General features: G+C 41.2%; 2 protein-coding genes, 1 long non-coding RNA gene and 1 pseudogene across 4 annotated transcripts; 3 read left to right on the plus strand and 1 right to left on the minus strand.

Annotated features, from left to right (window-relative positions):
* The first annotated feature begins 6,893 nt into the window (after positions 1–6,893).
* On the plus strand, positions 6,894–23,821 carry THBS1 (thrombospondin 1). Its single transcript, XM_045528013.1, has 22 exons — positions 6,894–7,038; positions 7,619–7,714; positions 7,984–8,543; positions 9,403–9,478; positions 9,762–9,961; positions 10,075–10,197; positions 11,210–11,303; positions 13,047–13,220; positions 13,745–13,921; positions 14,236–14,409; positions 14,676–14,803; positions 14,916–15,068; positions 15,531–15,749; positions 16,236–16,343; positions 16,912–17,071; positions 17,213–17,331; positions 18,912–19,146; positions 19,340–19,567; positions 19,736–20,007; positions 20,432–20,529; positions 20,630–20,769; positions 21,675–23,821. The coding sequence occupies exons 2-22, from the start codon at positions 7,648–7,650 to the stop codon at positions 21,680–21,682; spliced, it is 3,513 nt and encodes a 1,170-aa protein (XP_045383969.1). The 5' UTR covers positions 6,894–7,038; positions 7,619–7,647; the 3' UTR covers positions 21,683–23,821.
* Positions 23,822–25,989: 2,168 nt separating this feature from the next.
* On the plus strand, positions 25,990–26,448 carry LOC123640843 (annotated as a pseudogene). Its single transcript, XR_006736092.1, has one exon. The product of XR_006736092.1 is annotated as a 60S ribosomal protein L30-like (transcript).
* A 1,066-nt stretch (positions 26,449–27,514) lies between these two features.
* LOC123633185 (fibrous sheath-interacting protein 1-like) lies at positions 27,515–41,501 on the minus strand. The gene is made up of 3 exons (XM_045544254.1): positions 41,496–41,501; positions 40,481–40,991; positions 27,515–27,837 (listed from the first exon to the last, which is right to left on the minus strand). Exons 1-3 carry the CDS (start codon positions 41,499–41,501, stop codon positions 27,791–27,793), a joined length of 564 nt encoding a protein of 187 aa, XP_045400210.1. The 3' UTR covers positions 27,515–27,790.
* Positions 41,502–47,841: 6,340 nt separating this feature from the next.
* On the plus strand, positions 47,842–59,972 carry LOC123623342. The gene is made up of 3 exons (XR_006729841.1): positions 47,842–47,940; positions 48,448–48,491; positions 59,890–59,972. It is a non-coding gene; the product is annotated as an uncharacterized LOC123623342 (long non-coding RNA).
* Positions 59,973–72,089: the final 12,117 nt, after the last annotated feature.

The following is a 72,089-nucleotide window of genomic DNA, read 5'->3' on the forward strand; positions in this document are numbered from 1 at the left end:
TTTCAGTCCTTTAACCATCTGAGTGGCTCCTGCACATAACCAAAGTGCTCCCTGAGCCCCTCAGTTGTGAGCAGAACAACTAAACATCTCACTCTACAGAAGAATTGGTTGGTGCCGGCTGAATGAAGTATTATTTCACAGGACCTAGGAACCTGGGAGGCGAGATTGATTTCAGTTCCATAAAACCTGTTTGAGAATTAAAAGGGATGCTTCATGTTGTCCTAGGCAGGGTAAATCTGCAGTGATAGCGTTCTTCTAAGGCCACTGACGATCCCAACCGTAAGCCAAAGCACAGCACCAGCCCCAGGAGCAAGAGCAAGTGTTTCAGTAAACTCTAAAGATAGGCAGGGAACTAGGAGGGTTGGGATGAGGTAGACAAGCCACATTCAGTCTCTGCTGCCTCCGTCTCCCCTTCCTCCCACCTCACCTCAGTCTCCACCGCTTTTCAGGTCAGTTTGCCTCTTTGAACCAACTTCATCTATGAACTGAGTGGTTGGACTAGATGGCTCTTTCTGGCTTAAAACATTCCATGATTTCATTTGTGGAGGCATTTCAAGCACTGGAGAGAGAGGAAACTGGGAGGCAGGGGGTGTGGCTCGGACTCATCAAATTAAGTCGCAGAGATGACTTCCCAGCTCCCTCGTCTATGTACGAGGCTGCCTTTGAATGTGTGGCCTTCTCAGGAGATGACAAACACCTGAAAAGAGAAAGTTTCTGCACTGAAACGCAAACCAGATCATACTTAGGGCTGCCCCAGAAGGCGCATCCTTTACTGAGATGATGAACTGAAAGCTGAGTAGGGAGAAGAGCGATGAAGGAGGAGTCAGAGGGGCTGCTCCCAAGCGCACGCCTTCCCTTCCGCCCCGTGTCACCATGCACCCATCGTCCAGAGTTCTAAAGGGCTTTTGCCAAAGAAGTGGGGGTTTGTCACTATCACATACTGAGCCTGGCCTCCATGTCCTCCCTGTCCTTTCCTGCCAGTCTTCCCAACCTCCACTACTAGCCCCAGGTGGAGATAACACCATCTCTTTTTCCCATTAAGCCAGGATCGGTGCATCCTGCATATTCTTTCTTTCTCTCGTGAACCCACTGGACTGTATCTTAAAGTTCCCCCAAAGAGGGATATAAAGACACAATAAAGTCAGAAATAATGATCACCCTTACCAGTCTGCAGGGAATAGAGTTTGGGACTAGTGTGACCCACTGACAAAGGGACAGGGAGAAGGGCTCCCTAACGCCACTGGGAGGAGAGAGAACGGTGCAGCTTTTCTGGAGAGCATTTTAATAATATAGGTGAAGAGCCTTTAAGATGTTTTTATCCTATGACCTATTCTTAGTTCTTTTATGCTAATGAAATAAGAAAAGACAGAGGAAAAAGGGCTGTTAACAGTTATAATGTCTGTGGCTCTAAGTAATGAAAACAACAAGAAATTGGCTTAAACAATAAGCACACATCCAAAGAAATCTGGAAGTAGTATGGCCTTAAACGTTGGTAGATTTAGCAGCTCAGAAAGGTGATCTGACATACAGGTTCTTTCCTGTCTCTGCTTTTCCTTCTCCAACAATGGTATCATGCTAAGTTTGGCTTCCATAGCAGCCAACAGGACCAAACAGCACTTACCAGCATTCTTGCTAGTGTCTGAAAGAGACTGAGAAAACCTGATTTCACGTGGATCTTTCTTTATTTTCTTTTTTTGGTGAGGAAAGAAAGAGAGTTTACTTTGCCAGTAAAGGAGGAAAAATGGCAGAACTTCTCTTCTCAAAAAAACCAAGTTTCCTGAACATTCACAGGAATATAGAGCTTTTAAAGGATGGGTTCTCGGCTTGAGGCAATTACAGCTGATAATTCTGATCATGCCATCTCTGCTGAAGACAATCTCACGACCTCCGCCCAGGATCGCCCTTTACCAGGTCAGGCTGGGCCATGTCTTATTGCACAAATAAACAAAAGACTTACCATGCCCCTCCCAACTACTGGCCTGAGGCAGGGATGCGGGCTTTAGAGACAGAAAATATTTTTGCCATTTTTTCCAGGCCATGCATTCCCTCTGTTACATATTCCCCACTCTCAGTATTTCCCTTCCATATCTATGGGAAGAGGGGCAATGTAGTCATCAAGCTACTTCCTGCTGTTTGGGCGATGTCCCAGATGGAAGCTTTATACTTATGTATATCATTATAAAGCTTTGACAGTATATTTACAACAACAGATTATCAGGCAAAAAAAGTTATAGGTAACAACTACAACAGTGAGGATTTTCAAGGCAACATGGACGATCACCTTGTACACCACGTCTGAGACAGTGCAGAGCTACTTGCACTCTGTAGGTGATCTGAGATACTGGCTTCTGTAAATTCAGAAATCGTACACAGCACTGAATGAGGTTTAAGATGACAAATACAAATACAGATCACCAGAAGTGGAAATCCTAAGGAGTTGTCTCTCCATCCTATAGACAGAACAAATAAGCAAAGAAAGATTAGCAAAAAATATCAACATTTTCATTTTTTCCTTTCCTTAAATAGTTACTTTATATCACCTAAAGGTGGCCCCTCCACTGGGGGGCTCGGGTCTTCTTCTTCCATGGGACACCTCTTTACTCTGGTATGATGGACCCAAGGTTTCATTTCTGACAACTTTAATGAGGTGTGAGCTGTTAGAAACACTTCGTAGGGTTTCCTGTACTCCTCTGTTTCCAAATGGGGTGGAGACCTGAAAGAGGCAAACTCATATGTAGTGGCTAGTACCTTGTACCTGACCTACTCGTTTGGCATATTGCTTTTCTTACCTCTTTTCCTTCCTCCTCAAACCACTTGTCCCTGTTATTTGGCCTCATGGACAAGTGGCCAAGTTTTTGGTAACAGATTTTGGTGCCCCTGGGTGAGCCCATTGGCTTCCCTGTAGAATGACACCCTGCAAAAGAGGCTGTGAGCAGCTCTGGGAAAAAGCCATGGGGAGGGCATCACCTCCTTGGGTAGGAAAGAAATGAATTTCCAGTAGCTACCAGGGTTCATTTGCTCCAGGAAGCCCCATCTCTTTCTTTCCAATGGATGAAGCTCTGACCAACCTGATGATTTGGAGAGGAAGGAAACAGATTTGGGAAGCATCGCGATAGCCATGCACTTTTATAGGTAAAGCCCCCTGGGATGCCAAGACCCTGTTTGTGGGGTGGTTTCAGACCTCCCTATTGGTTTAGAGGCATTGTTTGTGGGTGGAAATGTAGCAGTTTAGTGGGGCTGGGGACCTGGTTTGAATTTGGAGCTCCTTTGCAGTTCCCTGGGAATGGGGGTGGGGGGCAGCACATGGCTCTTACTTAAAAGCAAGAAAGGACTTTACCCAGAAGTCTTCAGCAAAGCTCTCATTGGTCAAAAATGGGTCACATGCCAATTCCCAAATCAGTCACTGGCTGGGAAGCAGGGAGAGGGGGAGGAGGTAGTTACCCTAAACCGATATTCCTACCCCTTCCCACTGAGATCAATTCCCCAAGAGTATTGCTTCAATTCTGTGGGGAGAGGCAAAATGTTTGGGAGTCACTCACCACGTCCACCCCAAGAGCTAAGGAGTAACTATGTGAAATGGTAGAGCATGTTAGGGAAATGGGTCCACTTCTTCTGTGCCATAAATTGACTTGAGCATTAAGGGATTTGGAAATTCAAACATAAGAGCTCTTCCCAAGCCCAAGCCTTTGGATGTTTAAAATCTGGTCCTTGCATATAAAAAAACAAAAGCTGATTTTAAAAAACTAAATAATAAAGAGTATAAGGTGATGAGAGAGAGATAATGCATGCTTTAAAATTTCACAAAAGATGAAATAATGCAACATAAATCCACTGGAGAACACCTCATGGAGGAGGAAGAGCTTGAATTGGTGTTTGATTGAAGGGTAAGAAAAATCTGTTGGTAACTTCCCTCTGGCTCTGATCATTGAGGCAGCTGAACTAAAACAACTTTGAACCCTGATCTAGGGAAAATATTCAGAGAGAATAAATGTATGACGTCTTCATATTAGAGACACTATGATTTTGTGCTATTCCAGAATACAATGATTTTTGGTTGCTGCACACTTCTAGGAAATTTCCCACCACTGAACATTTCCAACATTGTAAAAAATCCCCACACAAAATCACAGCCCACCTTGCTGTTCTTTGCTAGATAAGCAAAATATTTTTTTCTCAATTATATTTCTCTCCTTAATCACATGCAATTTTAAAAAGTCCTTTCCTCCTATTCACTGGCAATGTATTCAGGTCAATCCTACCTCCAACTAGAGGAACTTGGAAAAAGGAAATTCTGTGGTGAAATGCCATATGCCCTACAATTTTATTTTAAGTAAGTATTCCTCAAGGATGACAATTTGGCAAAAGGAGAACTGAGCCCTCTCTTTGAAAGGTCCATCACTCGGGCTCATGTCAGCTTATTGGCTTCAAATTCCAGTGATTCTAGGTTGTGGAGACACACACACAAAACGGATGATATCCCTTGCATTAAAAGGGGTAGGTTTTCTTTTCGCTTTTCCCATTCCTGCTTCCCTCAAAATTTCCCAGAGGCCTGTAAGGTTTCTGGGGAATATTTGCAGCACCTGTTGACCAGCAAGAATGTGGGTGAGTTCCTACCAGGTGCCCAGACACCCCCTCCCCTGTGACCCTTCCTTTCAACCCAGAGCAACTGGAGTGCCGTGACTTGGGGAAGGGTTCTGTGTTTTAGATAAATAGCTCCTATACCTGTCAGCTTTCTCTGACAAGAAAGCTCTTCCCTGTCACCAGATAGGTCACCTTCCAATTAGTAATAAAGAAGGTTGAAAATTCTTCTCCTTGTTTTGTTGAAAGAAGCTAAGTTCCAAGAGAGCTCCCTACCATCCCTCAGTCATGGCAGCATGGATCCTGAAAGGGCAGCGAGTTCTTGTTTCTACTCTCTCCATGCAGCTAAGCCTAAGGGAGATGACCTTTTTGCACAAAGAAAGATGCATCCTGCTTTTGTGGGCCTCTTGTGGACCCCAAGCCCTCATCTGGTCTGTATAAAGTGACCAAGTGGGCCAGAGGGGCCAGGGGCCATCAGCTGCCCAACCTTCCAAGAGCTGTTCCTAAGTACCTGATATCATGAAGCAAGTGGCAAGAAACAGCAATCGCTTTTCAAAGAGCAAGCTGGATGCTGAGGGAGAAGGAAGGGGAAGGACATGTATGGCTGCTGATTCTGGAATCTTCAGATCTGTTTGGATGAATCATCACCTATGACTTCCAGGACAGGAATCTGATTTCATCCAATAGAAACTCTTCTTCCGGCCTCCTAACATCTGAAACCCAACAAACAGACATATCTTAGGAACATGCTTGTCATCTTCTAGAGGCACTTGATGTACATATTGAGTAACTTGAAAACACTCACTCCATAATCCACACACATGGTGACAACACATTGTCACACAACACTCCTACACTAGAAAAGTGAAATTGCTGTTTGATGAATGTAAACTCATGGGTGTCTGCAGCAGTTAGGAGTCCTGCCAGGTGTAAGCGCTAAGCAGAGAGGTGAACCCCAGGGGTTTCCCCCAGTCTGTGCTGAGATCCTTATTTGGTGAAGCTGCTACCTATGCCTGGTCTCAGGGCCAGCCTGATAGCGCAGGACCACAGCAGGGGAAGCGGTGCCTGCTGACGTCTCATCCCAAAGAGATGAATGGAATTCCAGGCAGCTGGAGTCATACTGGCTTGGGACAGTGGCTTGGAGACCAGACTTCAATGACAGAAGCGCTAGGCAGCAGCGCTCGTGGCAACGTGCGCACCCACAGAAATGTGACCCACACCTCGGTTTCAGGAGCCCAAAAATGAAAAGAACGTTTAGGGAGGAAAAAGGGAAATAAAATAATAGGCAAAAGATAATTTATTGCTCTATGGGTCTGTTCTGTAAATAGTTTAAGACTTTGGAGCCAGATGGTTCTGCAAATTCTCCAACCAGGAGTCACGTTAAGAAGCACGAGTGGGCACAAAAACTGTTTTTCAAGACACAATTTCAGTTTTGGCTTGAGGAAACTGGATGGGAGTAAGTTTCCTTAAAGCTCCCGACTAGAAAGAAGCGGTCCGCTCCCGGCGCCGCGATCAGAATACGCATACCGCCCCCACGCGGCAGGCCGTGCACGCGCTGCTCCGGCCGGGAGACGCGACTTCGGCGGGGACTTGGGCGGCCGCTGCGGGAAAGTGTGCCCGACGGGCCGCGGGAAGGCGCGCTCCGCACAGCGCCCCGCCGCCCGGGCGCCCCCGCGCTCGCCTCCCTGGGGTGGGTCAGGCGGCGGGCGGGAGTGTGGCCGCGGCGGGAGCGCGGTGTACAGGGGACGCGTGGTCCCCTCCCCGCCAGGATGGATGAGCGAGGGTCCACAGGAGCCCAAGTGGCAGCTGCTTTAACGGATGGTTCTCTCGCGGTCCCACCTCATGGTCCCATTTACCCGTTGGGCTTTTTTAAAAAAAAACAAAACGGGCTCAAGGTGTCCACCCAGCCCTCAGCCACCTCCCAGGCGTGCAAGGAGACTGGATCGTCTGAAAGCCCCCCGCCCCCCAAGGGCCTAGGTGGTCGCCGAAACCCCGTGGCCGCTCGCGACGCCCGCACTGAACGCCCCGGCCCGCGCGGCGCGAGAGCCCGGTGCCGAGCGGGTGTGCGCCAGCGCCGCGTGGGCGGCACCTATTTTTCTGAGAAGTTCCAGTGCTCCCGCGCCCCGACCCCTGCTCCCCCTTCGCTTTCTAGCTGGAAAGCTGCGCGCCAGGCAGCGGGGGGCGGAGAGAGGAACCCAGACTGCCCCCCTCCCGCTTCCTGCCCGGCCGCCGCCCATTGGCCAGAGGAGTCCCCAGGAATGCGAGCGCCCCTTTAAAAGCGCGCGGCTCCTCCGCCTCGCCAGCCGCTGCACCCGAGCCGGCCTGCCGCTTCGGGGCTCCCGCCGGCTCTCCCGCGCAGCCTCGCACTCCGGCCGGGTCCCCGGGCGCCTCTCCAGGACTCACTGACCGTCGCTGCGCCCTCGCCGCCGCTCCCGGCCACTGCTCCTCCGGTGCACACAGGTAAGTCGCCCCGGGCTGCTCTGGCCATCCACCTGGAGCCCCGAGGCTGAAGCCCCTCCGGGGACCCTGATCCCATCCTCTCCCCCTTCGCCTGCCCCAGCCTGTCCCTCCCAGCCGCTGGGGGACTCTTTCCATGGGAAGCCTGCAGAGCCATTCTCTTCAGCCTTGGGGTTCACAAACTAACTCGTCAGGACAGCCCAAGATCTCTTTATTCTGCACGTCCTCCCAAAACCTGTATATCAATTCTCCAGGGACGTCTCTACTTCTGCCTGCCCTCTCAGCTCCCTCCAATTACTTCTCCTTGCTGTTCACCCTCAACCTGGAAGGAAAAGCCCCCGAATTGTTGGCTTGGTGTCCCCCATACTTTAAAATTACACTCTCCTCCCTCCACTTCTCTCTCTTTTTTTTTTTTTTTTTTTGCTGATGCCCTCTGGAAAGTAAGTTGTTGTCCTTCATTTCAGTAAATGAGTGGCCAAAGAGGGATGGCCAGGGCCCTGGCCCCATGCCCAGCTGGCAGGTCTTGCCCACCCTCCCTGCTTAGCTGGTCTCTGATCCTGGGCTCTTGTGCTTCCTGCTACAGGCTCCCTGCTGGGCTCAAACAGCTCCACCATGGGGCTGGCCTGGGGACTTGGTGTCCTGTTCCTGTTGCATGTGTGTGGCACCAACCGCATTCCAGGTGAGTCTGTGTGGTACCTTCAGGGGGAGGAGGTGCTGGCTGCCCCAGGTGCGCTGGTCCCATGCTCTCGCCTCCCAGCTGCTTTTCCCCTGGGCCCTTACGGGACATCAGGATGCAGTTTCCCTGTGACCCTGGTGTTTATTCAGCTCTTTCAGTGGTTGCCAGGAGTTTTCACCCTGTCCCTCTGGCCCCACCCCTCAGAGCTGAGCCCCTACCCTCGGCTGCAGCCTAGAAAGCTCACTGTGTGTGTGCCCTCTCTTTTCTAACAGAATCCGGAGGAGACAACAGCGTCTTTGACATCTTTGAACTCACTGGGGCTGCCCGCAAGGGCTCTGGGCGCCGACTGGTTAAGGGCCCCGACCCTTCCAGCCCAGCTTTCCGAATCGAGGATGCCAACCTGATCCCCCCTGTGCCTGATGACAAGTTCCAAGACCTGGTGGATGCCGTGCGGGCAGAGAAAGGGTTCCTCCTTCTGGCCTCCCTGAGGCAGATGAAGAAGACCCGGGGCACCCTGCTGGCCCTGGAGCGCAAAGACCATTCTGGCCAGGTCTTCAGCATCGTCTCCAACGGCAAGGCGGGCACCCTGGACCTCAGCCTGACTGTGCAGGGGAAGCAGCACGTGGTCTCGGTGGAAGAAGCTCTCCTGGCGACCGGCCAGTGGAAGAGCATCACCCTGTTCGTGCAGGAAGACAGGGCCCAGCTGTACATCGACTGCGAGAAGATGGAGAACGCCGAGCTGGACGTCCCCATCCAAAGCATCTTCACCAGAGACCTGGCCAACATCGCCAGACTCCGCATCGCAAAGGGAGGCGTCAATGACAATTTCCAGGTGAGGCCTCTTCTCTGAGCCCTGCTCCATGGGGTCACCTGCTAGCCAGGTGACCGGCCAGCAGGGCTGCAGGAAATACTGTCTGCAGACTAAAGCAGTAGTTCTCAAGGTTTAGGGAGCATCAGGATCACCTGAGAGCTCGTTAAAGCTCATACTGCTGCACCCACACCACGCAGGTGGTCAGGAGTGCGGCCTGAAAACCGCATCCCTAACTGGTACCAGGTGATGCTGATGCTGGTGGTCTGGGAACCACACTTTGAAAACTACTCAAGAAAATAAGAAATGGTTTTCGTATAACAGCCTGTTCAAGCCTTAGATACTCCATGTGTTCTTAAGAAAATAACTCAGTTCAAATGCATTCCACCAATTTTAATATTGCTTGAAATGGATGCCTTGCATGGGCAGAATCAGTACCACTTTGCTATTGGAATCCTCATGGGGATGCAGCTGGGCTCAAATAAATGGTTAAAATGATGGTTACTTGCTGCTGCAGCTTCTTCCTTGCCTTAACTTCTAGATCTTTGCAACTGTGACTTTGAACTCCCACATATAGCCTTTGACACTGTAAAGTGTCTTTATATCCTCCGGGCTTAGTATCAGGTTCCATTTCCTGTGTACACAATAGGCTGATAAGTGAATTCTTTGTAAAATACTGAAGACTTGGCAGAAGACGTAATTAAGATTTTGAAGTTGTTTGGCAACTTATGTTGGTGTGTTATTTTAACATAGTGATCTTAAAACGGAGCTCTTTTAAGCTTTTAGAACATCTCTTGTGTGCTCTCCCTCACATAAAGACAGTCTCCTCCCCACCCCCACCACCCTCAACATTCTACGAGTAATGTGTGTCCTCTGCCCACAGGGGGTGCTGCAGAATGTGAGGTTTGTCTTTGGCACCACACCAGAAGACATCCTCCGGAACAAAGGCTGCTCCAGCTGTGAGTACCCCTCTATTATTAGGGCATATGGGGAAATCAGGGAATTCCATCAACAAGCTGCTAAATTTAAGTGACCATGGTTGTGCCTAAACTACCCCAGGTAACACAGTTAAGAGGTGTGCAAAAGGGACCTCAAAGGGCATCCCACACTCAGTGCATCTCCTCACCTGCACCCCTTGGCCCAAATGAAATGTCTTTTACAACTAAGAATTCAGGAGACTGGCTGGTGAGAACATGTGTTTGAACATCTATTACCTTTCTCATTTTGTTTGTTTTTTATTAGCTACCAACGTCCTCCTCACCCTCGACAACAACGTGGTGAATGGTTCCAGCCCTGCCATCCGCACTAACTACATTGGCCACAAGACAAAGGACCTGCAAGCCATCTGCGGCATCTCCTGTGACGAGCTGTCCAGCATGGTGCTGGAACTCAGGGGCCTGCGCACCATTGTGACCACGCTGCAGGACAGCATCCGCAAAGTGGTCAGTGGCCTCCGCTCCCAGCCCGTTCGCATGAGCCCATAAAGTTTTATCACAGAGGGTCCCAAAATGACTGAAAATGAGGTTGGACACTAATGATCATTCTCCCCTCTCAGACCGAAGAGAACAAAGAATTGGCCAACGAGCTGAGGAGGCCTCCCCTCTGCTATCACAACGGAGTTCAGTACAGGAATAACGAGGAATGGACCGTCGACAGCTGCACGGAGTGTCGCTGTCAGGTAAGGGGTCTTCGCAAACAACAAGAATTAAAGCCACATCTCGGGGGAAACACTCAAATGGCCAAATTCTTCTTATGTTCCAAGGCCTGACACCGAAGTGGTGGTTTTTTCTTTGGGATGCAATTATGGCATGTAAAAATTCTTCTTTAAACTCTCAGATGGTTTATCAAAGTATTAATTTTATCCCATGCTAAGTCTCTAAGAGAGCAAATCTACTAAGACATCTGAATAATTTACCTGCTTTAGGTCAAAGGCTAAGTGTTGAATGTCAGGAAAATAAAACCTAGTTGGAACATTCCTTTTATTTTTCCCCAACCCTGATTTGTATTTAGCTATGGCATGGAGGTTCTTCTAATACAATACCGATTGTCATTCAAATCACTTAGCCCAACATTGTTAGGACATCACTGTTCTACTTAGCTCAGATGGCACTGCAGCTGTGCTTGTTTCACTCTAGCACCCCCCATGCCAGTGGCGGGTGAGTTTAGGGGTTTACCTGGACCACCAAGCAAAGTCAAGCTTAAATACAAAACATGGATTACTGCATTTGGGAGGCAACTTCATTAAATTCCCATTCTTTTCCAAGATAATACAAAGCTAGATCTATAGAGGAGGAAAAAAATGCTTATAGATCTTCTTTCCCCCAAAAGATAAAATATAAAAATTTAAAACTCTGGGCTAAATGTTGTGAGTTCAATTTCAGAGATAGATTTGACCCATGATGTTTGTTGGTTCCCCTTGTATAAATTCTTCATGCCATAACTTCCACCCTTGACTGAGTAGCAATAAAAAAGAACTCTCGGAGGGATGGAGTGACAAGTAACTAGCACTAATACTGTCTCTATGATAGTGGTGGCTGCAAACACAACACAGACAGATCTATTCAACTCATTCCACTAGAGCATTTACAGCCCTGACATGTTTTGGCTTGCATTGGACATGTTCACAGCATGTAAACTTCTGTTTGCATGTGCTCAGTAACCCATTTCCCCCTCACTCTTCTGCCCCACAGAACTCAGTTACCATCTGCAAAAAGGTGTCCTGCCCTATTATGCCCTGCTCCAATGCCACGGTTCCTGATGGAGAATGCTGCCCACGGTGTTGGCGTAAGTTCCCAAAATGGCATAACCATTCTTCAGTGACTAGGTCAGTTCCACGTATATCTGAGACAGCTAAGCACAACACTGGAACCCCACCCCTGTCTCCATCATATACTTTCCCACTCAGTTTCTTGCTGCAGCAGCTGGTTAACTGACAGCTCGCCTGCTGTATACAGCCAAAAATTCCATTGTGACGAAATTTGAATTACCCATCTGGATTACAGTATATGCCATAATGATCTTGTAGTTTATTGATTCTGATTTTATGCTTTGAGGAAAGGACATGAATATGTAGCAGCAATGGCTCTAAGTTGACTGCTTTTAGAATTGGACCTCAGCGGTACAGTTCAGAAAAATCTCACCAGAGAAATGGATAGGCTTACGGTGTGAGCATTGGACTGAATTGGGCTTATAAGTTTTGCCCATTTTATCTGCAGGGATAAGAGACCTAAGAGACTAACAGCAATTTGAGTTTCAGAGCACTAAAAGAGATAAGGCACTATATTGGTACAGGGCACCATATCCCTTGTTTTTGTTGCCAGTATAAATTCACCATTTTGCTGAGACAATATTTAATGTAGTAAAAGTCATAAAGTGATTCACCATGACTAAGATAAGGAAGACAACAGGGAAGTGGCACTTGCCCTTCACATACACAGACACCCAGGCCACGGCTCGGAAGAACCAGTCCCATCCAGGGGTCATGTGAGTGATGTTGGCACTGTGCGGATCACTGTGTATCTGTTTCTGTTCAGCATTCACTTGCGATGGGGGTTAAAGGGAACAGTGTTAGCTGGGACAGAGTTCTGAACTTGAATCAGGAATTGCTAAGAGAACTTAACAACTAATGACAAAAGAAAACAAGTTCCCTCTCTTCTGTCCGATGCAGCTAGATGTGATTGTAGTCACAGTGCCTGGGCAGATGGTAAACAAACACACTGTCCTCTTGTGAAAATATGTGCAGAGATGGCCCCAAATGCTAGGGTGAGAGGAACAACAAATTGACTAACCTCATGGCCGACTGGGAGCCGGAGCCAACAGCAGCTAAGCTGCCTGCAAGTGCATCTGTCACACACATGGTCTGTGGCTCCCCTGACAGTCAGAAATGATTCCTATAAGCTTCCTAAAACTCCAGCATTCTTGGAAGCCGGAGACTGGAAATGCCTGCTCAGATATCTTAAGTCAGTACAGGGAAACTCATTTGAAATGCTGAGAGCGGAGAAAGAAGAAACAGTGGACGGGAGGACACACGCTGTGAGCGGGCCCAGCTGTACTGGCCCAGTGCTGTACACAGCATGACCTGGGACAGGCCCCTGGGCTGTTGGCCTGAGAAATATATTGCTTTTCATCCTGCATAACTGAAACTTTGCACCCTCTGATACTAAGTCCTGGAGAGCTCATATACAGCATGGTAACTATAGTTAATCATACTGTATTACATGCTTGAAATTTGCTAAGAGAGTAGATCTTAAATCACCACCAAAAAAAGATAACAAGTTATGGGTATGTTAAGTAGTTGGACAGTGGTAATCACATCACAATGCTCATGTATATCAAAACATCACATGGTACAAAGCTTAAATACATACACTATTTGTCAATGATACCGCAATAAAGCTCGGAAGATAATAAAGGAAGGAAACATATTGCTTTTCACCCTCTGGCAAGTGAAGGGCCCAGGACAGAGCCGTCTGAAGAATAGCTTGTCTAAATCCTCATAGGCTAAACGAGCCTCCATTTCCTCTGCAGCCAGCGACTCTGCGGACGACGGCTGGTCCCCGTGGTCTGAGTGGACCTCCTGCTCTGTGACCTGTGGCAATGGCATTCAGCAGCGCGGCCGCTCCTGCGATAGCCTCAACAACCGATGCGAGGGCTCCTCCGTCCAGACGCGGACCTGCCACATTCAGGAGTGTGACAAGAGATGTAAGCATCTTGGCCATTCAGGGATGTGGAGGACTGACCTGTCTTTACTGACATCACCAGGAGCAGTTCCACAGTGTGGAGATTAAGGGCACAACTACTTGAATCTCTGGATCTGAATCCCAGCTCCACCAGTTGTCTGCGCACCCCTGAGCACAACTTGCCCTCTCTGAGGCTCTTTCCTCAACTGCAACTTGGGGATGATAATAGTTCTTGATAAGGTTATTTAAGCATTTTATTTAGATAATGCACGCAAAGCAGTCAGCATTGAGCTTGGCTCATGGCAAGCACCCTGTAAATGTTAGTTAATTAACAGCAACTCATAAAGACAGCTGATTACCTGTTCTCTAGGAGAAAACATTCCATGTTGATATTTGGACACATGGCCAAGAGCCAATTTCTGCTACACAACAGATCTAGTTGCTGTTGACCATTTCTTAGAAATATATCTGTGAGCTCCTGGGGAGGGCTTCTACCTGGCTAGCTCTGAGCCAACACCATTTATAACCATGAGCTTTGTCCTTTAGTTAAACAGGATGGCGGCTGGAGCCACTGGTCCCCATGGTCCTCTTGTTCTGTAACATGTGGTGATGGTGTGATCACAAGGATCCGGCTCTGCAACTCTCCCAGCCCCCAGATGAACGGGAAGCCATGTGAGGGTGAAGCTCGGGAGACCAAAGCCTGCAAGAAAGACGCCTGCCCCAGTAAGTGTGCGCTCGCTGCAGGGCTGAGCGTGGGCAGCAGCTCTGCCCAGCTGGTTGCCTGGCACGTGCAGCCTCCAGTTTGTGGAGGGGAGAGTTTACTTACTAGAGAAACAAACAGAAGCAAAGTCCTGCATGCTCAGCAGCTTCTTTTAATGAAAAATAGAAAGAAAATCATTTCAAACTCATCCTTTTCCCATTCTTTTCACATGGCAGGGTAGCAGAGGTTTCTTGAACAGGCTTAGGGTAATCTTCTATGACAGGTGAGGTGTTTGAAAATTGACCTTAATTTTTGCATATGGTTCACTTTCTTACAGTCAATGGAGGCTGGGGTCCCTGGTCACCATGGGACATCTGTTCTGTCACCTGTGGAGGAGGGGTACAGAAACGTAGCCGGCTCTGCAACAACCCCACACCCCAGTTTGGAGGCAAGGACTGCATCGGTGATGTCACAGAAAACCAGATCTGCAACAAGCAGGACTGTCCAATTGGTGAGCCACGGAGCCCAGGGCAAACTCACCCTAGGAGCTTGCTATGCTACTGAATGCTGCAGCCAGCATTCAAGGGGGTTCCACCGTATATTTGCCCTGAGTGGTTTGCTTACTCTAAAATGCAGGTGGACAACGTAATCCCAACAAGGTATCAGTTACACAGACCCCGCAATATCTTACACCCTGTTGTTTTTTGAATGCCCAGCATGGCAATAACAGCAGCTTACACCAACCATTGACTGTACCTCTCTCTCACCCTGTCTCAGATGGATGCCTGTCCAATCCTTGCTTTGCCGGAGCCAAGTGCACTAGCTACCCTGACGGCAGCTGGAAATGTGGCGCCTGCCCCCCTGGTTACAGCGGAAATGGCATCCAGTGCAAAGATGTTGACGAGGTGAGGACCGAGGGCTCAGAGTTACTGGATCTGGGAAAGCAGCTAACTGTCCTAGTCACTTCCTTATGGCTGTGTTTTCTAAACACAAAGCACTCTCTCATTTCCTCCTTAGTGCAAAGAAGTGCCTGATGCCTGCTTCAACCACAACGGGGAACACAGGTGTGAGAACACAGACCCCGGCTACAACTGCCTGCCCTGCCCACCACGCTTCACCGGCTCGCAGCCCTTCGGCCGGGGCGTTGAACATGCCACAGCCAACAAACAGGTACAGTGGCCAAACTAGCAGACCAGAGCAGAAGAGAGCTGTCCTTGACCAAAACAACTAGGAAAGGAAGGAGTGTAATTTCATACCCTTCACAAAAAGCGGGGGAGGGGGGTAAATACACAAACTGGTTTTGGAAACATGACTCGAAAATCCATGGTAAATCCGGCAGGGGAAAAATAGTCCGCCATATTTGAAAATGCTGCTCTGAAATGAGTTGTGAGCAGAAGGACTTGTAAATGCCTAGGTGCTGAGCCATTTCAAGAAAAAACAAATGTAAAGCAAAGTTCACCTGTAGGCTGGGCAACCTCAGAGGGAGAATGGGGAAGGACAGAGGTCACCCACACTCTTCCACATAGAGCGTGTGTCTACTCGGAGACGATAGGGGCCTGGACTCTGCTTGTTTCCATGCTGTCTGGGGACTCCCAAAGGCTCTGTGCTAACATCAGGATGGTGTACCCTCAGGTGTGCAAGCCCCGAAACCCCTGCACGGATGGGACCCACGACTGCAACAAGAATGCCAAGTGCAACTATCTGGGCCACTACAGCGACCCCATGTACCGCTGCGAGTGCAAGCCTGGCTATGCGGGCAATGGCATCATCTGTGGGGAGGACACGGACCTCGACGGCTGGCCCAACGAGAACCTGGTGTGCGTGGCCAATGCAACTTACCACTGCAAGAAGGTACAGCCAGCTTCTCATGTGCCTCCCGAAAGAAGGCCCATCACCCTATCAAAATAACATGCTAAGGAATTTTTAATACTTAAAGTCTGAAAATGAAACTGAAAGATTAAATCTCCCAAAGGCAAAGGGACATTAACTCCTATTAATACTAAATCATTTGGTGCCAAAAACACGAACAGGGAAGGCTCTTTTTCAGTAATTGTGTTCCCTAGTTGATTTCTTTGTCCAAAAAAAGGGTTCAGTACTCTACCAAATACCAGCAGAGTATGACTTGTGTTCACAGCATCTACAAAGCCTAAAGCATTTATACAAATTCTGTATATATATCCCCCATGAAAACATTTATTTTTTTGTCTTCCCATAAAAAGTATATGCTGTTGCAGAGCAGCATTCTGTTCTGTTTGCAATGTCCAGGTGCCCTCCCTCATGCGGGAGCTGAGCAAAGGGAATGTGACCTGTCACTATAATGTGTCTTCTCTTTCCTAGGATAATTGCCCCAACCTTCCCAACTCAGGGCAGGAAGACTATGACAAGGATGGAATTGGCGATGCCTGTGATGATGATGATGACAATGATAAAATTCCAGATGATAGGGTAAAAACAAAATGTTTTCCATTCCTTTTTCCTCTATTCAATTCAGCAGCAGCCTGAAACACTTTGGGATTCAATTACAGGGTTATAGCAAAAAAATATACCAAATTAATATATTGGATAATTAGAAATTATTTATTGTATTTCAGTAGCTTGAGGATGTAGATGTTACCAAGAGAATTTTTAAATAAGGGTTTTGTTTTTCATCACAACTTTTTTCCCCCCACTTGAGAGAGAAATTACAGTGAATAAACAAATGACACTTTGTTCCCCAGATTCATTTCAAACGCCACATCTACATTTGCTTTGGGCATACTGAGAACTGAGATGATGAGATTGTATTTTACATCTCACTAACTTGTCACTAACAGGAATCCGTTTTTCTTTCATTATGTCCCGCTTTTAACTTTTGTAGTGATCATTTTATACTGAGTACTCAATTAGCATATCCACTAAGTAGAAAATAATTACTACAAACTTTTGCAGTTGTACACATAATATGCATGTGGTTTGAGGCTCCAGCCGGTTTCACAAACAACGTTATAAAGTGCTGCATTTCTTCTCTTCGCAGGACAACTGTCCGTTCCATTACAACCCAGCCCAGTATGACTATGACAGGGATGATGTGGGAGACCGCTGTGACAACTGCCCCTACAACCACAACCCCGATCAGGCAGACACAGACAACAACGGGGAAGGAGACGCCTGTGCCGCAGATATTGACGGGGACGGTAAGGTGCTCCCTGAGTCAGCCGCCCATGGGCGACGGGGACATGTGCAGCTTTCACCTCAGTCCCGACCATCAGTGTGTGGTTTGGTGGAAACATCCAAGGCGGAGATCCCAGCTCTTATGTGTCCCCTGTTCTTTGCAGGTATCCTGAATGAACGAGACAACTGCCAGTATGTCTACAATGTGGACCAGAGGGACACCGATATGGATGGGGTTGGAGATCAGTGTGACAACTGTCCCTTGGAACACAATCCAGACCAGGTGGGTGGCCTCCTTGCGCAGTCTTTCAGCAGAGTGTCGGCATATGCCTTTGCAGTTTCATTGCCACGCCTCTCAGTGTTCTCACAGCCAACTGCGGTAAGTTTGCGTGAATAGTTTGCCTGATATGAGTCCCTTGCCAGGAGTCCCATAGATCTTTAGTGTGAGGATCTTGTAACTTCAGTCTTCTATAAGATGATCGACTTGACTTGCTCTGCATGATCTACCATTATAAACATAGATTATACAAAGCAGAAATCTGTGACTGACAACTTTATAATAGTTTAATCATATGTAAGACTAAGAGATGGAAAATAAGTGCTTAAGCAAAATAACCATTTTCTTGGCTAATATAACTGTAAAAAGAAAAACCATCAACCTAAGAATATGTCCAAAACATGGAGAAAAAAACTCCTGTTTCTTTGTCACTATTCAAAGTATCTGGAATTACAAACCAATCAGTCTCTACCCATGCTGGGGCGGCTACAGACAGACATTGCACAGAACAGGTTTCCATCTGAAAGCACTGGCTTTTTATGTAATTGCCTGTCATTATGTTCTAGGGATAAAAGTTAAGAGGAGGCTTTTGTTTTCTAAAATGCATTATTCTGGAAGCTTAGAAACCAACTTTTTAAAAATGGTAATGTTTTTATTAGATTAAAGAAATGAGAACTCTAGCTTCCGCCTCCTAGTATTTGCTCCTGTGAAGTCCTGTAAAGCAAAGAACAACAGGATGGCTCGCTCTGGGGCCACTGTGGAGAGCTCTGTTGATCAAAGGGCACTGAGGCTCATCTATTTTGAGTTTGGGACTGACCGTAAATTAAATTCCTCCAACGTCATTTAACTTCACTGCCTGAGTTTTTGTCTCCTCACATTGAAATAAGCTTTATAACAAAATTCAAGCATCACATAAAAATCTTATAAGCAAAGAGCATAAATATTGGCAAGAAAAATTCCTGTTCGTATATAAACAGTCCCTAAGCATCCCATGCATATTGAATAATGTTAAATAATGAGAAACACTGCTTACAAAAAACTTACAACTTTACCTAAGCCAACTGATGACTACGTGCATAAAACCAAATACCAAAAATAATAAAAATAGTAATTGATTCCTATCATCCACATATTACCTAAACAGTATATATGGAAAGCAGTGGCATGTTTCCATGACTTCATGACCTAGAGAAGTTGATGTGTCAACATTCTTACATTGAAACCTTCTATGGGAAATTACAAAATCTATTCAGAGAATTTCATTTAACATTAAGATAGAAACAATTGACATTGCATTCCACCCTTGGTAATTAAATAACTATTTAATTTTTTTTAGAAAGTTTTACGTTTTTTTAAAAAAACTCTTAAATATCCCTTCTCAGAATTTTATATGAAAACAGGGATCAAGGAAAAAACCTTTTAAAATGTAATTGGTAATATTACTATCTTTCTGCAGTAGTATATAAACAGACATGAAACCCCACTGGCCATACCATCACTGGAGAATTTTCCCTGTTGTAGGGGCATAAGTTTTCTTAGCGTGAGTGATCTATACCTCCATTTACCCTCCACCATGTCTCTTTCAGCTGGACTCCGACTCGGACCTCATTGGTGACACCTGTGACAACAATCAGGATATTGATGAAGACGGCCACCAGAACAATCTGGACAACTGTCCCTACGTGCCCAATGCCAACCAGGCTGACCATGATAAAGATGGCAAGGGAGATGCCTGTGACCATGACGATGACAACGACGGCATTCCCGATGACAGGGACAACTGCAGACTCGTGCCCAATCCCGACCAGAAGGACTCTGATGGTGAGTCAGTGGAGCCACTTTTTAAGAGAGTAACTGACGCCATGGCTGTCTAGATTGAGGAAATCAAAGCAAAGCTGAGTACATTTGAGAGCATGAAGGAGCTAAATGCCAACTCCGACAAGATAGTGAATGTCTGACAGCAATAATAATAGCATTTCAGAAATTCACTGAACTTTTGCTTTTTTGACCTTAGGTGATGGTCGAGGTGATGCTTGCAAAGATGATTTTGACCAGGACAGTGTGCCAGACATCGATGACATCTGTCCTGAGAATGTTGATATCAGTGAGACTGATTTCCGCCGATTCCAGATGATTCCTCTAGATCCCAAAGGGACATCCCAAAATGACCCTAACTGGGTTGTACGCCATCAGGGTAAAGAACTCGTCCAGACTGTCAACTGTGATCCTGGACTTGCTGTAGGTGCGTAGTGAGTTCTTAGATCAAGAGGCTAATGCATACGTGGGGAAAAAGCAAATATAAAACCTGGCAATTGCGTCTGTCCCTGGGGGTCCTAAGGAGGTCTGGGAACATAACAGAGAACCTTCTGAAGGCTGCAGCTTTTAACCTGCCTCTGGCCTCGCCTTCCAGGTTATGACGAGTTTAATGCTGTGGACTTCAGTGGCACCTTCTTCATCAACACCGAAAGGGACGATGACTATGCTGGATTTGTCTTTGGCTACCAGTCCAGCAGCCGCTTCTATGTTGTCATGTGGAAACAAGTCACCCAGTCCTACTGGGACACCAACCCCACCAGGGCTCAGGGATACTCAGGCCTTTCTGTGAAAGTCGTGAACTCCACCACGGGGCCTGGGGAGCACCTGCGGAATGCCCTGTGGCACACCGGAAACACCCCTGGCCAGGTAGGAAGCAATGCCCTACAGAAGGGAGAGAGCTGATGGGTGCTTGACTCGCGCTGGGGACACTGTGCATTGACCAAGATTCCCAACAGGGAGTCTTAGCTGTAAAGTTCCCACATCACCAATTGCATTAAGCTCTGCTTTGTAAAAACACAATAGTGTCTGACAGGGGAGCTTGCTGTGACCAAGAGTTGCCCTTTAAATCCGAAGGTAGTTTCAGCGTTTTGAAACAGAAAAGCTTCTGCCCCTGTCTCTTTCTGCTTTATGTGTACATTCAGTGGCACATGAGAGGCCTTGGGAAAAGTCCTGCATTGTGTCCCTCTAACTTAGGTCAACTCGGTACCTTTCAAGCACTACTGCTTATGAAATGAAATCTAAATCTCCTGATGGAGCTGTGTTTCAACCTTTTCTTTTCCCTTTCCTTCAGGTGCGCACCCTGTGGCATGACCCTCGTCACATAGGCTGGAAAGATTTCACCGCCTACAGATGGCATCTCAGCCACAGGCCAAAGACAGGTTTCATTAGGTAAGACTGCGCTGATTAAATTTCACTTACAGTCACGCTCGTGGGCAAAAAGGAGACAAAAAGCTGCAGTGTCACTAACAAGATTTCTTTTCCCCTCCAGAGTGGTGATGTATGAAGGGAAGAAAATCATGGCTGACTCAGGGCCCATCTATGACAAAACCTATGCTGGCGGTAGGCTAGGATTGTTTGTCTTCTCTCAAGAAATGGTGTTCTTCTCCGACCTGAAATATGAATGTAGAGGTAGGAGCAACACTACAGTCAGTGTACAGCTGACGTCTCTAATTAAGACTAATATCGGGATGACAATTACGGGAAAGTCTGATTAAAGACTATTTTAGAGACAGAGTTATTTGTATTTTGCTCTTGAGGACACAATGACAAAAATAATGTTGTGGCTTATGAAATCCTGAGTCCTTATTAACAATATTAATTTGCTTAGCAATCTTAGTGCTCTTCACACACAGTGCAAAGGAAAACTGCAGACAAGCTCCTGAACAACTTAGACCTCATTAATAATACTTCTTTGCAATTGTATATGTTTATATATCTACACACTGCTTAGAGTGTTATTAACGCCATTATAGCACGAGTTTTTTCACAACTTTTCCCTATATACAAAGAGGGGAAAGGAATGTTGCCTTCATATTGGCATGTTAAATTAATTTTTGCTATTAACCTTAGTGGTTTTTTTCTCTCCATTCTTTTTCCCTCAATGATTATTTAGCCTCTGAGTCCAGCGTCCGACCTACCACAAAATAAGTGCTTAATAAATATTTATTAAGGCCAGATACTAACAAGATCGATCAGAGTAAAGAAAGATGGTTGATTTTACTCAAAACATATTTAAATTATTAATTTTTAAATTATGAATTTTTAAAATAAAACTCCCTAAACTTTTAACACTAAAGGCCTTAGAAAGTGAACATAAGTTCTGGATGGTCATGCTGTTTCAATCTCCTAGCATCAATGTCTGCTAATAAAATTAAATGTTAATATGCTTGAGCAATCTTAAATAATGTTTTTGTCATTATAAAAGAAGCACTATTGCTAGGTTGTTAATTTATTAACTGATAGTAAGATGACCATGTTTCATAAATAAGTTTTCACTTATGTATTTACTTATGTTGGTTTTTTTATTTTAACAGATTCCTAATCATCAAACTGTTGATCAAAGACTGATCATAACCAATGCTGGTATTGCACCTTCTGGAACCATGGGCTTGAGAAAACCCCCAGGATCACTTCTTCTTGCCTTCCTTTTTTCTCTGCTTGCATCAGTGTGGACTCCTAGAATATGTGACTTGCCTCAAGAAAATGCAGTTTTCAAAAAGAGACTTGGCATTCAGCCTCCAGTGAATGAGAAGACATCTTCCGAGAATATAAACAATGACTTTGGTTTACTTTTGAAACAGCAAAAGCATCTACTTGCTTCAGTTGGGAAGTTGCCCTCTCCACTCTGCTTTTGTCACAGAGCAGGGAGCTACTCTGAGGCTATGTCTGAGCAGTGGACTCAAAAGCATTTTCAGGCTTGTCAGAGAAGGGAGGACTCACTAGAATTAGCAAACAAAACCACCCTGACATCCTCCCTCAGGAACAGGGGGAGCAGGGGCCGGAGCACTAAGGGGAGGGCACATACCCCAGAGACGATTGTATGAAGAAAACATGGAGGAACTGTTACATGCTTGGTACTAAGTCATTTTCAGGGGATAAAGACTTGCTGGATTTCATGATGCTGACCGGTGTTAACTGATTAATCCACGTAAATAGGCACTTAAATTGAAGCAGGGAAGGGAGGGAAAGACGGGCTTCTGGACTTCCTCCCTGACCCCCACCCCTTACATATCACCTGCAGTGGCTAGAGCAGGGAGTCAGGACTAAACCAGTGTAAGACAGTGCTGGCGGCCACTGCCTGCTCACAGTGAAATTGTCGGTTTTATTCCAGATGTACCTGGTGCAGATGTAGCAGGAAAATAGGAAAGAAAACCTACCATCTCAGTGAGCACCAGCTGCCTCCCAAAGGAGGGGCAGCTGTGCTTATATTTTTATGGTTAGAAAGGCACAAAATTATTAGCAACCTAACTAAAACATTCCTTTTCTCTCTTTTTTCCTGAATTATCATAGAGTTTTCCAATTCTCTCTTTTGGACTGTAGATTTTTTTTGTTTTGTTTTTTACAAATGCTTTACAATGTAAAATATTTATTTTTTAATTCTTCTGGAAGATCTGGCTGAAGGATTTATTCATGGAAAAGGAAGAAGCTGAAGGATTATCCATATCATCTTTGTTAGGAGTCTTCATGACTATAAGATTGTAAATACAGATTATTTATTAACTCTGTTCTGCCTGGAATTTAAGTTTCATATGGAAAATGTTTGAGAGCAGGTAGTTGAGATTTAGCAGCAAATCTCTGTCAAGAATGCCACAAAGAAAATCAGCATACAAGCTGCTCTTCCCTTTGTGCTTAGAATGAATGTTTTGGGATTCTCTTTTTTTTTTTTCCTTTGTTTTGTCTTTTCAAGTGGAATTAGTTGGTTATGCATTTGTTGAGTGTTGTAGATTGCAAAGAAAGCCATGAGGTCTTCCATATACTGTTTTACCCCATCCCTTGCGCCTATTTCCAGGGAGAAGGAAAGCATATACACTTTTTTTTTTCATTTTTCCAAAAGAGAAAAAAAAAATGACAAACGTGAAACTTATATACAAATATTACCTCATTTGTTGTGTGACTGAGTAAAGAATTTTTGGATCAAGCAGAAAGAGTTTAAGTGTCTAACAAACTTAAAGCTACTGTAGTACCTAAAAAAGTCAATGTTGTACATAGTATAAAAACTCTTTGCAGAAAAGTATTCCCAATAAGGAAATAGCATTGAAATGTTAAATACCATTTCTGAAAGTTATGTTTTTTTTTTCTATCATCTTGTATACCATTGCTTTATTTTTATAAATTATTTTCTCATTGCCATTGGAATAGATATCTCAGATTGTGTAGATATGCTATTTAAGTAATTTATCAGGAAATACTGCCTGTAGAGTTAGTATTTCTATTTTTATATAATGTTTGCACACTGAATTGAAGAATTGTTGTTTTTCTCTTTTTTGTTCTGTTTTGATTTATTTTTTGCTTTTTACACCCCGCCCCCAAGTTTTTACTACTTGCCAATACCTTTTTCTAGGAATGTGCTTTTTTTGTACACATTTTTATCCATTTTACATTCTAAAGCAGTATAAGTTGTATATTACTGTTTCTTATGTATAAGGAACAACAATAAATCATATGGAAATTTATATTTATACTTACTGTATCCGTGTTTATTTGTTCTCTACTGGCTTTATATTATGAAGATATGGGTAAATAATCATTCTTAAACCAATATAGCATACATGAAATTACAGTAAATATCAGTAACATTCACAGTTTTTATTTGATTTAGAAAGATTTGAGTTTGCTCAGGCCTAAGCTGAGAATGTGCTGGGTTTGTGGAATAAAAGAACAAAACAATAAATTAGCCTGCCATATTAAAAACATAAAACAGAAGGACCCCTAAGTCAAAGGCCTCAAAAGAAAAGAATTTAATATTTTATTAATATCATTTATTGAATCCTTTTCAATTCCAATTCCGTCTCTAAAAAGAACAATAAAAACAAAGGTAAAAACAGCTATGAAGCACATGCAAGTCTTGCAACTCCATTTTCTGACCCATGAACGATGGCACTGAGTGGGCAACATGATCACGTGTTGTGGAGAAGCTGCGAAACTAAATATATATCAGGGAGGAATTGTCCTTGAAAAGCTGATCAAACATTATAGATACCACCTTTTGTAATATCTATGAATGGATACTACCTTTGGTGAAAAACGGATGACCAAAGAAAAATGTAAAATTTGGAAGGAATGCATGAGAGAGAGAGAGAATGTGTATGTGTGTATGTGTATAAGTATAAAACTATTTTGTGAAGAGAAGGCCCAACTGTTACAATAAGCAGACCTTGATTCTTGGATGGGCTAATCATGAATGTGGAATACTGACCAATTTCCAGGTTCAATAAAAACAGATCAAAGAAGAAATTTTATGAGTAGGTTAAAGATCTGGCTTTGAGGTGTGTTAACACTAGGAAGGACTGACTGGCTGAATGAGGCAGAATCTTCCGCCCTTGTTGATTTTTCTCTCTCATTCTAAAAACACCTATCTAGGTAGCATGATCACACATATAAGCGTAAATTGCCAAATCATTTTATAGTGCCAAGGTGAAGAAGCAAGAACTAGAAACTGTTGGTAATGGTTGTTGAGTTAGGAAAACTTATCTGAAGAAGTAATTCTTCAAAACATGACTTCCTTCATTCTCAGAGTAGTGCAACATGTGAAGTTCTGGGACAGAATTCTAATTCATTTTTAGGTAGTGGAGCAAAAATGATTGAAAACATCAAGATGAGACAGAAAAAGTGGCTGGGAACAGGAGCTTTTTTTCCAAGCATGTTCCCTTTTCACCCTGAGACTGACCTTCAAATCAGCAGGTTATACTGAAATAAAGAACTTGTTAAATATTAAAATTACGTCATCAAGATGATAGCTTTTCCTCCTACGAGAGTTTATTGTCATATGTTGCAGGAGAGTTAGATTGAAAAGCAATAAACTTTAGGTCCTATGAGAATTTACAATAAAGGTGGTGCCAGTAGTTTTTAAAGAGTCACGGGTAAAAAAATCTCAAATTTTAAGCTTCCAAATTAATTCTTAAAATGAATTAGCTCTCTCTCTTATTTTATTTTTATTGTTTATCTTGTTCTGGGGCAAACACTCAGGCCTAAAGGGCTCAAAATAAAAGCACTTATTTTTAATAACAATACTTTCTCTTCTAAATCAGAGTAACTTTTTTTAAAATCTGGAAACTCTGTGTTGAATTATAAATTTGTTTACCAGTCCTTGTTAGAGTTACCTTCAGTTGACACGTTGTGGAATGGTGTCACCTCTTTTAATAGCAGAATTCATTACTTTAAATCAGTCTGTTTTCTTCCCCTTTCCTAAATAATAGAAAGGCTCACTGTGCTCCGAATACCATTTGCAGAAGCACACTAGAAAGCCATAAGCCCTTTGTAGTACCACTCTAGAAATAATTTCTTCCCTCTCCTCCCCTCCCCCTTCTCCCCTTCTCTGTCTCTCTCTCTATCTCTATATCAGTCTGTCTCTGTCTTTCTCTCTCTCTTATACACACACACATCAAATACTAGGAAAGCATGGATTTAGAAAGCTGAGCTCCTCTAACAGGCTGATGGACAACAATGGCTCCTCTCTGCCCCACTCCAAATTGCCACCCACACTACCTCTACCCTGATTGTTCCCACCCAAACCCTACATACACAGGAGTGCCACATGTCATTCCTGTGAGACTCTAAAATCAGGACTTTTCTAACTTCTGCTGTTACCCCACAAGCAAAACTCTTGGCATCAAGAAAAATTAGCCTTTCTCGCTCCCCGGCCATCTTGGCGGCTGGTCTTGGTTGGGGGCCATCCCGCACCTAAGGCAGGAAGATGGTGGCCGCAAAGAAGATGAAAAAGTCATTAGAGTCTATCAACTCAAGGCTCCAACTTGTTATGAAAAGTGGAAAGTATGTGCTGGGATACAAGCAGACTCTCAAGGTGATCAGACAAGGCAAAGCGAAATTGGTCATCCTCGCCAACAACTGCCCAACTTTGAGGAAATCTGAAATAGAGTACTATGCCATGTTAGCCAAAACTGGTGTCCATCACTAAGTGGCAATAATATTGAATTGGGCACAGCATGTGGAAAATACTACAGAGTATGCACACTGGCTATCATTGACCCAGGTTACTCTGATATCATTAGAAGCATACCAGAACAGACTGGTGAAAAGTAAATTGTGCAAATTTTTTTTTAAATAAAACTTGACAGTGCCTATGATATAGTTAAAAAAAAAAAGGAAAAATTACACTGTAGCACATTGATATCAGCACAAACCATTGTTATTTTAAATGAACAGACAGTAAGCTGAAACAAAGGGCTGAAAAAAAAGAAAGTATTGTGTCAATCAATACCTCTGAAAATAGTAGCTATAGAATTTTTCATCTTAAAGGGTCAAGGAGGCTGTGCATGGTGGCTCACCCCTATGATTCTAGTACTTTGCAAGGCTGAGGCAGGAGAATCACTTGAGGCCAGGAGTTCAAGACCAGCCTGGGCAACACAGTGGGACACCCATCTCTACAAAAAAGAGTTTAAAAATTAGCTGGGCATGGTGATGCACACCTGTAGTCCTAGCTACTTGAGAGGCTGAGGCAGAAGGATTGCTTGAGCCCAGGAGTTTGAGGTTACAGTGAGCTATGATCACACCACTGCACTCCAGCCAAGAGTGACAAAACTAGACTCTGTCTCTGAAAAAAAAAAAAAGTCAAGGAAATTTGATGTAAGCAATTACTAATGTTATTCAATATCAGTAGATGAACACGTGCCAGCAAATTTTATTAAAGGCAGCACAACAGCCAGTTCATTTTTTGAATCAGAAAAAAAATGGAATTCTAGGACTAATGCCAATTCATCTTACGGGTGTCAACATAAAATTTTATCTGAATCTAGTTACTGACTTATAACTAGATCAACCTTCTCTCTCTTAAAATACTATCACAGACTTTTTTTTAAAGGAGTTCATCTTTATTTGATGCATTCTGAAAGGCCCAAACTCTGAAAGAATATAGCAAACTGAAAATAATATATCAAATAATTCAGTTAAACTCCTACTTAAGAAAAGCTTCATTGCTAATAAGATACCAAAGACTTTCCTTACATTGCCTTGCTGAAGAAATTCACCTCTTCCTATGGCAAACTGTACTTATTTAACAGATATTAGACAGGTGACAAGAAGGAAAAGCAGGGCTAGAACAAAAATTCATAGTGACCACAAGCTGTGTGAATCACAATAAAGTTGAAACATACAATAGCACTCCACCTAGTTTCACCATAATATGTATACATTGAAATGTTAGTTTTTGTAATTTATCCCTGATATTGCAAGATTAGCAATAAATTTATAAAAAATTTTCCCAGAAATTTCAATGAAGAAAAACCATTGAACAATTACACCCCAAGTATCAAAATATCAAAAAAATGTGACCCATAACAGGAGAATCCAAATGTCAAAATCATATTTAAAGAATAGTCTCCACAATGCATTCACTGATTTCAAAATATTCCCCAATAATGTAATGTAACTCAATTACCAACTTTCTCAAAAGCACACCCCAGCAGGTCCTTACTTAGGATTCTTCACATCCTTCTGTTGTGTCTTCAGCCTCCCGTTCATCTGTACATAAAAACAATAACTAAAATCATTAGACAATCAGAAATGTGTACATAATTAACAAAAATAATTCAGCCTCTAAAACATTAAGTCCTTCTATACATGAAATAATAATCATATTCTCATTTAAATACTTATTCTACAGTCACCACAGCTGCTTATAAAGTTTACAGGAAAAATGCCTGCCCTCATTGAGCTTACAGCTCAGGGAGAACATTCTGGGATTTGAGAGCTAAAATTATTATGAATTTGGAAACAGACATCAAAATTAATTTTTTGCTTTCTAGTAAGTTTCTGTGAAATAGAGTGAAAGCAAAAATAAATATTACACATAGGATAGATAAGTGCTAATTGCCTTTCATTTCTTCAAAGTGAGAAAAAAATTGTGACACTAACAGAAATGGAATGGTAATTATTTTTCTATCCTTACTGAGTAGGTTATCAGAAAAGGCAGAATTGACAAAAGAATCAAATAAAAGAAGACAATAAAAGAGAATGAGGAGAAACTGGAACCTTCATGTACTGCTGGTAGGAATGTAAAATGGTGAAGTAGCTTTGGAAAATAGTCCGGTAGTTCCCCGAAAGTTTGCCATAGACCTGGCACTTCCACTGCCAGGTATATCCCCAAGTGAAATGAACACATAAATCTCCACAAAAACTGTACACAGATATTCATATCAGCATTATATGTAATAGCCAAAAAGTGGAAACAACCCAAATGTCCATCAGCTAATAGACAAATAAAATGTGGTATATCCATACAATAGAATATTATTCAGCAATAAAAAAGAATGGAGTACCAGTACATGCTACCACTTGGATAAATCTGGAAAACATTATGCTAAGTGTAAGATGCCAGTCACAAAAGAGCACAGATTGTATGATTCCATTTATATGAAATGTTCAGACTAGGCAAATTCATAGAGACAGAAAACAGATTAGTGATTGCCTACAGCTGGTGCTGGGGAAAATGGGGTGTGATTACTAATGAATACAGCGTTTCTTTGGGGGTAAGGAATATGTAAAATTGATGTTGGTGAGGGATGTACAACACTATACATATACTACAAACCATTGTATTGTATACTTTAAATGGGTGAATTGTATGGAATTGTTGAACAGTGACCCCAAAAAAGTTATGTCTACATTGTAAGCCCTGGAACCCGTGAATGTTACCTGATTTGGGAAAAAGGTCTTTGTAGATGCAATTAAATTAAGGATCCTGAGATGAGGAGATCATCCTGGATTATCTGGGTGGACCCTAAATTCAGTAACAAGTATCCTTTTGCAAAAAAAGCAGAGGGAGATTGAGAGACACACACACACAGAGAAGCAGGCAATGTGAAGATGGAGGCAGAGGTTAGAGGGACATGGCCACAAAGCAAGGAAGCTAAGGAAAGCCAACAGCTACAAGAAACTGAAAGAAGCAAGGAACATTCTCCTCTAGAGCCTCCAGGTGCAGTGTGACCTGGATTGCAAACTTCTGGCCTCCAGAACTGTGAGGGAATAAATTTCTGTTGTAGAAATTTGTTGTGGCAACCAGAGGAAGCTAATATAGGTACAGAAATTATGTCTCAATAAAGCTGTTATAAAAAGAAGAATCAACATAATAATTAAAGGCAGATGACTCAGCATTTCAGAGAGCAAATTGAGATGTGTAGTGATATTGTCAACACATATAGAAGAAAGATTAAACAGGATGTAGAGGAAGGTGGGATAGATGAGAAGTGGACCACAGTGAAGAGATGAGAGATGATGGGACCACACCTCCATGCCTCTGTAAGTGCTAGTCCCTTTCTGTAGAGTGTACTCCTTTTTGCCCACCCAGTAAATGACCACTTAGCCTTTGGAGGCTCAACTTAAATGCCACCTCTCATCTCCCCAGTGTTCATCATTCTCTCTGTAGTGTTGCCCATGTAATTTGTCCTGAAGCTCTTATTATACTTGCCCCACCCTACTGTAATTATCTGTTTAAGTGTCTGCCTTCAACAATAGACTATGAAATTCTCCAGAGCATCTCATCTTATATCCTACTCATCTTATATCCTAGAAGAATGGTCCTCAACTGGGGGAAATTTTGCCCTCCAGTGAACACTTAGCAATGTCTGAGGACATTTTTGTTTGTCCTAACTGCAGGGGATGCTGTGGCATCAAGAGAGTAAGAGACAGGGATTCTATTAAACATCTTACAATGCACAGGACAGCCCCCCACAACAAAGAAATATCCAGCTCAAAATGTCAATAGTGCTCATGTTGAAAAACTCTGTCCTGGAACTTAGAAAATCATCTAAAACACAGCAGAAACTCATAAAATGTTTGTGGGGTGCATCAGTGGATGGATGGATAGTAGATAGATGACAAATGAATGCAATGGAGCCCTGGAGCAGCAGTTTTAAAGCCTGGCTGCACAACAGAATCACCCACACCCCATCCTCAGACACTGACTTAAACAAATACTGACATCAGAGCCAACCCCCAGAAATTGACTTAATTCATCTGGGATGGAACCAAGGTATTAATCTGTTGCAAATCTCACCGGTGATTCTAACATGCAGCCAGAGGTAAGGCACAGCACTGGCTGAGGGACAGACTCAGTATAGCTTAAATGCTGGGCAGATGCAAGCAGAGATCAGACAATCAAAAGTATGCAAAGCATAGACAATCCTATACTGGCTTTGTGTGTCTCTAAATAAAATACTAACCATGAAAGAGTGGAGAACCCAAGTGAGGGTCCCAGGGTATGTTTGCTTTCAGTGGCTAAGAGGAAGGTTGCCCAAAAGAATGACAATATGGATGGTTGGAGATATAAGAAGACAATCTGAAGAAGACAGTGTCTTTCTTAAAAAGAAATTTAGGAAGAAAAAATCAGGGTTGAGTAGATGGGAAAGAAGGCACTTTCTGTACATTTTCACCACCACCATTTATGCTAGTATTTTTTAAAATTCTAAAGTAGAGGTGACTACTCCACCACCTAGTCCAGAACTTCTCACCCTTTAATCTGCACACAAATCACCTGCTGGGGACATCGTGGTAAAATGCAGGCTCTGGTTCAGTAGATCTGGAGTGGAGGCTGGGACTCTGCATTTCTAACAACCCCCAGCTGATGCTGATACTGCTGGCCCATAGATCTAGTCTACAGTGATGATAGCCAATCTTCAGCAACTTTTTACTTTTACTCAACTTGAATGAAGCAATGGAATCAGAAGTTCCCAATAACTTATAAAATTATAAGTACATTACAATTAAATGGCAAAATTCTCAAACATGCCATTATTTATTTTGTACTACTACATAAAATGATAGAGAAAGTGATATTTTGTAAGAAGATAAGTGATCATTAGCAAATATTTACATGAAAAGTCTCCCTCAAGAAGAATTGGACTCTACTAGTTTTATTTTTTGAGTAACTAATTTGCTGTTTGGTTTAATGTTCTTAATTTCAATTTAGAGTGACCAACCAACCCAATTTCCTAGGGACTGAGGGTTTCCTGGGATGTGGAACATTCAGTGGTAAAACAAGACACTCCTGAGCAAATCAACACAGTTGGTCACCCTAGTTTTAATTGAGGGGTGTTATTTTCAAAAAACACTTTACATGACTCATTGAATTTGTTATACATTCTTAAAATTGATACACAATTATATATATTTATGGGGTACATAGTGATATTTTGATACATACAATGTATAGTGGTCAAATCAGGGTAATTAGGATATCCATCACCTCAAATATTTATCATTTCTTTCTGTTGAGAATATTCAAAAGTCTCTCTTCTAACTATCCAAAAATATATAATAAATTACTATTAACTATAGTAATACTACAGTGCAATAGAACACTAGAATTTATTCCTCCTATCTAGCTGTAATTTTGTATCCTTGAACAAATCTCCCTTTACCCTTCCTTTCCACTGACAGTTATAATTCTATAACTTAAAAAATTCTTTTTAAGAACACTGTTCACTCAATAGGTCCTGTGAGAAATTCCACTTTGCTTTTCTTGAAGAATCAGTATAGTTCTACCCCCCTTCTTCACTGCACAACTGACTTGTGTCCCTTTTTGACTGATTCCACTGTATTTGTTATTCATATGTTCCTTTTTATTGTATGAATTTCTGTTGATGACTAACTCAAATGCTTAGTGGGGAGAGAATACTGTATATGCATAGATGCAATTTGTTTTGATTGCCTAGAAGCAATTCAGTATAAGATAATTTGATTAAATACCAGACTAATCACAGCCCTGAAGTGCCAATGAAATCAGAGGTGTCTCTGAGAGTAAGAGTTACCTGAGAACACTTACTGCCCGCTCTCCTCACACTTCCACATAGAACTTCCAATGGAAGCATCCTGGCCTCATTTCATACCGTCCACTCTCTCCACAGGAAGAAGAGCCAGTTATCTGATGAGTTTAGGGGATGAACAGCATGCTCAGCTCAGCCCTTTCCTCCTCAGGAGTCAGCACCCCACCCTACTTGATCCCCCCCTGAAGCATGCATTCTTTGCTCTGTCAAACTATTGGTTTTACATGCACAGGTCTCCACAGATAAGGCCTGAGGTTTTCCACCTCTGCCAATGATTGGGTGGGTAATTTTATTTTGGGGACATAGCATTAGGAAGCCTGTTTGGCTGCCCACTTGGGTCACAGCAACCCTCTGCATTTCATCAGCAATAAAGCTGACCTTCTTGATCCCGATTTGTCAGAATCCATCTCTCTATATATTGCTTCTGACCTGGTTGAAGAAGAGAAGAGTACTATTTGTGGATGCCCTAAAAGCCCGGCAGTTAATGAGTACAACATTGAATTTATTGAACCTTGTATTCAAAAAGTGTAATAACAATAGTTACCACCAAGCTTAAAGCACAAACATGGCTAATAAAAGATTTCACATTTGAAAACTTTTAATACAACTGTGAAACAAATCCTTATTTTTCAATACTACAATTTAAATTGGTCCTCAGCTCATGTTTTAGAAGAATCAATATTGTTAAAATGTCCATACTACCCAAAGCAATCTACAGATTCAATGCAATCCCCATCAAAATACCAATGGCATTCTTCACAGAAATAGAAAAAATAATTCTAAAATTTATGTGGAACCACAAAGGACCCAGAATAGCCAAAGCCATCCTGAGCAAAAAGAACAGAACTGGAGGAATCACATTACCTGACTTCAAACTATACTACATAGCTGTAATAACCAAAACAGCATGGTACTGATACAAACACATAGAACAAGGAAACAGAATAGAGAACCCCAAAACAAATCCACACATCTATAGTGAACTCATTTTTGATGAAGGTGCCAAGAACTTACAGTGAAGAAGGACAGTCTCTTTAATAAATGGTGCTGGGAAAACTGAATATCCATATGCAGAAGAATGGAACTAGACCCTCTCACCATATACAAAATCAAACCAAAATGAATTAAAGACTTAAATCTAAGACCTGAAACTATGAAACTACTAAAACAAAACACTGGGGAAACACTTCAGGACATTGGTCTGGGCAATGATTTCTTGAGTAGTATCTCAAAAGCACATGCAACCAAAGCAAAATCAGACAAATTAGACAAAGCTAAAAAGCTTCTGTATAGCAAAGGAAACAATCAACATAGTGAAGAGACAACCCACAGAATGAGAGAAAATAGTTTCAGACTACCCATCTGACAAGAAATTAATAACTAGAATGTATAAGGAGCTCAAACAACTCAACTGAAAAAATCAAATAATCTGATTTTAAAATGGGCAAAAGATCTGAATAGACATTTCTCAAAAGAAGACATACAAATGGCCAACAGTTATATGTAAAAATGCTGAACATCATTAGTCATCAGAAAAATGCAAATCAAAAACTACAATGAGAGATCATCTCACCCCAGTTAAAATGGTTTTTATCAAAAAGACAGGCAATAATGAATACTGGGGAGGATGTAGAGAAAGGGAAAATCTCCTATACTGTTGGTGGGAATGTAAATTAGCACAAACACTATGGATAATAGTATTGAAGGTCTTCAAAAAACTGAAAATAGAACCACCATATGACCCAGCAATCCCACTGCTGGGTAGAGAACCAAAAGAAAGGAAAACATGTATCAAAAATATATCTGCACTCCCATGTTTATGTAGGAATATTTACAATAGCCAAGATTTGGAATCAACCCAAGTGTCTATCAACAGATGAATGGATAAAGAAATTGTGGTACATACACACAATGGAATATTATATAGCCACAAAAAAGAATGAAATCCTGCCATTTTCAACAACATGGATGGAACTAGAGAACATTATGTTAAGTAAAATAAGCCAAGCACAGAAATACAAACCTCATATGTTCTTACTCATGTGTGGAACTTAAATACTAAAACAATTAATCTCTTAGAGACAGAAAGTAGAAGGATGGTGGTTACCAGAGGCTGGGAAAGGTAGTGGGGGTGGGGGGGGTGGCAGTGAACAAAGTGGGCATGGCTAATGGGTACAAAAATATGGTTAAATAGTTGGACAGAATGAACCATACGTGATAGCACAACAAAGTGACTATAATCAACAATTAGGCTGTACATTAACATAACTTAAGGAGTGTTAATGAAGTGTTCCTAACACAGAGAAATGATAAATGCTTGAGGTGATAGATACCCTAATTACCCTGATTTGATTATTACACATTGTGTGCCTGTATCCAAACATCACATGTACCCTGTAAATGTATATAATTATTTTGTACCCATAATAATTTTAATTTTTTTTAATTTTAAAATTAAAATAAAATAAATTGGTCCTCAATGTCATTGGGTTTGGATCTCTTTTTTAAAGCCTTACCCTACTCTGCCTTTTAGAAGCAGAACTGAAATACTTGGAACAGACCTTAATTCATCAAGGAGAAGGCAACTACATATCAATAATATCTGCTATTAAAAGTGAAAAGGATAAATGGTGTTTCTTATTTCCTTTTTATCTGCTTATAGAAATCTCTTCTGAATCACATTCATATGTATCTGTTTCCTGAAAAAGAGCCAGAACATAATGTAACAGCTGAATACACAGCAACTCCTCATTACAGTTACGTCTTTGTAGGGCTTTTTGTCAAGAAAACTGGTATAGCATTTAGTATTAGTGTACAATTTAGTAGAAAGCACATAATGTACAATTGGTGTTTTAGAATAAAATTGATTAGCAAGTTATTTTAACAATTATAAACACTGAAGTTAGTAAAACAACTCAAACTTCAAAAATTCAAATGTGCTAAAATGATAATGCAGGCCCTTAGAGTTTATTATGTAATAAGCAGAAAGTAAAATATGGTTCACATATTCACATCTATACCATCTTAATCCTCCATACTCACAGGGTTAATTGTTATAATCATGTATTAGGATTATCTGGCATGATCAAAGCCATGTTCTGTGCTTCCATTGTTTCTTTCCATTAAGTCACATTAAGTTCTGATTAAGTTCTGAGGTCGGTTTTTGTTCTACTCAGTGACAGATACACATCAGTGGAACTCATGTCCACATGAAAATAATTTTATATCTTAGGAAAGTAGTACTCTAAACTCCCCTACACACTGACTCCATGGGAATTAGACCCCATATACAACAAACTGTTCCATTTAATTTAGTAAGTTTGATTACAGTAGACAAAGAGAAGATTCAGATACTTTCTCCCTAATAAAAGCCCTTTGTCCCAAAAGAAAGAAAATACTTTGTAATTTTAGCATAGAACAAAGTTTTCACAGTTTATTTATTAAATAAAGATCCTTAGTGTGGGAAAAACAGACAGACCACACCCATCTAACTGAATTGCCTGTTTTAAGTGAACTCTGCTGCTGGATAAAAATATTATAGCTTAAAGTTGCAGTCAGCAAGACAGTGGCATAGGAGTTCTCCAGCTCCCACACTCCTAGCAGAAATCCAAACAACTACCCACAGAGAAGATTACCTTCATGAATACCCCTGAACTTGAGAGAGATGCTAAGACACCCCCTTGGACCACAGAATGGAGAAAAGCTGTATTAGAAGGGTAAGAGGAATGGTTTCAATTTGGCCAGGTCACCCCCATGAAGCCTGCACAGCACCACACCCAGAGAATTCCCCTGGGCCCACAGTTCTACAGTAGGAAAAGAGTGCTGGAGGCAAACATTCAGCTTCACCACCACTTTGGGACCCTTAGCAGGAGGCCCACTCCTTATCATCTCATGGGAAACACTGGAAGCACTTGCAGGACTAGACCACCTGGGGTCAATTAGAAACAAAGAACAAGGGTGCAACTCACAGCAACCATCATACAAATCTTGGCAGTGGCTCTGCACTCTAGCCAACTGAGCCATTCCACTACAGAAACTAGCCAACAGCATTCCCCTGCAGGATGCATGGTCAACAGATCTGCCAGGCTCCAGTCCCTACCCAGCTTCCCCACTCAGCGCTGGTGCTCCTCTTAAGCCTTCTCCAGGCTGAGAGGCAAGGGCATGTCAGCAATTATCCACAGAGGGGAGCATCTGGCCCAAACCAACTCCAGTGATGAAACAGTGAGGCCCCACCTAGCCCTAGTGGCCAAGCGGCAATCCCACCAAGACCTGTTGCTCTCCTTAAGCCTTCCCTAGGCTGAAAGGCAAGGGCAAGTCATCAATTATCTGAGATGGGTAACATCTGGCCCTGTCCAACTCCAACAGCCAAGTGGCACAATCCCACCAAGCCCTGGTGTTCTGCTTAAGTCTTCCCAATCTGGGAGACAAGTGCAGGTTAGAAAATATCTGAAGAGGAAAGTACCTGGCCCCACCCAACCCCAGCATCTGAGTGGTAACTCCACAAAGCCTTGGTGCTCTGCTACGGCTTCCTCAGGTCAGGAGGAAAGCCCACATTCACACATAGCTGCAGAGCACAGCCTCTGGCCTGGCCTATCCCAAGTGGCCAGGCAGTAACCCAAGAGACCTTGCCCAGCCTCAGAGCCCAGCATGCAGCCCAGCCAAGCTACAGATTAGAAACAGCAGTACTGTCCAGCCAGGAAAGATAACCTGCAACCCTGCCCAATAAGAGGCTAACACAGAGCCCAGCCAGCAGCTCCACCTTATTGTAGAGTACAGCCAGTGGTCTCATCAGACCACAGAGCACAGCCAACAGTTCCACTCGACCTCAGAGCACAGGTAACATGCCAGCCCAACATCAACCCAATAGCAAGGTCTGCCTGTCTGGGGTCACTACCAGCTGATTCATTAAGAAACAGAAGCTAAACTAAATAGTGAAGATCTACCATTGTGAAGGAACACCTGCAAAGGCCAGAAGAGGTGGGCATTTCTTCAAATGTGTAGACACTAATGCAAGGACACAAGATTGACAAAGAATCAGGGAAATAAGACACAACAAAAAGAAACTAATAAAATTCCAATAATGGACCCTGAAGAAAAGGAAATCTATAAAATGACTGACAAAAAAATCAGAATAATCCTCTTAAAGAAGTTCAGGGACCTACAAGAAAAAACAGATAAGAAATTAAATAAAATTTGGAAAACAATTCATGAACAAAATAATAAGTTTGACAAAGTAATAGAAACAATTAATATAACTAAATAGAAATTCTAGAGATAAGGAATATATTAACTGAACTGAAAAATTCAATAGAAAGCTTTAACAGCAGACTTGATAAAGCAGAAGAAAGAATAAGTGAGCTCAATGACATAACATTTCAAATTATACAGTCAGAGGAACAAAAAGAAAAAATAATTAAAAAGAATGAAAAAGGCCTACATGAATTTAGGCATAGATACCATCAAGAGAAATAACTTTCACATAATAGGATTCTAAGAAAGAGAAGAGAAAGAAAAAGGCCCAGAAAGCAGATTTAAGAAAATAATGGCTGCAAATTTCCCAAATCTGGGGAAAGATGACAAGATCCATGTATAGGAAGCTAAAAGATCTCCAATCAAATTCAACCCCAAAAGGAGTTCACCAAGATAAATCATAATCAAACTATCAAAAATCAAAGACAAAGAAAGAATCTTGAAAGCATCAAGAGATAAGAAACATATCATATTCAAAAGAGTCCCAAAATAGATTTCTCAGCAGAACCCCTGCAAGCCAGAAAAGAGTAGGATAATATATTCAAAGTGGTGAAGGAGAAAAAAAAACTGCTAGTCAAGAATACTTTACTTGGCAAAGCTGTCCTTCACAAATAAGGGAGAAATAAAAATTTTCCCGGACAAACAAAAGAAAGTTCATCACCACTAGGCCTGCCTTAGAGGAATTGCTAAAGGGAGTTCTTTAAGCTGAAATTAAACACTCCTAATTAATAATGCAATACTTACTAAAGCAAAAAAACCCAATGGTAAAATTAATACATAATCATATTCAGAATACTCTAATACTGTAAAGGTAGTGCATAAAGCAATTTTATCTCTACTATGAGGGTTAAAAAACAAAACTGTTAAAAACAACTGCAGCTAAAATAAACTGTTATGGGATATATATTATTAAAATATGTAAATTTTTGCATTTAATTCATAAAAGGTGGGGAGGGAGCGAAGTGTAGAGGTTTTGTATGTAATGAAAGTTGTTATCAGCTTAAAATAGCTTATGTAAACCTGATGGTAAACACAAAGCAGAAAGCTATAGTAGTTGCACAAAATACAAAACGAAAAGATTCAAAGCATGCCACCAGAGAAAATCATCAAACCACAAAGAAAGTCAGCAAGAGGGGAAGAAAGAAACAAAGGATTTACAGAACAACAAGAAACAAATTACACAATGGCAGTAGCAAGTCCTTACTCATCAACGATTACCTTGAATGTTTCTGGATTAAATTCTCAATAATAATGTATTATATATTTCAAAATAACTGAGAGTAAATTTCAAATGTCTTACCACAAAAGTGAAGTGATGGCTATGTTACTTAGTTTGATTTAATCCTTCCACATTATATATCAAATCATCACATCGTACCTCATAAATGTATGCAGTTGATTTTCTTAATTAGAAATTAATTTTTAAAATTATAGATTACAAAATTTTATTTAAAAAAGAAAAATATCCAAATCTTTATATAAAATATGAGACACATAATTCTTAAGCAACATTACTTGGTTTCATTCATAACATAAAGAATAAATGTGAACACTATTTTTAGTATATTATTCTAAAACTGGACATAAATTTATTTATTAAACAAGCACTTGGCTTAAGGTATTTTGTACTTTAGTACTTTGGACATCATGGAAAATGTAACAATGAATTGCAAGATAGGATATCTGTTCTATAAAAGGTTACACAATTTTAAGAAAGAGAAGGTAGGTGGATATATAACAATATCAAAGCAGTATGTGTAAAATGATTGGATCCAGAACCAATGGGCTTGGACATTCACAAGAGAAATAAAACTTTTAACAGAGGGAACCAGAAAAGGTTACATTCAGAGAGGACGGGTTGGAATTCAACTACCACTGATGGGGGACCTGAATATTCCTGGGAAGAAAGGGCCTGAGTAACAGCAGAGACTGGGAAAGCACTGGAATTCCTCAGACCAGACTAGCTATTTACCAAGTAACTTTTACGTGACTAATTAGAGATTATGAAGGGAACTTCAGGTCACATCATGGAGACCTTGAACAGTAAGTGAAAGAATTCAGATTTGATTTAATAGGCAGTGCTGGGCTATAGAAGCTTTCTGAGATGACAAGTGTGGTTAACAAAGCTGTACTTTAAAGAAATTAGTTTAGTGGTGGTCAACAATGATGGGAGGAGAGGAAAGACCAGAGTCAGGGGGCCTGGGAAGAGAGTTATGGCACTGGTAACAGGAAGAGAAAAGATGGAGAGCGAGTGAGAGATACTGCAGGAGTAGAACAAGCAATACTTGAAGATTGGAAGTGGGAAACAAGAGAGAGGGCTGATTCAACGATAACTCAGATTTGGGGCCTGAGTGATTGCAAAAACAGAAGTCAAAAGGAAAGTCTGAGTTAGTTCAGAATTAATAGATTATAGATTTAATAAGGAATAGATTAGTAGATATAGATTTAATAGTTAATATATTTTAGAGTAATCTACATTAGAGATAAAGGTTGAAGCTATTTAAATAGACTCACCAACTGTGACATATATTTCTAACATAAATAATTGAATATTTGTTTATGTCAAAAACATCCCATAGTATTATATATTTTGTATCCTTCCTATAGTATTTGTATCCTATAAGAGGCAACACTGGATCTGACAAAATACCTGACAATATAGGAGTGGGCTGGGGCAGGAAGTTTGCACATATTTAATTGAAACTAATATAACCACAATGAGCTATGGCATTTTACATTCCAAATTCATACCTTGGAAATTTTCATCACTGAAATTTAGAAGCTGAAACACTGAGCAAATCTATTCAAATTATTTATCTCCATTCAAACTGATTTTTCTTTTCCTCTGTAATCAACATTGTTTTCTAGATGACAATTACCATCAAGAATAATGTATTTCATAAGAGTATAAATTTCAACCTTGACTTCATAAGAGCATTGATACATATGTTCTTATGTTTGCATGTTCTTATAGACACTATCTCTGACTTACAAATATACCTTCTCATGCTACTCTATTTTAAACCATACTATCTTTATATTGAGATGCTTCTAAAAGTTATTCATCAAAACACACGTTCTCCAAGCCTCACCTGTTTTTGGTTTCTCTGGAGGGCTGAGTTTCAGATGTTGGTCTTCTGATGAAAGGCTCACATTGATATCACACAGTGGATCATCCAAGAAAGAGGGCCTTTTCAGTCTCCCAATGCCAAGAGTTTTCGACATAAAATAGTCTTTCGTGTCACTAACAACCTCATCCTTGGAAAACTGGAAGCATTTCATATTCTCTGCTTCAATGACAAGAGCTTCTGACACGTAATGCCCAGTCAAGGCTTTAGTGAGATAGTAGCCTTTAGAAGCTTCACATTCTGCATTGTCAAGCATATGAGCATCTTCTACCTCAGGTTTCTGGACCTTTGTTTCGGACCCAGTTAGTGACTCAGAGATGATGGATCTGGAAAGCTGGTGGAATGTGGGTGGTGTATTCTCAATGTCTTTGGTTCCTGTCTCTGAAGAAAGTCTAATGATGGATTTTTGTTTGAATGTGCATTCATCCAGAAGACACTTTAACTGTTCCTCAGAGAGAAGTGATGTGGAATCTAACTGGTGAAACAAACCAAACGTTTACATAGTCAATTGGTTGAGTAAACACATTTACTGTTGGTACGCTTCCAGTAATACAATATAAATGCAAGTGCCATGAAACCCCTTACACAACACATGCAGACAGGAAAATAATTCATTTTAAAGTATCCAAAAGTGCAGGGGAAATGTCATAATCCTGCCATAATCTTAAATAGATGTTTCTCTGCCCCCAACCATTCGTCAGCATGAACCTTACCACCATTCAATTCCTTAACTAGGAAAAAAAATCTCAGGCAAACAGGGCAGACTGCCCCTGCCCCTGGGGATCCACCACTCCTATGTCTGTCCACAACTCTAAGCAGACAATACTGCTGAGGATAGAAAAGGAAGGGTGAATGGATGGCGCATCCTGAGCTGCTTCAAAGCTACAGGTCTAGGCAGAGGCCAGGGGCATTCCAGGAGCGGTGCATTTTGGGAGAAGGATTTAATTATACACATTTAATCTCTGCTTGTAAAGCTTACCAGCATTGGGTGTTTCAATCAAAACCTTAAGGATTCAAAAATATTTTTTTCTCCTCATGATAGTCTCAGGAAATAAATATAAATAAATCAAATCAAAGTAGAGAGCCATGTTCTATGAGAACGGAAAAGCATGCCACTTGAGATGCAACAATCTCAAAAAAAGAATAAGTTTAAAACATATTGAAACATACGGGAAAAAATTTCTCCTTCTCTAAGAAAAATCAGTGTCTTCCTTGACGGATGCAGTGGATTATCTAGGAAAACATTAATCCTCCTTAATAGAGAAATGAATGGTCTGAGAACAAGAAGTCCTCATGAGAAAACTTAATCATGAATTGCAATGGCCTTAATTTCTACTTCAGCAAAGTAAAATAATGCCATTGCCTACTTTGAAAGTACACAGTAAAAAATAACTAAATATTCTGTTTATGTAAAGCAATGGGGAAAAAAGCTACCATTAGAACTAGTCTAGTTAATTCTCCATTATTATGTAATACTTCTAATGTAGCTAATAAAAATAGTATGCAAAACAAGTTTTGTACATAAAACAAGTTTTTAAAATATATCACGTTTTAAAATTATATTTAACTTATCTATATTAAAAGTACCACTCTGAGTATGAAACTAATAAGAAATTATTTGGAAATATATTCTCAGTAATTATATGGAATTCAAAATTCAGGTAACTCACTCTAAAATTAATATACAGGTCAAGAACTAGGATTTGGATTATATATTAGCAAATTCTACTTTTAAGCACTAGACATTTCAGACATCCACAATAAGTACTTTATCCATTATCAAGAGCATTCCCTACATCCTACTATGTAAACTTAGTCAACTAGAAAATGAAGGCAGTCCTTCTACACCACTAGGCACTTAAAATACACTTTCAAAATTTGCTTATATAAAATTGTTCATAATGAACAGATAATTCCCGAGGATTTATAAAGAGCCCACTGAGAGTCATCTTCACCAAACATCTTTACCAAAGGCTTATCATTATAAAATTTCCAGACATCAGAAAAAATAAATCAGTCTATATTAGAGCAGGAAGATAAAGGATTATGGTAGGGAGGGAAAAAAAGGTAGGGGGAGAATTGGTAGATTATAGATTATCTGCTATGCTTGACCATTTCCAAAAATAATGCTGATAGCATAGACACGTGACAGTTCTGATGGTATATTTGGCCAGATACACAGAAAAAGAAGCAAAAGGAAAACAAAGCAATTATGCACTCTGGGAAAAACAAAAAGTTATACAAAAAGAAAGGAAAGGCAGTACATTCAGATAGATACACAGAAAACTAACCAAAAGAAAAATAAGATGATTATTAACTCTAGAGCAAATACAAAGTTTTATAAGAAAGAATACCATAGGATAATACTTGCTTCTGCTGTGGATAATATTTACACAGTCATCAAAATGTAAATACGGATGATTGAAGTAACCAAAAATTATAATTTAACTATTTTGGGGAAATGGGAGGAAAGAGAAAGGGTGTTTGAAGTAACATAGTTACATTCTTAGCTATCATTACAGGAACCCCATACATAATGTCTAAAACTAATCAATTAAGAAGGAAAGTTATTAAGAAACAATATGGTGATAAACACTGGGGGAAAACATCTAAAGGAATTAAAAGTAGTTGACTCTGGAAAGCAAATCAAGGGGCGGAGAAGGCTGAGGCACGGGGCTGCCATTTTAGTTTAAAACATCTTAACATAACTTTTTCTGTAACTATCTTATTACTATAATAAAAATTAAAATTAATTTAAAATGTAGAAATAAAAGTAATTTAAATGTATTCAAATATTTTAAATAAAAATAAATTTAGAGATAAAAAATAAAAATTTAAAATATTTAAATGAAATACCCAATCGATTATATGTCTAGACATCAGAAGCAGATGCAGGTTTCATAGAGCCAGAAATTTATATAATTAAGGAGCAGAGGGAGGGCACTTATTTAAAGAACAAAGAATATAAAATTACAAACATAAAATTAGATATAAAAGTAAATTTCTTTTTTTTTTGTAAGAATGTGAAAAAGATCACCACAAATTACTGGAGTCTTGGAGAGTCAAATCCCATCTCCTGTAGTATTTCTTTAGGTCATTGAATAGAAATGCTTATAGAAATGTTTGCTGGTTGCAACCTGATTTCCTCTCCCGACTCCAAAGCTCCTACAAGTGAGAGGCCCTGAAGCTGAAGCTCCACTGGGTCCTCTGAGATACAACATTACATATTTCAGCCTGTGTGTACACAGAAATAAGCTGAACTACAATTACTCTGATCCTCTTTGGGGAAGCGGCCAGAAAGGAAAGAAAATACAGGAGACTAGAACCTGGGCTTCCATCCAAGCTTTGCCACCTTGAACATGTCACCTAAAGTCTCAGGGGCCCATCTCCTGTATCTGTGAAAAGAGGAATTGAAGAAGATAATCTCTAAATTAACTTCTAACTCTAAGATCGCTCTTTATGAACTACTCCAAAAATAACAATACATTTTAAAATAAACTTTTCTATTGACTTTAGAGTGTAGCCTGGGTAGAATTATGAAAACAAAACAATAACAAAAAAGAGAACTTTTAATTCTTTAGCTCCTTCACAACACCAATCCTAAACTTTTATAAAATAACTAAAAATTCTCTGGTCTCAAACATTATAATCAAAAGTGAATCAAATACATTAACCCCTCAAGTGAAATTAATCTAATTACAGTGCTTCTGGGTGGCAATACAGATCACAAACTTTAACACAGTCCATCTTCCGCATCTTTTGATTCCTAGCAGAGCTTTGCCCACAGTAAAAGCTCAGTAAATGACTATTGTGAGAATCAGATGAGTTAAGGACTATATTAACATAAGTTATTTACCTATGCTGAACTGGACTAAACTAGGGCTCTATCACTAACATCCCTAACTATCCTCAATAGTTAAGGGACTACAGCTCATAGCCTTCATCCAGATTGCTCTTAACACTCCTGAGCCAACGAGCTCCACAACTGAACCACTCACTGTGCATGCACAGTCAAGTAGCCATCTGTTCAAGTATTCACCTCAAGTATTCATCTTTCATGCCAGCTCTAATTTCCCAGTATTTCATAAACAAGTTATTATTCATACTATTCCTGTCCTGCATAAAATTCAACATACTACATCTCAGTCTTCATTTTTCCAGATCACAGCCCAGTCTATTGTCCCTCCTTATATCTTCCCATCTTCATTTTAGTACCCCTGTTATGAATCTTCTTTCTTGTTTCAGCCAATACACACTAATTTCATAGTCAAAGAGTAAATGTATTCGATTTTTTCATCAGGAAAATAGTATATAATATACTTGTGGTGTTAGTTCCCGTGAATTTTGCTGGTCTTATTGGCATACCAGGTGATGTCTTACAAAATAGTAATAACTAGCATTTATTAAGCACCTACTCTAGGCCAGACACTGCTCTATGCATGTTACATTTATTGATTCCTTTAATTTTTGCAACAAATTTATATGGGAAATAAATTTATAGATACTATTAATATTCCCATTTTATAGATGAAAAAACTGTGGCACTAAGACATTAAATAACCTCTCTAAGGTCATACAGCTACTAAATGGTGGACTCAGGATTTGAAGCCAGGTAGTCTGGGTCCAGAGCCCATGTGCCCAGCCACTACGCTACACTGCCACACTGTAAATGAGCTCTCCCACCACCATTCTCCAAGTGTCCTTTTCCCAACTGACATTCATTTTTCTGTCCATTCTCTCCGATATAAAAATTCTTCCTGCAGAGTATTTCTCTTGAGAATTTATTACCAGAGTATCTTAGTGTTTTATGCGAACTTAAATAATGCCCTATCTTCTGATTCATTTGGAAATAGAAAAAGAAGAAGACGACAGCCATAGCTCCACTTCTAGGGCACCCACTGTTTACACTTCTCCACCCAGATAAATGCCAGTTTGGTGTAGGAGCTAAATTTGATGAGGAGTGAACTCGTCATTCCTGGAAATGTAAGACACACTGTGTAGTACCTCACTCTCATCCCTGCCTCCCTTCCTGTGCTATATATATGGAGTTTCCCTAACTACAAGAATCTCCAAGTATTTAGGCAATGGATTTGTTGACAAGGCAATCAAGATTATGTCCCTGGTGCAGATAATGAGAAAGGCCACCACTGTAAACCAGCAAAGGCAATCTTGTCCTTTGATGTAAGTTTATGTAAGGGTTTTTTTTCCTCCTAACAGAGTTCCTCAAGACCCACCCTATAAAGCCAATACCAATATCGCAAGTGAGAAAAGGGTGGAAAGCCACAATGTCTTAAATGATTAACGACGAGAGCATGGATGTAAACAGCTTTTAATGACAGCTAGTTTTACCTCAAAATAAGCAACTAGAAAACATTCCGCCCTTTGCTTAATTACCAAGATATCAGTTTACAACTCTCTGTTACAGCCACTGCTGGCAACACCTAGTAGTAGTTAATTTTAGTCAAGGTTTTTTTGGCTATAAGGAACAGAAGGCCTTATCTCAAAAAACAGATGTAGTAGGAGTGAGGGTTGTTTTAAGATCCATGAGGTCATTTCACCGATACCAGTAAGCAGGAAATACAGTACAGACGGGCCTTTTGGAGTCTGGAGCTGAGAAGGCACCAGGAACCAAAGCCATGTGTTCCATCACTCTCTTTCTGGGTCAATATGGTCTTTTCACTCACCACCTGCCCAATGCATCCTCTTCTCTGCAAACCAGCTTTCTCTGCTTATTAATGGTTTCAGCTTTCTCACCACCTCAGCTTACCTACATAGCATGAACTGACTCTGGTCCTCATTCCACATGGCCTTACAAGTCTAATATCCACCAATGACTGACTATGGTCTCTATGTCTTTTAGCTCAAATTTTCAAGCAAGATAACTTGGTTGGTCACTGACCAGGTTGACGGACTGCTTATGTCAGGTTCAAGTGTCCACCACGGGTCCAATCACCGGTGCTGAGAGTCACATGGTATAAACACAGCCACTCAAGCCTGGCTGAAGGTAAGCATGACTTCCCAAAGAAGAAGCCATCAATAGGGCAGGGGTCCCAAAATAAATCTATCATATTGTTAAACTATAATCACTATGAAGTAAGTAACCGTTAGAAGGGACCTGACACTTACTGATTAACTAAAGGATTAACAATCAAAGTGTTTCCAAACTTCACCAATCTCATTAAATCTGATTACTCATTGAATAGTTGAGATATAAAGGTAGAATTGTTGTCAGAAAACATTTACTTGTGGATAGAAAAGTAAGGGCATTCCAGATAGACTACAAAGCAGCACTATCAAGTCAAAATGCTCCAGATAGGCTCATATGGGCTCAGTAGGCTCATATCAGCTCTGTGGCTCTTTTAGGTTAAACAAATCTTAAAATTATGGGGGTAAAATAATTAGTGTTCATTTTAACATTTGCATCAATGGTACAAAGGATTCATAGAAGGACAGGGCTTATTCTGTCTTCCTCTCCCAGCTCCTTCTCTGCCTCCTCTGTTCCCCCGCCCTCCTCTCTCACACTGAGGCTGCCGCAATCATATAAAAGCACGTCTGGTAGGTACTGGGCTCTTAGGTGACCACACCAGGGACAAAGGGTCTTGGGGGCCAGGGAAGATCTGGCATATTTTTAACCAGAATGGTCAGAGGCTGTCTGGTCAGAAGAGAATATGAACTCCAGTCAAAAGAGTAGCAAAGGTCATTACCAGAGAAACTATGTAAAACATTAGGAGTGAGGGTTGAGGCAAGGCTGTAAACAGGAAAGTGAGTCAGCCCCGGGTCAGCTCTGCCGGAGGATCTGCAGATAGAATTGCAGTCAGTGTGAAGTAGGTCAAGGCAAGCTGAGCTGAAGTGAGGTGTGAACGTGGTGGTGCTGTGGGAAGCCCACTTTTCTGTGGGGCCTGGCATGTCAAAGGCACCATGCAGAACCAGACACTGCCCTTGCCCAGGCTACAGCCTCTTCCCCAGACAGCTAGGGAGGCAGGGCCTGGAAGGTTTGCCTGTGGGTTTGCCTGTTGAGAGGCTGTGGTGCCCTGAGCACTCTGTGATGGCTCTTCTGTGACCCAGGTGCCAGGACTGGCCCCATGGTTTCAGAAATCCAGGCCTTCTGTTGCTATCTACCAGGATGAGAGCGGTGGCTGCCAGCAGGACCTCAGTGTGTAAGGTGACAATGGACATGGAAGGGAGGAGCAAAAAGCAGGAAGTGAGTTTCTCAATTCCTGCAATTTGAAAAAGGGCCAGGAACTCAGCTTGTTGGTGACATAGTCACAGAAGGGTGGGAAGGTGTGCCAAGGACAGCCAGACTGACTTCGCTACTTTGATTTCTAACAGGGTGACTGACAAAAAGGGGCTTTCATGTTTCCATTTTGTGGGACAATTACCATTTGAGGATTGCCAGCAGTAACTGTTTTCTCGCAGTAGAGACAGTAAGTCCACTTGGATCAGATGCCCTTTGTTCTGAGCAAGTTGCCGGAATGGCCCTTTTGTCACATGTAGATCACTTCCTTTCCTGAAACAAGGCTGGGGCTCCAGCTCTGCAGCAGGAGGCAGCCTGGCACCCTGGCCCCACGCTCCCGGCTAAGCAAGCCTGGCCAGGAGATGTGGCGGGCACATGTGCATAAAGAGCCTAGAAAGGGGCTCCAGACCGAGCAGTTCTTATGGTCACAGGGGAACCTCGGCCACCCCCAGCCCCACCCCAGGGAAGTATGGATATCCAGTATGTCCCTTTAGAGCAACTAACTCCCACTGCTCGGCTAGATTGTTTATTGGTCAGTCCCGATTATGAGAATCATTTTTGTGGGTGAAGGCCTTCTGTACTCTCAGTTTCATGATGTCTATTTTTACCATGTAGAGATAAGCTGGGTCAAGGGAGGTCATGATGGGATCAGAAGTCAAGAAGGCCATTAGTTTTTAAAATTTCCTAACCTCTGCAGGATCCAGATCAAGCCTCACTCTTCTACAGGAAGTCAGCTGGAAGGTGAGTCACACTGGAGAAATCTGGTATAACTGAAACCATAGAAACCTGTGTATGGCCACAGGGGTTGCCTCTGTAGAACTTTCAGTCCTTTGCTTGACATCACCTAAACTTCAAAACTGAAGAGAAGGTATCCTGAGAACTCCGTCTCTGGGACCTTCTACCTGTGTTTTCTGGGCTGGGCTGGCCTGAAGGTGGGGGTGCTGTGGTCCGTATGGGAACAGCCTGAACAGGGGCTTATTTACAGCCAGGTCAGGGGAGTGTACCCAACAGATGTTAAGGAAGATGAATGATCCCCATTCACACCCTGTCCAGGTGGGCACTCAGAGGCTGTCTACCAGTGCCGAAACAAGGTAGAGATGTGTGGCAGCCTAGAAGGTAGTACCTGGCCTCACCGGGCCAGTCAATAGATTGGACAAGGCCTCAGGTTCCAACCACTTCTGCTTTCCAGAGACGTGGGCCCTCGATGTGTGGTCAGTGCCACATTCATCAGCTGCCCTGAGGACAGCTCCTCTGCCTCTTGTTGTGAGAAGCATCTCACTATTGTAGCATTAACTGGACCCCCACCCAATCAGCAAGCACACCCACCTGGAACCCACACACACAACAGAGACCCCTCAAAATGATGCTCAACCCTAGGAACTGGAAAAGGAAACTAAATGTTTCCTTGCATGGCCAAGAAGTTCCCCAGCAGCACAAACAAGTCCAGGGCCGAGCTGCACTGACATTAAAATGCTCCACTGTGACCAGATTCAGCTTATCCATCACCGAGACCTGAGCCCCTGCCTGCTGCTGGGCAGAGCAGACCTAGCATGCTTGTGCTGCTCCCACAGCTGTAGGCCTGGGTGTTGCTGCCGATGCCACTGTCATGGCCCCTCACGTCACCCATGGGCACATCACATCCCTCTTGCCTCCCACCCAGGATCTCTGCGTTGCTGCCAAGGTGTGAGTAGTTAATGGGTGTGGGTGGTCAGCTAGCCACTTCTAGGCTTGTGCAAACCAGAAGTGCAGGAGTACTAATGCCTCTTGGGCAGACTTTGACCAAGGTGGGAAGAGAACCAGTGAAGGAGTTCTTTTCCCGTCTTCCCCCTGGAAGGACTGCCCTGAAATGCAGTCACCTATATGGCAGCTCTCTGAAGATGTCCCTCAGGATCAATCAGCTACACTTGCTAGCAAGCAGAGGCCAGATTGATAATAAGCTCTCATATGTGTTCTCTCTCTTTCTTTGTGTCACTTCCCTTGTCCGCCACTCTGCTTCTTTGGTGATGCTTTCACCAATTAAGTGGCAGCATATACTCTTTTGCCTTAGGCCCTGCTTTTCCAGACTAAGACATTCACAATACAGCCTCTAAAGGGAGGGCTCTAAAGGGAGCAGCTTGAGCCCAACAGGGTGGCCTGGGAGCACAGGGCCAGCAGCTCCACCCAGCCTTTGCAAACTGTCAGCAAGGCTCACATGGTGGCGCTGGCTAGGTGCAGGGACTGCAGGGCTATGGTCAGCACTGTCAAGCCTGTAGGAGGCAAAGTGATGCTTCAGGATCCTAGGGGCTCATGGCTTAATGGTTCCTACTGGCATTACTGGGACCGGAGTGGCAGAGCACTGTCCAAGGGGGCAGAGACAAAGGAGAAAATACTTCAGAGGCCTGAGAGGACATTTGCCCAGGGCAGCCAGAGGCAGCATAGCTAGAGGGAGAATATGATTTGGAGTTGGGGGAGAAAGTAAAGGTCATAGCTTAGGTTCAAGTGTCAAGATAGACAGAAAAAGAATGACAAGCATGAGGCGTAAAAGAGGCCATGGCATGTTGCTCAGTGCTAAGGCATGTCCACTGCAATGACATGGGAGGCCTGCTTTTGTTCTGGGTGGGCAGACTGCAAGACCAGGCCTGAGGGCTAAAAGGAGTCAGGCAGGAACAGACTCTAACAGCCACTGAGGAATCAAAATGAAGGACTAGGTGAGCCATACAAACATGTGACATTACTCCATATCTTAGATGTGTCTCCATGTTGTTTTTCCACAGCATTTTATTTTACATGCCATTTGGGAAAGCTCTCCCCACCCGCCAGTTAAGTGTTCCTTAGGCTTGCACACTATCTTTTTGAAAGCAATAGAAACCCCTTTCCCTAGAGGGCAAGGAAATACAGTTAACAAGAGTATAGAGTAACAGAAGGAGGCTGACATTCTAAGTTTAAATCCCAACTCTCTCACTCCCCAGCTGTTTTATATTGGGCAAATGACCTCTCAAAACCTCAGATTTCTCATTGGTAGAATAGAAATACTAACAACTACACTCTGGGAGGCCGAGGCAGGAGGATCACTTGAGGTCAGGAGTTTGAGACCAGCCTGAGCAAGAGCAAGACCCTGTCTCTAAAAAAATAGAAAAATTATGGGGCTGCAGTGAGCTGTGATGACGACAAAAAAAAAAAAAAAAATAGAAAAATGAGCCAGGTGTGGTGGCACGCGCCTGTTAGTCCCAGCCACTCAAGATGCTGAGACAGGAGGATTGCTGGAGTCTAAGCAACAGAGTAACACCCTGTCTTAAAAAAAAAAAAAAAAAGAAAAGAAAAGAAAAGAAAGAAAGAAAAAAATACTAACAACTAGCTGACTCTTCCTAACTAGTGAGGAAAACTAACAAGTAACAGTTGCAATAGCATGAGATACATGGATGAAGCAGTTGGGGTCGTGCCTGATGCAGAGCAGATAGGAGTCCAGTTAATGCCAGAACATCAACAGCAAACCCAAGCTTCAGTGCTGAAGGTCGCGGCAGCAGTGGCCAGATGGCCTCTCTCGGGAGTTAGAAACTGAAGTCTGTACTTTCCAAGTTCAATTGTCACCTGCCTTTGAGGATCTCTCTAGGATACCAGGAATGGAGCTTTATGGATAGTCTCACGACTACTAATAACAGTTTTACAATGAGTAGATTGTCACGTGTACTCGAGTGGATTCACGTGTGGGGCTACAGAGGCCACGAGAGGCTGGAAGAGGGCACACAAAGAGGGAGAAGGTGGTACGTGAATCTCTGCCATTGCTCCGGGAAGGTTTGTGCTTCAAGACAAACACCATGAAGGCTTCAGTACCAGAAAGTACTGTAGTAACCAGAAAGGGGCTAGTTTCTAGATACTTTAATCTTTGCTCAAAACAATTAATGTCAGGGCTCCAGGTGAGGCATGTGAAGCCCAGGGCTGAGGGGGAAACAGGTTCAGCCCTTGCTTCACGCACACAGACACGCATAGTCCCTCTCACCAGCCCCTGTCCTTTTTCTCTCCCTTCCTAGGGCATCTGGAGACTTCCTGCTGCCCCTCAGCCCTCTCCCCTGGAGCACACCCTCCTCAGGAAGGTGTATGCCAAACTTTTAAACATTTCCTACTGCCCTCACATGAATTCCTGAGATGTGTTTCCTCATTACTCTCCGTAAGTCTAAGCAATCCAGGTCAATGTATAACCCTCTCAAGGAACAAACCCACATTTTACAGGCACTTCTTCAGATCAGACTGACTGATCCCAAAGAGGTGATTCAAAGAATAGAATTCAGCCCCAGAGCTAGATGGTATTTGGAAGATACACTTGTAACACCCTCAAATCAGACCACGCCAGGCAAAGTTAGGCCTAGTCTAGTTCTACAAATAGTCAGCCCTGTCAAATTTCATCAGATCTGATTTTCCTCTTGGGTGTAAATCTAGCTCCATAGAGTCAACTCCACATTTAACTCATTGACCATGGGGAGTTTTTTCTGGTCACAAACAGATGACCTATAGCATTTCCCAGGGCTGAGCAAGTGCTCCTGAAGCTTTGCCCTGTCTAGACACGTATCTGAACTATCTAATTACCCCTGTACATTCTGTACAGCACACAAAGCCCAACGTCATTACATAAACAAGAAGCTCCCTATTAATATTGCTGCTCAGTGAACTGTCCTTTTACATTTGCCAATCTGAAAGTGAAATCGTGCTACTGCTGAGAATAAGGATAATATACTGTGAATAAGAAGTTGTAAGTTATGCTATGATCCAAATTATGGGAGTTAGATTCTGTAGATATCAAACAAATAAAGCCATTTAGTGAATTGGATCCAAATTCAGAAAGATCTAAATAGCCTGATGCATATTCTCTCTTAAATGATGCATTTAGATATTTTCCTTGTTGCACAGAGCAACAGGCTATAAGAGAGAGATGAATTTTTCCGCCTCCCTCCTGTCCTCAGGTCCTATATTACGCAGGTGTCCAGACCAGCCCAGGTCATTAGCCAATTGCACTGGGGTGGGGCATGGAGTGGACAGGGGTGACGGCCCTGCACTATCTATCCACCAGGTCCCAAGAGCACTGACACATATTTCTCTATTTAACTCTCCAGCAATGCAATAGGGGGAATTGGGAAATCATCCTCCACATTGAACAGATAAGGAAACTAAGCCTTAGGTAAATTAAATATCTTGATACAAGCCCCAAAACAAATAAAAAATGAAGCCAGAATATAAAGCTAGGGCTTTTCATATTCCTAATTGTCTTCACACAGATGCTTAGAAAAGCTGGTTAAACTCCATTTTCCAGTGGCAAGCATTCTGGCAGCAGCATGGTAACAGAACATGCCCTCCACACTCTACTTTACATATGACAATGACATACAGCAGAGCATCCTAGTGGTGAGAGCCCCATCACATCATAGATTTAAGGCAAACACATATGTAAACAAGAGGCCCTCGCCAGTGGGTGACAGCTGCCCTCTGCGTCTCCCAAACCCGGAACACCAGGTTATGCCATCGCAGCACCCTCTGCATCTACCTTCCCTGCTAGAATGACTTAAGGCTGGGACCAGGTCCTCCTCATCTCTGTGTCCCCATTCCTAGCACAGAGCCTTGGTACAAGATGGCCATATACAAAGGTTTTTTGACCACATGATGCCTCCTTTGGGTGATCCTCCACGTTCTGCAGTGATACGACACTCCTGTAAATTCAGTGGTCTTAGTCTGTCCCCCTAATGACCAGTGGTCCCAGAATATGGCCCAACCCCTTCTGTCTCCCTTGTGTCTCGTTCCCTCCAGAGCCTGCTCTCCCCACATGGCTTTGGATGATAAAGATTTAATCAATTAATGAACCTTTGCTTATGATTTGGGCAGACCAGAGAACAGTGCTTTACCTCCTAACGAGCTCCCCAACATGGGAAACTTCAGATCCCAGCAAGGGTAGACAGACAAATTATTTGCAAAGATGGGTACATCAGGTACCCTCCATATCACCCTCTCCAGGCAATGACTCACCCCCTCTATGGGCAAAAGTGATGCTAACAAAGATACCTCCCCCCAAACTTCATGCCCACTTACCAAGGAAAAAAATTTCAGATTCATAAAAATTCCCAAGTGCAATAAAAAGCCTACATTCTGGGCCTATCACTGTGGTGTTCACTGCAAGTCTGACACAGAGGTTTAATGTGGTCTGCATGAAAACAGAACTAAATAATAATCAGTCTTTGACTGTGGTTAGGTTTAATTATGGAAATGTACTCATGAACTTATATAGAAAGCCTCACAAACATGGCAAAAAAAATTTCTTTTCATAAGTATTTATAGGGAAAAGATCTTATTTACTTTAGTAGTAAATAAATACTTCAAATAAACAAACCAAAATAGGGCCCCCACCTTTCATGTGAGCATTTTCTAATCATGTCACATTAATATTTTTTCCTCTGCTTTCCAATGAGCTGGCATGAGCTCTGGCCTCTGCACCAGATGGTGGTGCTGAGTCACTTATTTAGAATGGAATATGGATTCTACTATATCAAGACTGAGAAGTACAACAGATGTTCAATGTGGTGGCTGTTGAAAACATCACCTAATTGAATATTCTAAAATACCTTGGCTGAAGAAATAGAAAAAATCATCAAATCTTTGTACCTTCTGCTTTTATAATACAGGAAATAACTGTTTTTGGACAGTCAGACAAAATAATAAACAGCATTTGTTTCCTTTTAATCAAATTAATGTTTCAACTTCAAGTATGCTGGGTAAAAACACAAGTTCTCCTAAATCAGGTAATAAAAATTAATTTAAGGGTTATAGACTGAACAAAGAGCATAAAAATGAAAACACAGAGAAGTAGATTCATGTATGTGCTTCCCTTTGCTGAATATAAATTCTCTGACTATAATTACTGCTCTTTAATGTCCAACATCTTCTCCACATAGGCTATACTTTTAAAATGCCCAATTAATTTCCTTAATCTAGTTTTTTTAAATTACCAAAATGCATTACTGAACTGAATTCACTAGTCTGTGTTTTTTTGTTTTTGTTTTTTTAAGGGACAAGGGTCTCGATATGTTGCCCAGGCTGGTCTTGAACTTCTGGGCTAAAGCGATCCTCTGGCCTCAGCCTCCCAAGTAGCTGGGACTATAGGCGTGCACCACCATGCCCTGAATTCACTAGTTAATTAATTAAGCCAGGTGACTTTTTCATGACTAACCTGTTAAAATCAATTCTGCATTTGTAAACTACCACAAGCCTATTAATCCATAGCATAATTACTGTATTATAACTAACTTACTACATTAAAATTAGTAATATAAAACTGTGAAGCCATTGGAGATGAAAATCTTTAGATGTAGTTAACTGAACCCATACATGAATTTTGAAATTCATTAGGGATTTAAACATTCTGTTTCAAAACTGAAGCCACTGCATACTATCATTCTAATTTATTTCAACATGCATTTCATATTTAAGTGCTAGATATTAAAATGCTAGATGCTGGTTGCATAGTCTTCACATAGCTGAAACACTAGACTTTGTTGCCATATATATGGCACAATAGGTAGAAAAAACTCGATAGCAGACTAAACCATTGACATTACTAAAAGATCTAAAGACCCTCATGACCCCCTAATTTACAAATACAGAAACTTGTGTGTGGGCCCTCAGTTCTTTCCCCTCAGTTCCTCCACAAACCCCACCACCTCTACCAGCACCTGCACCGAGTGCTCCCCCGTCCCTCATGTCACTAGATGGACTCTGTCCCTCTCGATGGCCAGCCCCTCTACCTGTACACTAGAGACCACCCCTTCTTGCCTACTCAAGCTCACCGCCTTGGCAATTCTCTCCACTCTCTTTTGCATCACCACTTTCTCTCTCTCTACTGGATTTTTCCCATAAGCATACAAAAAAAAATTGTTTCTTAAACCGACTCCAAACAGCATTTAGTCCACCACACCATCGAAACTGCTCTTGTCCATGACACCAGTGTTCTGCTCATTTCTAAAGCAGCAGTCAATTCTCAGTCCCCACCTTACCGGACCTCTCAACAGCACACGACGCAGCTGATCACCCTTCACCTGGCGTACAGACCATTGGTCTCACCTGATTCTCCACCTTCTTCACTGGCTGCTCCTCTTCTATCTCCTTTGCCAATTGGTCCCAACCTCTTTATCTTGGGGAACGCCCCAGGGCTCTATCCTTGGATCTCTTCTTTTTCACTACCTCGGCGATCTCATGTCAGTGATATCTCAAATTTAGTGATGACTCCCAAATTTTTATCTCTTGCTTGGACCTCTCCTCTAACTTTAGATTCATATATCCAACTTCCTATATAACATCTTCACTCATATGTGTAATATCTATCTGAAATTTAACATGTTCAAAACCAAATCCCTGATATCACCCTAGCCCTCCTCCTACATAGGCTTCTCCATCTCAGTTAACAGCAGCTCCAGCCTTCCAGTTGCTGAAATGAGAAACCCTGGAGACACCCCTTAGTTCCATTCTTTCTCTGACAGCACACATACAATCCATCCATAAATCTTCTTGCTTCTACTCTCAAAATATAACCAGAATCTAACTCATTCTCACTTCCTCCATGCTACCACCCTAATCCATCATCTTTTCTTACCAGATCTCTGCAATGGCCTCCAAGCTATTCTTTCTGCTTCCACCTTTGCTGTCCTACTGAGTATTCTCAACCCAGAGTGATTCTATTCAAAATGTAAGTTAAATCATTGGTGTTTTTCTGCTTTCTGCTTAGAATCCTCCAATGGTCCTCAACTCCCTTGGAGTAAAAGTCAGACTCCTGAGAAGTTTGATTTCCCCATGACCTTTCAGGCCTTGTCTATATTCAGGGCTGCACCTTCCTCCTTGTTTATACCCTTCAGCCACACTGGCTGCCACGCTGCCATGCTGCTTCTTGAACATGGCAGCCATTCTCCTCCTTGAACATGGCAGCCATTCTCCTCCTTGAACATGGCAGCCATTCTCCTGCTTTAAGGCCTTTGCCCTTGATGCCCATCTTCCTGAAATGCTTTTCACCCAGATATCAGTACTCCTTCAAATGTCACCTCAGTGAGCCCTTCCCTGACCACCCTAGTGAAAGCACAACAGCTCCCCCCGTACTGGCACTCCCCGTGCCCCTCCCGTTTTCTTTTGTTCCATTTGCAGCACTTGCCCCCTTTTACACACCATATAACCTACTTCTTTGTTTGTTGTCTGCCTCCTCCCACCACAAAATAAGGCCTGTGGAGGCAGAGACTTTGATCATTTTACTGCTCAATGCTCAGAGCCTAGAAAAGTATTTTGACATGTAAGAACTTAAAAAATATTTGTTTAATAAATGCAATACTTTTTCTTGGAGAGGTATGTGCTGCACATGTATATGCTCATATCATGAGTCAAGCATCTTCTTTATTCTCTGGCACAGCTTTATCTCCTACTTGATGAGTGATATTTGCACTTTTGGGAATCTTTGCTCAAATAATTTCATAAATTATTTTCCTTACTTCATTGTCATAGTAGTATCACAAACCAATGTTTCTTTTGGACATGGTTTAAATTTTTTTTTAACTTAAATGCCTTTAAGAAAAATGTGTATTCTCTCTCTAGCCAGCCAGAGCAATCCTCTCCTTTATTGTCTACCCTTATCCATTTCATACATTTAGGTTACCTTCCTGATCTCTGAAGGCATTTCACTTAGCAACACCTGGATGGAACATATTACACACTTCATAAATCAGCTCTATTTCCAAATGCAACTTTATACTTTAATTTTTCCAGCAATTTCATTTTTTAGCCAAGAACTATAACTTTCTTAAATGATTTTTCCCTTTATTCATTGTCATCACCACACTAGCATATGACCTTTTCAGACCTATTTTTCACAACAAAATAAAATATCTACAAGAGAGTGATCATTGCTGTGTAAGTAGCGAGGGACATGTGGACGCTGGAAGACTGTCAAGATCATCTCCTTCCCACTAGTACACATGGATCTTACACCAAGACATCAGTGGTACCTACTGCATCTTACCTACTATACCTCAGGATCCTAGGAGCATGATGTCACAATATATTGGACTAACATAATGTCCTGTGTAATGGTCAAGAACCTTATAGATGAAATGGTGACACAGAGCCAAAAAGAAGATATAACCCTGAAGCAAGGCAGTGGAGTTACTCTGCTGCTCTTACCAAATAAAAGCAAACTGTTTAAAGTATTCTCTATTTACTTGCCTACAGGAAAAAAACATTTGCCAGATAAATAAATGCATAGCAAAGATCAAGGCATGTGTTGAGTTGCTACAGTAGAGACCATACCTTGAACAGAACAAGTGTCCATTAATCTCTGTAGGGCCTCAATATTTCCTTTTCCCCAGTTACTCCGGTAAATACTCAGGTCTCTTTCACAGGGCCCTATCCAGCAAGTTCTTGGCCTTGCTTCCATGTAAAGGATGTTGGGCTTATGAACTGACCTCTGTCTAAGAAATCGGGTGAGGAGCTATGATTTCCTATCGTATGGCTTAAATCAAGCCTCTGTTTCCCAGAAGACCCAGAGTTTTTTGGCTGTAAAAATCAAGTAGCATAGCTAAGTGCTTATCTGTTTTAGTCACAGGAATCTGATTATCAATAGCCATTTCCAAAGATCCCTGCTGGTAATTCCGGTTAAAATGTCTGCTGCCTATTATGGAAGCCACACTACCCACTTTGCCTTCTGATGGTAACATGCTGCTGCCCAAGCTCCATTACCCCAGGATCCTAATATCCCTGCTAACATCAGGGAGCCCCATTTCAGTGGTAGCATCTTCCACCAGCACCACTGGCCTACAGTGAACAGCCAATTGTTTTTTCCCAAACAGGCCAACTGGCCCCTCATCACTGTATCTCTTAGGCTGCTGTTGAAAAGAGTCTCCTCAGGACCCTCTCAAGGGGCACAGTGGGGGCTCAGAACTCCACACCCATGATATAGCCCCTCCAATAGTTTTATCTCCCTATGTGCCCATCTCCTTGCTCCTATAGTCAACCAATCAAGGAAACAATTAGATCAATGCTACCTATTCATGCTAGGACATTGAACTCAGAATCCCTGGTTAATGCTCCTATAGCAAAAAATCCAACCTATCTAAAATGTATTTTTCTTCATCTGACCTAAAACCTTCAAAATCCATTATCATATATATTCCCCAGATTTACTTTCAACACCAATTGGCAAGTCTTGCAAATTTTGAGGCCCATAAGCTACCTCCTCCTAGCTTTGACTTTGTCATTGGTGTTTTAAGGTTTTCTGGGATCTAAGTTTGGTTATAGATCTGGGAAAAGGGCATAAGTGGCATACGAGAATTGACCTACCTTTGTAATGCAACTCCTTCAGGTAACAGAAAATCCCAGCAAGACAGAAGTAGCCTCACCAGAGCGAAGCCCAAGGCTGCTTCAGCTGGCAAGGGTGGCTTGATGGAGCCTGGGGATTCAGGGTACACTGAATTCACCAAATCCTACCATACCCCTGTTTAGTTCTCAGGGTCCCACTCTATCTCTAAATGCCCAAATTTTCATATACGGGACCTGGCTGTGAATTCAACCAACACCCTAATTTGACAACCTGTATTATTACGTTTGGCTTTCAACCTTTTCAACCTGAGTTACAAAGGAGATTCTTTTAGTGCAGTCACAGAAAATACTGATTTTTCAATTCATGCTTAGGTAAGAAAATTTAGGAGTGTGAGCTCACATTCCCTTTCTTTAAGCTGTCCACTACTGTTAGAAGCAGCTGCCATATCACACCAGTGTTTCAAGTCCTCTTCCCTTCACAGTTGTTTCATGAAAGCCCCTACTTGGTTCCCAAAAGCCTTTCCTTCAATGAGCACTTTATTCTAGAAGATCACAGATGATTTATTTGCTGATTTGCCACCAAATATTATGGTATGCCAGAGTCCACCCCTTATGCTGCTGGGTTTTTTTACTGCCTTCATTTCCAACTGAGCCAGACAACCAACCCCAGTTTTCTCCCATTCTCTGCAGTTCTACATCCTAACCATTCCTTGTGTCAAATTCCTTATGGATCTGGGTTCTTAGTTGCAAATAATAGAAATAATAAAATGGAGACTGGCTGCTTTAAGCAAAAAAGGAATTAATTGAAACAATGTTGAATATTCTCACACAGTCATGAGAAGACGAGAGAAGGGTATTAGAAACAATCAGGAACAACAGGAGGCTACCCCACCACAATCAAAATCATGCATAGAATTCAAGGCTGTCCCTTCTACTGGACCACTTAGCTAGCTAGCTGAGCCAACTACACCAACATCACCCCACCAGAGACAAGACGCCACTGCTGCAACTGCTACCTCCGCTGCTTCAGTGAACTGATGTTCCTAACCACTGCTGACATCCAGTGGATCCTCTACTCTCCCTGCTCTGTCCTTTGGTTCAGAGTGAGTATGCCTCATAGGCTAGGTCAGAACATGTCCTGTGGCAAAGGTAGTAGAGAAAACGAACAGTGGGACTTCCCAGATTCAATGGTTAGAGGCAAGCTCTGAATCCTGCTAAGATTCACAAAGTGGGAAATTTCCCAAACAAGGGAAGGAAAATCATGTTAGGCAACCCGGAAAAATAAAAGACAAATATCCCCTATAGGTATCTTCTTTATATTATTGGGAAGCATTATTATATAGCAAAAGAAGATAGATTTTTATGTGAGCCAAAGTTAGAAAATTTTCATTCTAAGAGAAAAACAGAATGTTGCAAAAGTTGCGTTTATTTATAGGTGTTTAGCATCGATGGAAGGGGGAATATCTTATAGTGAATAAAAAGAAAGCCAGTGAAGAGAGAAGCTTCCCTTGAGTTTACCCATGCAAATTAGAGAACCTGGAAGTAATATCCTTGATCCCTCATCCTTTTCTCTTGTCCTCAATAAGGCTGATTCATAAAAAGTATTTATAATATCTGCTAATACTTTTCCAAGAATATTTTAAAATTCCATGAGAACCTACAGGAGAACATTTGCTACCAATTTAAGGGAAATGAACAGCAAAGAAGAGAAAAATTCTTATAATAACTCAATTCCATATTTCCCTGTAAGCATGTTTAGAGCCCATTACAACAAAGCACATTAAAACAATCTGCCCTCCAAAAAGTGAAACTAAGAGGAGAAACAATGAAGCAAGAATGGAGAACTAGAAATTTAATTGAAGGAGGATGACAGGAAATATGTGAGTGGGCAAGGGAATTAGTGAGTGCTCGGTGATTTTAGACACTTTGCCATTGGTTAGGAGCAGAGCATTTCTTTCTCCTTGTTTAGAAAACAGAGGATCCCGAAGCTACAGAAACACAATGATTTCTAATCTTGAGCAGAGATGTAGCCCTCTCTCTTGCTATAAATTGCCAGAGCATCATATAAGTACTTTAATTTATCTACTTGTTAGCATTTGGATAGTTACCTCCATTTCACTGTGTGTTTTGAACACAAAGTACATTACAAAACGTGCTCAGATGGACCATAACAAGGAGTGAAAGAGAGGAAAGGGAAAAAGTAAACAGCCAGAAAGAGACAAAGAGGGAAAGGAAGATGCTATATTACTTTACTATTTCGGGTGTATGTGGGGGTGGGGGGATGTGTGTGTGGCTTTAGCTAGCAAATTTGCTCCACTTAAATATGAATCTTAAACTTGACCATTCTTTTATTTATTTTTTTCTTATTTCTAAGTATAAAAGCTAATACCAGGTTTTTTAAGACTAAATGCTTTATGTTGAGAAAAATGTAAAGGTATATCTTTAAATTTTAAATGTAGTCTATGAAGTCGGAGGTATACTATGAAACCAGGAGTAATATTGAAAAGAAAAAAGAAAGGAAGGAAAAAAAGAGTAAATGGCTTCAAAATGGAGGTTAAAATTTTACCCAAATCTCTTGGTTCCCAACACCAAAGACCGAAGTTCAGCATTTTGCTTTTTCTGAGGTTGCAGCTGTAGTGGTCATAGCCAAAGTTAGAAGGCCTGTGGGGGGTCCAGAGGAATTTAAGAGGAATGACTCTGAGCATGGGAGGTGATGAAGCAGAAAAAACATTTTGCTTATTCCTCTGACTACATTTTTTCATATATTTTTAACACAACTCTTGTAGGTCTGCCAGCTCTTGCCAGCAAGTGAAACGCAAGCAAGAAACCACAGGCTTGGTCTGTAATCGAAACAAACAATTTCAGTTAAAGGAAATAAAAGCAGTAAGAACAAAATGGATTCAACATTGGTATACAAAACTCCACAATTATGTATTTTAAAAGGTAGTAGTCAAGAACTGAATATACGGCATTTTATACAGGAACTCTGCAACACAAGTAAATATGCTAAAGTTTCTCATGAGTCCTATGATTTTCAGAAGGTTTTTTCCTTCCAAGCAGTCCTTTTGATTCTACCCTAAAGTATACAGCAACGTATGGAGAGCACCTTTCCTGTTTGAAATCACAAATGCAAAAAGAATACACTGTAAAGTGTTGGATATTCGATAGCATACTCTGGATACTCAAGAGTATACTACAGGGAAGTGCAGGGACGATTTTTTAATATAAATTCTTAATAATCTGTGAAGAGAAAAAAATGAAAGTCCACAAATAAGCAAAGAGCAACTTAAGTTATAAAATAGTCATTTCAAATTCATCACAAAATTAAAACAAATATAGCATTTTATTCCTACTAGACTGTAAGTACCATTTGGACAAGGGCCAAGTTTGTCTTTTCATTGTTGTAATCCCAGCACATAATAGGCTGCCTGGCAAAGAGAAGATAGTAAATATTTTTTGATTGATAAATAAATATTTAACATGTAAAACAATAATTCAATGAATACTTGTGTTGACCTCATGTATATACATAATATATACTAAAATATACGTAGGACCCAAATAATGTCAATTAAGAAATGAGGGCTGGGCGTGGTGGCTCATGCCTGTAATCCCAGCACTCTGGGAGGCCGAGGCGGGTGGATCGCTCGAGGTCAGGAGTTCGAGACCAGCCTGAGCAAGAGCGAGACCCCCGTCTCTAATAAAAATAGAAATAAATTATATGGACAGCTAGAAATATATATAGAAAAAATTAGCTGGGCATGGTGGCACATGCCTGTAGTCCCAGCTACTCAGGAGGCTGAGGCAGGAGGATCGCTTGAGCCCAGGAGTTTGAGGTTGCTGTGAGCTAGGCTGACGCCATGGCACTCTAGCCAGGGTGACAGAGTGAGACTCTGCCTCAAAAAAAAAAAAAAAAAAGAAAAGAAAAGAAATGAGAAAAGGTTGGAAACATGAGAAAAGAAAGGAATAGGAGCCAAACACATAAAATGGAAAGAGAAATAAATATCACTTATCTCTGGAAATTCCTCTAAGCAATTGATGCATTGTTCATGGCACCTTGAAAACTCTCATCCTTACACTACTAAGAAGTTCTTCAGATGGAATAGCCACAGGAGCTTCCAAGGAGATAACGCATTCTGGGCAAAATGAATTTCCTCCCCTGCCCCATTATGCCTAACAACGTTAAATGAAGCAGTGCTATTCTCAGGACCTGTGGTAATATCATATAACCAGAGAGCCTTAGAGATGGAAGGAAACATGTGAACCATCTAATTCAACCTCCTTAATTCACAGATGAGGACTTTCCCAGAGGGTTTGTGTGCCTTGGCCCACAGTGCCCATGGCAGCAGAGAGAAAACTTGAATCTCTTTTCTGCTGAGTTCTGAAGTCTTCTTACACAATCAGGATAGTCAGTAATTTGCACTGACCATAGTTTTAACCATTCATTAGGAATCCAAGACTTCTCAATCCACTTCTTGGTTTGGACTCCCTCTGCTTCCATTCTAATAGCAATGTTACACATTCTCTACAAAACTCATGGCTTGACTTGAGCTCCACTGCAATAACAGAAGTGAATAGGATAAGTGGAAACAGCTCTGTAGCAAATATTTAAATTTCTAGTTTCTTATTTCCCATTCATCATTTGGGTCTCCCCAACCCCTGCCCCAAATAGCATATCTTTTATCCTACAGTTTTGTAAAACTTAATAGGAAAACTTATTAAACTGTCTAAATGATGATACCAGGCCTCTATAAATCCAGCTGTTAATGACAGGAACCAAATGCTTGGAAGAAGGATAGGTCTCCACAGCTGCTCAAGTCCCACAATGTGTGCTCAGAGGGAGCCTAAAAAAGTGATAACCATGAAGTTTACAACGAAGAAAATTAAGTTAGGAGAGCCTAGAATAAAACACTATCCTTCAAAATTCCTCCCTCTCACCTGGTGTTATGCAGAACTGTTTGGATATCATCTACTGGGGTATTACAAAAGACACTAAATTACAAATTATTTTACTCAAGTTTCTTAACCCCAAAAGGCTCATGGACAGAAATGATTTGTTACTACATATAAAGATCTATTAGACATCTGGAAATCTTTGGAGACAACGATGCCTCAAATAGCCATAGAAAGGAATGCATAAGGAAGATACCATATTACATATACAAAATTTTTCCATTCCTAATGCAAACTGGAAAAAAATTTTTTAATTTCTGTAATTCTCCAGAGAGAGAAAAGCAGGAATTGCTCTCCATAGTACAGCAGTCCAAGTTGTGCTACCAGCACATCATCCACCACCAGAACACAAAAGCAAAGTTCAGGCCCTCATTTTAGAACCAACATCAGTGGCTGGTCACTGTCAGTTTCACCAATGGGTAAACGTACACAACTTCCCTAGATACCTGTCATTTGCCTCTCATCACATGGTACATAGTAACCAGTTGTCTAAGTAGGTAAAAATATAAAAAATCCTCAAAACTGTTTATTGACTATAATTAACAGGGTTTATGGTATTTGAAAGCAAATAAGCACTATGACTAATACCATAAAATATGATGTATAAAAATGATATAAAACCAACTTGGTGTTCTATTTGACTTTCCAATGAAAGTCGTTTTCCTGGTTTACCTGATGAAATGTTGCAGAGGTTCAGTGAATGAACTATGAGTCATAACTTCTAGTCTCTGTTTGTTACTTTACCATTTACATGACTGAGAGCCAAAATCTGCTCTCCTTCCTATAACAAAATTGCATAAGATTAAAATATGAGCCCCACCACCCATGTCCCAGAGCTTTACAGCAACCAACAAATGTAAAAAAGAAAAACTCTAGAACTCCAAACAGATCACCCAGCTGCTTGTGTGAATTTACAGCAGTCTATAAGCCTTAGTAATATTTTCAAAATTATTGAGCAGTCCTTGATCATAGTGTTATAAAAATGCAAATTATAGTCAAAAGAATAGTATGTAGCTTGGAACCCTCGAAATCCAACCTTCATCTTTTGACCTCACATTTGATATTTTGTTATAAAGCTCCCAATTTTAATGTTATACTTGGCAGAGTTAATGAAACTGAAATGAGTCATAGACACTATCTATGACTTACATTATTATAATATCATCATTATATAATATTGCAAGTATTCATGGTGTGAAGAAGAATGCCATAGGACAAAAGAACTTAGCTGCTGATCCCATCACTATAATGAATAAATCATTAAGCATGCTTGCTAATTTTAATGAGACAGAAGAGTCTTAATGCAAGCTCCCCCTCGCCCACCCCTATTTTTTATTTATTTTATTATTTTTAACCTTCTTGTGGTCCAAGAAGCCATTTCCTAGCCTGGAGTGCTAGGCATTTACTAACGGCCTTTGCAGCAGGGCTGGCATACATGAGTGGCTGTCTCCAGCTCACTCACAGACTTGGGGGCAGCTCTTAACAGCCTGCTTCTACCTGAGGGTCTTTGTATGATATTTAACTGAATTCTTTAGTGACAGTGATCTTCCACGGCACAAAGAATGCTGAATGGGGCAGGAATGCACACACATGTTTTCAGCTGCTTTATATTCAGGCCTGCTGTGACTCAGCTTGCAAGTTCAAAGTTATAAAGTCATTTTTCATTTCTTGGGGGAAAACGTCTCAGTAAAATAAGAAAACCTAAGAAAATCCAAAACCTAAGGGAGATGTGAAACAAACTTTCAAAATGATTTGGATTTGTGCTAAGTAGTGGTAAGGATTATGAAATGTTACCCATTACGTTTACCAAAGGAATAAACTTATATATAATTTTAAATTCTAAGTATTCCTTTGGTAAAGTATATAAATTTAAAAATTGGCTGGTTATTGTCATTGTGCTCACCAACTTTCATTGAACATATCTCTAAAATAATTTTGCACTGTCATTTTTTCCTAGGAGTTTTAGAGAGAAAATAAAATTCCTCTAATGGAGACAGTTTCTTTACACAACTGTTTAGTCCTCACAGCAGTTCATTATTAGGTGGTAGACGTAAATTTGAATCCATGAATTCATATTCAGACTCTGCCTTCAGAGAAAATCCTGTGGCCATATATAGTTAATCCTTTGCACCTGAAGTAAAAAACTGTGGCAGAATAATGGCACCAGCTTAGGTACTGGCAGAGCAAAGTTCAATATAAAGTAGGAAAGAGAAAAGAAAAAAAGGAAGAAAGATCCAATATATGAAGTGGCTGCTGTTTTATTTCAACAGTGACCAATGTATAAGAAAATATCTAAAAGATGAGTGGACAACAATGAAATGGTCTATCACAAGAATTTAGTTTTCTTCTTACGAGTTTTAAAACTGAAGTTGTTAAAGAAAATGAAAAATGGGTTTTTATGTGTTGAGAGGAATTCTGGAAAATATTTGTGCACACAGATCCTGACTGGACCTATTCCAGAACTGCCTGACTAGGTTAATTTGGGCATTGCCAAATTCTGAGGTACCCAAAAAGAGTGGCCTGAGAAAAGTTAATGCAATTAAAAAAAAAAAAAAGGATAGAGAAACAGATGAGCAATATAGCCTATTTTCTCATCAGAAACAAGCCTGCCAACCGCCCATTAGGGATTGGGTATTACTTGTGAGTCTCAAATTTTCCTGAATCTATTCTGAGATTTCTAGATATATCTGGAAAAATCTAGAACATGTGCTTCTTTCTTTTTGTAAGAAACAATGGGTGTTACCCAAACAAATGGGAACATCAAGACTGGCCCTTATTTCTGGATTTGCCTACAATTTGCTACATGCTTAAAAGTGATTTGCAGTTTACCCTCCAGCATATATGTTCCTTCATAAGCAAGTTACTTAAATTGGATCTCAGCTTCAAAAATCAGTATCACATTTTTCAGCCTTCCAGTTTAGCTTTGGTATGATTGGAAAATTCTGCAAAGCTAAGGAAGTGTGCCAACCATAAATTAAAATAACATCTGAAAGGGCAAAATGTAGCTACATGGTTTATAAGCCTACAAAGGATCTAATGTCATGAGGTTTATGAGTAACAAACCTTGGTGACAGTAATTTTCCTTAGCTGAAACTCTCAATCAAGTAAAATAGTCCATGAAACAGCCTGTTACACCTTTAAGAGTTTTCATCAAGCTTTCAGTATTTTAAAAACTCAATTTCTGAAATTTCCCCTATACACTCGACCCCTCCTGGAATTTCATGCTCATCACAACTGAATACCTGTGAGTATCCCAAACACTTCCCCTCGCCACAGGAAAATACATTAACCTCCAGCCACCCAGCCGAGTGTGCCATGTCCATATCAATTAGGCGTGAGGGTTTAAAACGGCTGTTTCTGGGGTGATTAATGACTGGAAACGTGCAGACCTTTCGTTTCCTGGGGACAGGTCACCCCAGACCCTCTGTTACCGCCACCAGTCAAGGCATCCTGCTGAACCTGCATGCCATGCATCCCCTTTCTAACCCATTTATCAGTCGAATCTGCCAAAATGATTCTTTTCAGGTGTGCATCTGAGACACAAGAAGAGAGACCTTTGTTTTAATTGCCCGTGACTTGCTTTATGGCTCCCAAGAATGCATGAGAACTTTTGCCAAAGGAGTTTCAAATTCAGAAGCTGAGACAAATGAGCATTTCCACTTGGGCTGAAGAGCAATATCTAGATGCATAATGTTCAAAAGCTCCCTGACAGGCACCACGATTTACAAGCAAGGACTGAAAAATGAACTTAGCAGAGAGGAGTTTTTGAATTCATAACTAAAGGTAAAATTAGTTTATAGTTAGCTTCTAATTGTTCAGGAAAATCCTTTTCAAAGCCTGCTGTCATCAAACATGAAGAAAATAAAATCATTTAATTCAAGTTTTCAAATTGCTCATGTAAAATGGTATAATTCCATTTCTCATCCAGATACCACTGAGCTGAATAATTATCAAGCAGTTATATTCAAAAGCAACTTTTCAGAACAAAGCTGCTACTAAAAGGTATGAGAACAAAAGCCCTGTGGATGCATAATTTGTGGTTTATTCCACATTAAATGTGTAGCTTTGTGCTCTGGTAAGTACAGCTCAGGTGTCTGTCTCTGCCCCTTCCAGCCCTGGGCATACCAAACCTATGTTCAGATGACACTCGTGCTAACCCTTTCCACACCTTTTCTACCCCATGACACTGCTGGTGTGTTACCCATATTTGGGTGTTCTCTAACAGTCTCAGGCCATGGGACCATAATCTACAGTTAAAACTTCAGAGGAGCCATTCAAAAAAAAATTATCACTTCGCTGAAAATACACACATACCAAGAATGGGGGGAGGTATATAAAGAAGATTTCTTAAGGCAGATTTTCCAAAAGATCTATATTTAAATGTTCTAACAATATCTATTACATAAGGACAGATAGATATTAAACTGGCCATATTGATTAAAAAAATGCTGATGACATATAAAGTCTGGAATCCAAAAGTGAATTTATCACTATGCTTCACCCTTGATTTAATCAAAAATAAGAAGTTAGTCACTAGCATTAAATGCACACAAGAATCTGGTGTAAAATTGTTACCAAAAAACAGGAAACAGAGAAGGCAAGAGAGAAATTTGAGATTGTGCTGACAGCTTGAAATTTCCTTGACAATTTTAATTTTAGTCCCTATCTTAATATAAAACATTTGCCATATGGACATAGAGTTCATGGCTTTGTACTACTCACTTCAATATACAATGTTTATTAATTTGGGTTTGATGTAGATCAGTGGTTCCATAAATCAAGTCATAAGAATAGAAGCTGAGACCTATGCATCACAATTGTTTAAAAGCTCTGTAGGTGATTCTCACCTACGCTGGCTAGGAACCATTGATACAGACAATGTTCTTCAAGACCCTACCTTCTTAGGAAAAAAAAGGTAGGTGCAACAAATAAAAACTCAGAAGAAGTAAGCTAAACAAATAGAAAATACTATTCATGTAAATATATTACTAATATTTGTGCACATAGTAAAGGTAGGTTGGAGAGGGTGGAATGAGTAACACAGTAGGTGGTTTGGGGAGACTCCCTAGGAAAGACTGAATTATTAATATAAACTGAATTATAAAGGTCAAGAGAGTCAATGAACCACAGAATAAAAGGGCAGGCATTTCAAGATGACCCCTTCAAATGATCTAAGCATTCAAGATACCAAGTAATAATGGCTATAATTATAATGTGTCTTATCTTTATATCACTATTTCCTTAAAATGCTATATAAGACTGGGATTTTTTTTGAGGAAAGTTTTTTATTGTGGTTGATTTTTTTAACTGTTCTGGAAAATATTTCACTCAAAAGGGAACTGAAATCTTTGTCTAGCCTAAGAGTGAATGGAAGAGAACTAAGCAGAACAATAACTCAATCACTAAATGAAGATAAACACCTAAGCATTTGACTGAACACTATTTGTCTCCTTTCTTCAAGAAAAGGAATTATGTGAAGAGTCATTCAGCAGGAATAAGATGCATAATGAGAAATTATATCCTTACTTATGTAAACTGTTTTGTAATATAAAGACACCAAAAACACTTGGGAAGCCAGTGTGGATCCCACTTGGGGAACTCTAGCTGGTGATGTTTCCTGACAGAGTAAGTTATCCTGAATTTCACACCGTGCAACCACAATAAGGGACAAATACATTTTACTAGTAAAGACATTATAGATTTCTGAATACAACATGCATCAATTTTTCTACCTCCAATTCTGATAATACTTCACTACCCCTTTACTTCTCAAGATATCAGAGATAACTGAGATGGAATAATCTATTAATATCTTACGTTTAAAATGATCTCATTTTTGCATTTACTTAGACATGTATAAAAGTCCGTGTGTGACTTACTTTCTATCCACAGAAGTTAGCGATCACTTTCTGAGGCTCTTTGCTCTTCACTCTATATGTGGTCTTTTCCAACCCTGCCTGGCTCCACATCACTCTCAGGTTCCCAAATACTATTTCTACCGTCATCCTCAGCCCAGGAACCAACACGAGTTCCCTGTTGCATCAGGTCCTAAATACTCGGCTTGGCCCTCTCCAATCTGGTGAAGCTGCCTCTTCAACTTTGTCTCCCCCTCTCCCAAGCTTTTCATTCTAATCAGGACAACATCCTTGCTGCCTTCCACAGGAAGCATGTTTCCACTCACATATCCACTCAGTAAACACTTACGGAGCACCAGCTGAATGCCAGGCCTGGTGCCCATGCCTGGCCCCACACCTTTGCTCTCCCTGGCCTGGCTCCAGCACCAAGTCCTCCACAAAGCTCTCCTCTGCTACACTGGCCCACCACTCAGCTTCCTTGTCCTCAGGGACCCTAAGTCAGCATTGTTCTATTTGGATTCACACAGCACTTTTCTAGAACACTCTCAGAGATTCTATTTCAAAAAAATTGGAAAGTCTGGCTTGTTTCTCTGCTATGGAATTCTCAGAGCCTTTAATAAGCTAACATCAATTGTGAATTCCTAGAGGGGTAAATAGTAATCATCATTTCACAAACTAACTTGGGCAGGAAAATTTTACAGTATAACTACTAATATTCCAGGGAAATCTTGTTTGGGAAATGTCTGCTGTTATTTAAAGTTGGTACCACATGATTTATCACTTAATTATATACGGGCTATATGGTATTATCCTGTTATTCTTCTGTCCTCCTTTCTCTATATCTTTGTTCTTTTCAAATATCAAAATATTAAGTCCTGCCTTATGACTAAAAGCAAAGGGCTAAAGCAAAAGATACTGTTTGTCTCAACCCTTGATGCAAGTTTTCTAAGATGCATTAAATTCCCTTCCTGTCTTACAAAGCAGTACAATGAATGAATCTTTGATGACTGAGGCAGGCTGAAATAACAGAAAGACCACAGCACCACTTCTGAAAATGACTCCATGCAGACCACTTCCCTGGGGCTCAATTTCCTCATCTAAGCAATGAGGGGCCCTCCCAGTTCTAACGGTCTGTCTTCCAGCTTCTCAATGAGGTAACTCCTTAAGTAAGTATTCACTGTACAACTCTACAAAGGTAAGAGTGAAACAATCAGATGTTCTCCCCAGGACATTCTTAAGAAGTCTTTGTGCTGTTTTCTTACTAATATAATATGTTTTCTTACTAATATAATAGTAACTTGTTTTCTTATTATTTGCCTCCTTTGAATAAAAGATGATTCCTGTTAATTTAGGTTTCTTGTCATTTGGATTTGAGTTAACAAAGGTGAGACTAGACAGACAATGGAATGACTCTCAGCAATAACAGAAATAGCAGCACTCTGGTCCTCTTTAATTTACAAGATGCATCCCAGCAACTGGTCATTTGGAGTCCCAGAGGGCATTGGTCATGGAGAGAGGAATTTGTTTAAGGGGGAGGGTGTGCATGAACCTGTGAAAAACAGCTGTAGCAAGTCTCCACATCTAGTTATAGTCCAGGCTCTAGTGATTTAACAACTAAACAAACAGTTCATTTTATAATATAGGGTTTCCTAAGTTAACAAATCTTTAAATTTCTTAAGCTTCAAGAGCTCATTTGAAAAAAATCATCACAATTCTAAGGCTTTAGAAATGAGGAATGTTGAAACAGTCTCTATTTCATTAGTCTAATGAATTTTGCAACATTGACATAGTTTTCTCACAATGTTTAATGCAGAAAAATAAGCAACTCAAATTTGCATATTTTTCTTTTAACCACCTATAAAAAAGGGATAAATATGACATCTAGTCCAAGCTCTAATGAATGAAAAATGCATTGTTTCTGCCACACATCAGGTGTGTGACTTTGGGCAAGTTAACTTCTCTAAGCTTGAGTATTCTCATCTGTAATATGAGGTTTATATTATAATAATACCTACTTCATAGAGTTATCATGATTATTCAAGAAAACAATGTATTCAAAACACTTGACACATCATTGTTGCTATTGATATTGTTGTTTTTATCATGGTTATTATAATTATTGACTGGTATTATTATTATTATAAAAAGGACAATTAGAAAGGATTCTATTAAGCCTCTGAGGATCACATCACTTTGATTTGAAAGCCAATCCTTTCTGCATGGT

The sequence above is a fragment of the Lemur catta genome, chromosome 1, assembly GCF_020740605.2.
Source record: "Lemur catta isolate mLemCat1 chromosome 1, mLemCat1.pri, whole genome shotgun sequence".
Lineage (NCBI taxonomy): Eukaryota > Metazoa > Chordata > Mammalia > Primates > Lemuridae > Lemur > Lemur catta.

Excerpts from the sequence above, each read along its gene's own strand:
- THBS1 (XM_045528013.1), top strand. The coding sequence starts at position 7,648 with ATGGGGCTGGCCTGGGGACTTGGTGTCCTGTTCCTGTTGCATGTGTGT. Across the intron at positions 7,715-7,983 it reads TGGCACCAACCGCATTCCAG|AATCCGGAGGAGACAACAGC; the intron begins GTGAGTCTGTGT and ends CTTTTCTAACAG. Across the intron at positions 9,479-9,761 it reads GAACAAAGGCTGCTCCAGCT|CTACCAACGTCCTCCTCACC; the intron begins GTGAGTACCCCT and ends GTTTTTTATTAG.
- LOC123633185 (XM_045544254.1), bottom strand. Across the intron at positions 27,838-40,480 it reads TCCAGAGAAACCAAAAACAG|ATGAACGGGAGGCTGAAGAC; the intron begins GTGAGGCTTGGA and ends TTTTATGTACAG.